We start from the raw sequence: 70545 nt of genomic DNA on the forward strand, positions 1-70545 counted from the left end.
CCATGTAAACAGAAATTAGCTGTTTTGAAATCTATCTTGCAGAACATTGGAAGAACATTGTGCTCATTTCTTTTCCCGACTGCTTGTAATGGTTTCAATGGACGCGGCGCATACAATAAACATAAGGGGAATAAAACATCAACAGTCAGACAGTGCTTACATTGAGGATAAAGCAAAAGATTTTTTCAAGTAAAATGTCCATATTTCATACAAATCCAGTGTCACATTCCTCAGTGTCCCGATTGCTTCATGTTCCTGTGCTACATTGAGACAAAAGACAATCAAATCTTGAGAACAGGCTGAAGATCCAGCGAAATCCAACTCATATGTAATGTGGCTTCCTCAGACGTTAAGTGCAACTTTTTTTTTTAAATTAAACCTGAAGTGCAAGAAGTAATCAGATTCAGAAACTAATCTGTAGCACCATCACTTGCTTTAGACCACACGTGGATACACATGAAATGCACGGTATCCACAGAAAAACTCAAACTACTTGAGTTCCCATCAGGAACACGACCGAACATGGCACGATGTGTTCGAACTGTAATGTCACGTAATCAAGGTAAGATTCATGGAAAATCAAAAGAGAAAAATAAGTTAGAATGTCACAGTGAATAACAGGATTTTTACATTCGCAAATCAAACCGTGGATAAAAAAAATAAATGAATGGTTTAATCCTGAAGAACGTCTTTAAAAGTAATACAGTAACATTTGGATGTGAGGCCGGAGATGTTCAAAGAAATCCAAGAGTCACATCCCTGATTGTCCCCGTCCTCGAACCTTTTACATTTATTATGCATTCGTAACAAAGGAAAACAACTTTCTGCATCCTGGCTCAAACATTCATGTTTGATGGGGATGTGTTTGCGTGACACGGACAAGTCCAACCAGACTTCGGTCACGTTGAGGCCAGAGGCCGCAGGAGCTCCACTTGGGACTCCAAGGTGACCCTCTCCTGGTGAACCACCTGCAGTCCAAAATAACACAAAGATACACAACTTTTGATCAGTGCACTTAGAACAAGACGTGTACTTCCAGCAGCAATAACATTATTTACCATGGTAACAATAGTCCAGAACAAGACAAACCCCCCCTAACATGCCATTTATTGTTCACTACAATCATTAAATATTCAAGTATGTTGGAAAGAAGTATGTTGGCTTTGTGCCATCGTTTGTTTTGTTTGCCGTGGTGACTGTTACTGTCTATAACAAGACCAGTGTCCTAAAGTGGCCCCCAAATGTTCATGACACCCCAACATACCAAACAGCAAACACGATTACAAGGTTGTTCTCTTCTTAGTGAATCCCACATTTTTGGAGTTGTAACCACTTAAAACTAAGCAACGTCTTCTCGGGACCCCTCAAGTCTGTATTTAGGGTCAGTCATAGTGAGGATTTAGCTAGTTGTGAGTCTGTTTTGTCTTATTGTGTTTCTAATTTGTAATTGTCTGATTTGATAGAGTTTATGGGCCTAGGTGGGCGGTGGGGTCTTTAATCTTTTAACCCACAGTATGTAATTTCTGTCATTAAAACTCTCTCAATCAAAACAAAACAAAGTATGGAAGCAGCGTGGGATCATGGGAGTTGTCTTCATTGTTAAGCAGCCACCACTGCCAATGAAAATCTCCGTGACTCAGGCAAGAAATGTTGCCTGAGTCAGAAAATGTCCACAGATGGAAATGTTTTGTATTCTATTTATTCTGCTTTAGTCTGTTTTGCGACTTCCTTCCTCACTGTCTGACTCTCTCCAGCACGTTAGAGTGACCAAATGAAACTGATAGTTACGGATTTATCTGGATTACTTGAGCATTGTTGGAAACGTTTAGGATAAAATAATTACACAACTCAAATATATAACAGAGATGCAGCTGTTTAAAGGCATTTTAATTCAGAGACGTTACTGTTATACCTGTCATTTATACATCTAATGATCTTGTGGCCCCCTTTAACTTACCACTGCAGTACGAAAAAGGTCATAAGGTAAATTTTGACTGCCGTTATTTCAAATGTTACTTGAACTTTAGTGAAAATGTCAAGGAAGAGCTCCCCCTCTCCATCCAGACGCCTGTCCTCCCTCACACACCCTGTTGCAGTTGGACGGCTGACCAGCCCAGGCTCTATTTTGAAGAAGACAGTTGTGAATGCCAATGGCTATCTGGTATTTGAACAAGGCCTCGGTCTATATAAAGACACATATGCCTTTCTCTGCAAAATTCCATAGATGCTTTGAGGAACTGGAGGAATTAGAGCAAACACCCTGAATTACCAAATACTAAACGAGCGAGAATGTAATCATCAAAGTTGAAAACGTAGCTTACAATCAAACTGCAGACTTGAACTCTGAGTGATCTTTTTTTTTTTTTTTTTTCATCCTCAACTCTCTGATGTATTGGAGCTATAAAAGTGCTCCATGTGAGCGTGAAGGTTTCGCTACCGGATCGTTTACGAGGAGAATGACAGGCATGCAGCATGTGTTCCAAACGTGAATACGTGTGCCACAGGCAGATCCCCAAAGCAAACAGCCGAGTCTGCGCCATTAGTTCAGCTCTGACTGATGGGGAGCCGAGCAGACAGCCGAGGCTCGGAGCTTTTCACCAACTTGGACCGGCGGGAGCATTTGTTGTCAAACTCATTTTCAGAATGCTGCAATTAAACTTTTGACACACAATCCAAAAAAAAAAAAAAAAAGAAAGAAAGCGCTAAACAGTGTTGTCATAAGCACTACCACGTACTCATGCTTGTGGTGACACACAGTCCTCATCCTTTAATTGAGCTGCGTGCTTTCCCCAATTCAGTGTCCCACAGGAGGAGGAGGAGGAGGAGGAGGGCAGGGAATGTCAAAAAGTCACTGCGGCCAGCCACTAATGTTGTCCACACCCGCTCACATAGACAAACACGCCCTCCTCCAGCAGGATACTGTACACAGACTGCTACATCTGCAAGTGGTGTTCTCTGAAAGGGAAGATGGACAGACCTTGAGCTGCTGTTGGAGCTCGCTGTTGAGACGTGTCAACACCGCGTTGGTTTCCTTGTTTTTACGGATCGCCATCTGGATCTCCCTCTTCTGTTTGGACAGCAGCCTGAGAGAGAATTTCATCCACATTCATCAGGGTTTTAATTCATTTCCGCCCTTGTTCAGCGCACAACTTAAGGAATTTTACTCATTAAAATAAAATTATTTTAAAATAAATGTGAAGAAATAACAGATTTTACATTATTTCAAAGATGTCAATGTACTTTGCTGCAAAGATATATCTACTCAAGTCAGCATGCTAACCAGTTAGCGTGCCACCAAGTACCCATTTGTATCTCTAGATTCGATAGTTGCTCAGGCCTCTGGTGGTGGGCATTGACTGATAGGACTGCTAGCTGCACGGCCAACTGAGCTAACAAGCTAATAGCAGCTACAGTTAGCAGCAGTTAGCAGGTCCTCTGGTGATATGCTGCCCTTTGTTTTCTTGGAGTATGAATTTGACAGGTGGCCAATTCTTCCATAATGCACCTTTAATGTATTCTTAATTTTCCTATCTTGATTACCTTCAGTGTTGTTTGGGTCTAAACACTGTTTGAAGATTAGAAAAGCTTTCAGATAAAGTGAAAATATGAAAAAAAAAAAACCAAAAAAAACAGTGGACACTGAAGTGATCAGATGAAAGCTCAGTGGTTTTCATCAATCACCCGGCCAAAGCTGGCAGTCACGAGTGTTATTGATGGTCACCACCCTCGGCACCGACAGACAATCTCAATGAGCTGTCTGCTCAGAGTGGAGACAGGAGCACACATGCTGGACTCATTATGGAGGGTTAGGGTGCGTCTTAATGTCTTATTAAATCCCCCCATACTGGATAACTTTCAGCGGTTAATAATCACCTGACAGCGCTTACTTCCAAAAACGTCTTAAACCTGCGCATATTTCATGGAGCACAACACTTGCGTAAGATCTCCCCATAAAGTCGATATGGATAACGGGTCCGTCGGATATTTCCGTGTTGGTGTTGTTCCTAGAACATCATAATTTATGTTGCTCCAGAGAAAAGATGTTGTGGTTGAGTGGGCTGAGCACAGAACGTTCACCCAGGAGATCAGGCTTCATATTCTGATTGGAACACATTATTATACTGTTCGCTTATTTTTACACCAAGTTCATTTATTAGTTTTCAGGCAACAAAAACAATTTGTTATGTTTTGGTAACAACTATAATTTGTTAGTTTTAGGGTAACATGGTTTAGGTTAAGGTACATCCTTTCACACATGTCCCAACTTCAAACTCCAGTGTCTGTTATCTCTGGTCTTTTTCTGTGATATGACGTTACAACATCATGATTGGTCAGCTGCAGTGATGCTCCTATAGCAACACCGTAATGTTTGCAGGACAACACCAGCACAGTGATATCAGATCATGCATGGCTAGAATGTCAGCAAACAGTGGCTTATTCATTTATCAGACAAACACAGCACAATATTTGCATTCATTTGAATCATTTTTCACTCCTCTTAGCTCTGCTTTGCTGTCCACCACCTTCTGAATGTAATATCTGCCTTTTCCCCTGTTTAATGATCAACTATTATCACTACATGCTACATGCTATCTTTCTATCTATCTTAAAAAGATCTGCTGATGTGGCTAAAACTGATGCTGATGTGAGTGGAAAGAGTGAATCAAAAACATTATACTTGCTGGCTGTAAAACCAAAACAAGTGAAAAGAGGCTAAGAAGCTTCAGGGGAACTGCAGAGGTGAGTAATAATTCTTTGTGAGGAGCGACCATCATATATTGCACATTCGATCCCTTCCGATATTACAATATCTATTGCTGCAGGTTTAACATCAGTCACCTCACAAATGTTGTTTTTCTCTCCTGGCCCTCAAATTGTAGCTACTGCTACAAGTTTAAGCTAATCCCAATGCCTAATGCCAAATAAAATCCACATTCAATCAGATGAAGTTGAAAAGTAAATATGCTTAACAGTGTGAAATGTTATTATTGGATAACTGTCAAATTCACAGTCCAAACAAATGTGGGGCAGCATTTTAAAAGAGCAACCATTAACTGCTGCTAGCTATAGCTGCTAGCTGTTAGCTTTTGAGCTCAGGTAAACATTTAGTCGTATTAGCCGACTCTGCCTAGACTTGGAGCTCTGAGCACCACAGCAGTGTTGTTGTTGTCTATTATAGGACTATAACCTGTTGTGGTACAAAGTGGCTAGCTGGTTAGCATGCTAACTGATATAGATGTCTCTGCAACAAGATACACAGACATCTTTAACATGAGGTCAAAGTTATTATCTCCAATTATTCACATTCTGTTGATGATGTTGTTAATTTTTGAATGCTTTAAACAAAATTCACACCTTTAAAATCTCAATTAAAGAAGAATAAGGTTGGACTAACTTCTGAGCAGATTTGGCGGGGGTAGGAAACGGCACGGTGGGCGGAGCTACGGCCTCCAGGTTCTGGCTGTCTGGGTGGTATTTCCTGCGGACCGGCTTCTGTGGCGCCTGACTGTGAGACACTCCAATCACGTCCTGAAGGAAAGTTTAAGTCATAAAAAATAATTAAAAATGTTTCTCCTCGCCTTAAGAGACATAAACACACTCATACAATAAAACCAGCATGGGTCCTGCATTTCTGCGTTGGCAGTGCGAACCTGCTTTGAAGCGTTTGTCAAGTCTTCAGTGCTTCGACCAAATCTGGAGCGCGGACCCTGTTTGTCAGGTTTCACACTGCTCTCCTCCTGCAACAAGGACAAAAGCACGGGGAAAATTAAATCACGGGGACGACTTTGGACACATAAGCTATACAATAACAGATCTCGTCCCACAGACAGCCAGCATAAGAGTACAGATGTCATGATGAGGTTAAACAATGTGAAGGATCTGTTAAAGAGGCAGGATGAAATGTGCCGGCCCTGCCCTGACCGAGGATAAATCAGTACCCTCCCTGCAGGGACCACGATCTAGTGCTCTCCAGGCGCAGCTTCCTGCCTGCTCGGGGGCAGTCATGATGGATTAACTTGCTTTTATTGCATCTTCTTGCAGCATTTCAGCCATTATTCTCTTCTAGGCATAAAGTAGCACCACCTGCTTTCATTCAGCAGAGAGGTTAACAGTGCAAGAGTGTGAAGACAAGTCCGACACCAGAAGGTCAATTCTTCAAGTTTAGCTGTTGTGAAAGTTGAGGGCATTTCTTACGTCTGTACTGTATCTGCGCTACACCGTTTCCCATCTGTTAATGTTGCATTTAGTAAATCTGATCCACTAATTTCTACGGGCTGCCGTCTCCATTGTGGTGGCAGTAAAAAATTCCAGGGCTTTCCTGATCGTTTCAACAGGCTAATGCTACAGCTCTAAATTGTACCCAGGAAACCTAAAAAAAAAAATAAAACCATTTTGCTGAGCAACGCAACTCACATGCGAGCAGACACAAATAAATGACCCAGAGATTCACTGCACCATTTGATGTGAAACACAACCGCAGCATGGAAACATTTAAAAAAAGGTACAGCAGTAGTTGCTGCAGCGGCAATAAACCACAGGAGCTCCATCAGCAGCATGTGTGGGCAGCATCAGCCACAGGTCACGGCTGTTTCACTCCAGCAATGTAAAGAGGGCTGAAGAGTTACGGTCACTGTCACGTCGACCTTTCAGACGACAGGATCTTTACTGCTGGCCTCATTTAAATGATGTAAATAAGATTGTAATCGTAGTTTCTTCTTACAGGCCTTGCTGTGGTTCGTGGCCGGGCAACGTTATATTATGATCCTGATATCAGACTTTATATCATCTTAGATTTTGGATATCGTTATATTGTGATTTGGAACAAGTGTTCATTTTAAAGGAGACCTATGATGCTTTTTTGCTTTATTTCCTTTCCTTTAGTGTTTTATGTATCTTCATGTGCTTGTAAAGATCAGTGTCTGCTGACAGAAGCTCCTCTTTCCCACAGAAAACACTGCTCCTGAAGCGCCTCCTCAGTAGTCCTTTAATTCAGAGACTCTGTGACATCACATTACATCACCATGTCACACACATTAGCATAATGTATGCCTAGCAGCTGCTTTTTGTTGTTGTTAGCTGTGGCTCAGCTTCTGGCTCAGGCGTGTGCGAGCTGACCAATCGGTGCAAACTAGGTATTCGGGGGGCGGGGCTTAAAGAGACAGGAGTGTTTCAGATGGAGGGTGAATACGGTGCTGCATCACTGGACAGTATGAGAAAACTGATGTGTTTTTTGATTATTAAAGCATGTAAACCCGCTCTAGTGGGAACCCAAAATAAAATGATGAACCAGAAAATTAGCAGAATATGTGGAAACAGACAAATCCCTGACTAGATCAACATCTCCAGAAAGATTAAACTGAATAGGACAGTGAGAGCGAGGTTTATAGGGAACCAATCTAAATGCAGATTGTGTCGTTATTCCACAGCTCTCGCGTTGTGCAACCAACATGTACTTCTTATGATACATTAAGACAAAAAAAACACAACTTGTCTTTTGCCAGTTTGGGTGAAGAAAAGTCAAATGAAGTGAAGCAAAGTTAGTTGAACTGAGGTTGAGTGACATGAAGTTCCATCTGACGCTGGTGTAACTTAAGTCCTTTGAGATAATTATCTAAAATAAAGAATAGATAATATTTGCCTGAAGATGTGAGGCTGTTTTACCGTAGCTGCTGACTGAACTGCTCCCGGGGGTTTCTCTGTAAACGCTGGTATCAAATATTCACCCTTAACTTAAGATTGACATGTTTTATGTCAAGGAAGCTATTTTTAACTACGCCTGTAGTTCACTCGCGTCTCTCTGAGGGATTTGTGCCGGTGTGAGTTTCAGTTTCATGTATAAGTGAAAAATAAACACGCAGGGTATCGTCCACCTTTGGGACCGTCCGGCCTTTTTTGGATTTAATTAAGAGTAAGTAAAACATCCTGCAGGAGGACAAAGTAATGGTGATCCTGCACAGGAAACGGTGATGGAGAGGGAGCCAGTGGTGAGAGTCTGCTGGGTCGGACGCGTACAAACCACGAGTGATTAGAGATCGTAGGGAGATCCGAGATAAGAGAGGAAGGATTAAACCAGTCTGTTTGAATAAAACGAGGAGTTGCAGCACCCTTTGACCCCTAGAACTATATCTGATATTTGACAGAGGAGTCAGAGGGGTGGACGCCATGAAGACAGAAACCCTTCAGGCCGTCTCGCAGAAAGGACGGTCATAAAGTACAAAGACCAGGAAGTATCTGCACATTTTGTCAATTATTTCTGTTTGCATACAGATAATTACAGAAATTGAAGGTTTGAAAAAGCACTTTTCACATCACTTTGATATCTTTAATTACATTTAGAAGGATACAAAGAGTATGTTCTCTAGACCCGCTCTGTACGAAGAGCCTCATGAGATAACTTCGGTCGTGGTTTGGCGCCAAATAAATAAACCTGACTCGACTCGATCAGCATTGGAAAAGAGTTTTTTGTCCATCATGGATTAATAGGATCTCTTCTTGCAAAGCGACTGAAAGGCTTACATATATATGTTACAAGCAGAAATGCTCTCCATCTGAATATTTGAGCCAAAATAATGCACCTTTTATTCTCAGGGATCATTCTGACTGACATAGCTTGTTATCAGACGATGGATCAGCTGGTCAAACACCGTGAAGAACGTCTTGAGACAATAATATGATCCTGGGTAGTAGAAACGGTGAGGTAACCACTTAATGCCGGATCAGATTATATAAGATGAACACTTTATCACCAGTTTCCATGTGAGGATGATGGATACGAGACACGTGTAACAGGAGAAGAGCATAAACCAAAATGAAATTATAAAAAGTGTCAGGAAAGACAAATGAAGGACGATGAGAATGAGGTTGAGCCACACGTCACTCCAGCCATAAATAAATCATCTGGATATATATTCACTCACTCTCGGTTTGATGTACGCCGCCGTCATAACCCTTCCGAGTTCATTTGGGTCTTGAAATAGAGGTCCGTATATTTGACAGACGTGACCTCAGTGACACATTTATGTCTCAGATGGAGGACAGAAGAATGAGGGAGTGGAAAAAAACCAAAACGCTGACAGTCTGGGACGGGATTTTGAGTTCTGCTGCTTGTGTTTTTTTCCTCCTTCCCCCATTTTCTCAGAGAGAATTCGTACTGCTGCTCGCTACATTTTGGAAACTCCAACCCGAGACAAATCGAAGCAGAAAATCGGATTTTACGCTCACCTCTTCTCTAAAGCGACTGAAGTCAGCAAAGTTCGGCTGCAGCACTTTAGTCTGGGGAGTTTTCTCCGAGACGTTGATGAAATGAGAAACCTGTGAAGAGAGTCGATCGGCGCTGATCAGTTAAAGCTTTTCTGTCTTCGCTGATTTGTCGTACATTTTGGGCCTCAGAGGAAAAACAAAGATTTTCGTTCACCTGTGAGGCTGTCGGTCTCGGCGGGAGGGCCGGAGGAGGTGGCAGCCATCCACTTCTTACCCCTAAAAATCCAGACAAATAGTTAAATGAGAGAAATGTGACTCCTGTAAGAAGCACAGAAACAAACTGGCCATATTTTCATACTCAGACTTTCTTATCTTTCAAAACACCCACATAACTCCATTTCCCTTTTTTTTTGTCCTCACATGAAAGAAGAAGCGTCGTAAACAAGACGCAACAACTCGGTTGTGAAATTCACCGCAGCTCCGGGCGCTTCGTGCGGATTGGCTGTGTGACTCGTTACCTGGAGCGCCCTGCTGGAAGAGCTTGTTGAGGTCCAGCGAGGAGGCCCTGGAGTGGGTCTTCTGGGGTCGAGGCGGAGGCGTGGGGGGCTCCTCCGCTTTCTTCATCGCGTCTTCGATAGAGGTGCTGGAGTAGGACCTGCAGGGGAGGTCAACCAGGTGGAAAAACAAAAAGGATAATCAGATTAACAGGCGACGTGAGGGTTAACATGCTTGGTATATTAGTGTTTTGTTTTTCACCTGGGTCTAGTTTTGGTCTTCATCTGTGTGTCCAGGTCGTGAGGCGGCTCTGTGAGGAAGGAAATGTTAGAAAAGCATCAGACTTGTTTGAGTTGTTGTAAATGAGAAGCAGCTACTTCCCCGTGCAACCACAATTTGTGACTGCACGTGTGTAAAATGGCTCAATCAGCGCTACGCACCATTTCAGTCTCGATGTGGTCGATTATATCCTGGAACCAAAACATATTCTGACGCACCTCTACACTGCAGCGCGCTTACAGAACACATCAGATTTCAATCTTAGACTGACACTGATGCTAAAAAATCTCAGCTTACCACATGTTTTCACCAAACGTGACGAAAGAGGAAAGACTCCCGACACAGTGAGAGTGCTGTGGGTGCTGTGGGTGCAAAGATTCACTGTCATTTTCCCACGTTTGTAACATTACCTGGCCTTTCAGGAAAAGCACCGAGCTGCAGAGTCTGTTTCTCTTGAGACGTCTTCACCCTCATCACACCTGCGTCTGCAGACACAGCAGCAGGATATCAGATACACGATGACTTGAATGATTCAGCTTGTACAAACTTTAGAAGAAAGACATTTAACAATTTAGCTCATTACTTTAACATTTCTATCACAATACAACACTTCAGTTTAGTAGAAAAGTGCTGCTTTTGTCACATATTCTGATGTGCAGCTTCAAAGGAAATGCTTCCTCCTTGCATCATATTTTAGAATATGATTTATAATTAACTGCTTAAACAAACTGACCTTGTTTCGACGCTTCCTCATTCATATCTTGCTTTGTTGGGGCCAGACTTGGCTGGAGCCTCTCCATAACGCTCCGGTCCTACAACAGAAAAAAGATATAAACAAAACACAGAATCATCTGTTTCATCACACAGCAACACTGCCTGCAAATGCTGGAATAATGTCAAACTTTTGGTGCATTTAAGGAAAGTACAAGCTTATGCTCTCAGCTCAACATGTTGATGGGGGACACAGTCGAAACAGCCGGAGGAGCCTTATGATTAGCTTGTTAGTGCCCCCTACAGGCTCCAGAGGGGAACTCCACACTCACTTTGTTTAACAACTGGTTTAAAAGTATCTGAGGAATGAATTTACCATCTGACCAGGCCGCAGTTCAGCATCCTCGAAGACGATAAGCGGCTCTGCACTCTGCAAACAAAACAATCACATCAAATTGAAGCTTCAGTCACTACAGAATGGCACGTTAATGAGCGTCTCTGATCACAGTTTCATGGCTGTCTCTCTCACCTCAGGTGTGTCCGGTATGTCCTCTTCCTGCTGGATGAACCCGGGTCGCAGGGTCGGAGGAAGGCTCTCTGGGAGAGGGTAGCCGTTCTTGCGCGCCACTATCAAGTGAAAGGCTGTGCAGAACTCAGGGAAGGTGAGAGCGCCGTCTCGGTCCACGTCACTCAACTCCCTGAAAAAGTAATAAAAAAACAAAAACACGGAAAGAATTAGGTCTCAAACTACACATCCAGATTATTACATTCAGGTTATGTGATAGAAGTGATAGAGACTACAGTCTTTATTTTTCCATAAATTGATAGTCATCTGAGAAAAAATAAAAAAAACACACACAAAAAAAGTAAATATTCATTAAAAGCCTGATTCATTGATCTACAGGTGAACACACTCTCTAACTCACTTATAACTTATTTATTATTCAATTAAAAAGTAGAACTGAAAGCAACTGTTGTATTGCCTCAATAGTTTTGTCCATCGCACTTTTCTAGAAACATTAGAGGAAATAAAGAGGAAATTATTCTTAAATTACAGATTTTAAAGCCTCTTAAACATGATACCACATTATCAGATAGCATAGAAACATTGTGAAAAGGTATATAATTATTATAGTGTAATCAACATTAAAGGAATAGTTTAAAGTGTTGGAATAAATACATATTTCATGCTCAGTTAGCTTCGCTTTGCCTGAAGACAAACAGCTAGCTTAGCTCTTCTGTAACAAAACTTAACCCAACATCACCAGCTTGAAGCTCAAAAAGAGTTGCTTTGACACTGTAATTTTGATAAACTCCCTATATATAGCAGATTTATTAACTAGCCAACATTAAAGGGATAGTTCCACATTTGTGTTAGCTAAACCGACCGACAGCAGCTGGTTGGCTGAACACAAAGCCTGGACGCAGAGACAAACAGAGAGCCTGACTCTAAAGCTGAGAGCCTCCAGTGTTGCTTTCACACCTCCGTTTCTGAGACGACGAAACAAAAATATATGGCACATTGATTAACTCACCAACATTCAACAGGATAGTAGAGCCTTGTTAACTAAGCTAGCCACCAGAAGCAGATTAGCTTAGCACATATACTGTAAACACTGGCTGTAGCTTCATTTGTGCAGTATTGATCTCTGCATTTATCTCAAGTGTCAGTTTATTTTGAAGTCATTGTAAGTCACATCTTATCAAATAATTTATATTTTGATACAGACCACACTGTTAAATGTTTTTAATGACACTGTCGTTCACTCAGTCAGCCACCCATTGTTGTAACAGATGATAAAACAGCTCTAAATGTGGCTGTTGTGAAGCCTTTTCTTGTTTCGGGGATGAGAAGACAAAAAAAAAAAAAAAGGCCTGCACCTTTAAAACGAGGCCTCTGTCTGGCTCATGCTGAGGTGCTTGGCTGATAAACACCCAACTGACCCCAGAGCAGCTGAAGGACACAATGAGTCAGCACTTACCAAATGTGGGAGAGCTCTGGTATGGGCAGCTTGGACTTTGTGAAGAAGTTCTTTGCAATGGCTCCTAGAAAAAGAGTCACAAAGTGGTGAGATAGAAATAGTGTGAACTTGTTGTTTTCATGTGCCTGTGCAGCAGGAGGGGGGTTCATACCGAGGATCAGGGCCCCCAGGTCGGGCTGCAGGGTCTTGAACTGATTGGTGTAATACTCCAGCTGTTCCTCTGTGATCCTCCAGGGGTCATCGTCAGAATAGTCAACGACGCCCTGCTGCTCTAGTCTCTCTGATGAGGAAGCCTGGGGAGATAAACAGGGATCATAATACAGACTTTTAAGAACTATTAACATGATCATTAAGATGTAAGCGATCTGTATTTACCCGCGCCATAGCAGGATGCTCCACCGAGGGTTTAGTCCCGTAGTTGCTGGGCGAGGAGTGCTGCTCCAGCTGAACCATCGGGCGCGAGGAATGTTTGCTTTCGTAGGCTGACGGACGGGAGAGAAGAAAGTAAAAACAGAGCCTCAGTGGAGAAGAAACCTGAGACAGACATGTGGCGATTAGACCGTGTTATGTGTGATGTGATCTGACAGAATGAAGACTAACGAGGGTGGGGGGAAAGAAAATCAGAGCTTCCCACTTCGGAAGGACGGAACAGGTGTCAGAGATGCAGTGGAAAAAAACCTCACCGCGCTCATTTCAATACTAATTCATAATGCATGACTAGAGCAACACACGTACTTCTCGCAGTTTGAGTCCACTGCAGTATTTCAGTTACCTACAGAAGCAATCAGCGAGGAAACTACTGTCCCTGTAAAGCCAACGGTTATATTCCTCTGGATCGGTGATGTGATGATTGTTGTTGACTAGAAGTTTGCTTACCGATCTGCGAGTCGGCGCCGTTCCTCTGCTTGCTGTAGGTGTAGCTGCGGTAGGTCAGCGGGGAGCGAGGAGGCGAGCTGCTCGGCGATCGTGGCGGAGACCAGGGTTCCTTCATGGACACAACATTTGTTATCCCACACAAACACACACACGGAACAATACGTTTCCTCTGTGAATACACTGCTAGTTGGTCCTTGAACTTGAACAGCTTTTACACGTTGCTGGAAAGTTGCCCGCTGAACAGGAGAGAGTGGCCGGTTCATCCAGATAATCACTGGAACATTCATTTTTACGAACATCCTGTTCCAGCTCATGTCAGAGCGAGCCGTGTCACACTGAGGTCTGCTGAGGCTGCAGGCAAATCTAACCTCATCGTACGTCGTTGAAATGTTTCTTTCATGACACAGTGCACTTCTTCTCTGTAGTACTGACCTGGTACAGCTCGTTCATTTCATTATTATGGAAGGGTAAATTATACAGACTTCTTAATTCCAACCCAAGGGCTATGTTTCTTTTTATCATTCTTTCGGGAGCACTTCCTTCATTTCATTTTGGTTGCTGGCTGAACTCAAACCAGGGACAAGCTGGATTCATGTTGGGCTCCTTAAAGGTCCAATATTGTAAAAAAAAAAGACTGATTTTTGTGACAAAGCAGGTGTAGGAGATAAACAGATACAATGAAAGTATTAAAAACGCTAGAGGTGCTGCAGCAGTTGACAATAATAGATTTTTTTAACAAACATTTTATGTTAGACACCTAAAATAAAAGTATGAACCTGAACATGAGTACAATATGTGACCTTTAGCCAGCCGGTGATCCAGAACAACTTCCAGAACATCCTTGTTTCTAACTTGCATTATGATGCGCCAACATGTAAAATATCTAATTTCCTGTGCCCTCAGTTTCGTCTAGGTTTGTTTGCTCCGTGTTGTCTTGTAGTGGCGCTCCACATCGCAGCTTTTAATAATCGGCATGGTGTCAGATATGAGTCATAATGACCTTAAAGTGCCCGCGGGAAATATGACCACGGATTGGCCCGTCCTTGATTAAAAGCTCTGCCATCCATTTCCTCAGACGGTTCTCTCTCGTCTCGTCTCCCTTCTGAGTATCTGTCCGACTCAAATTACAATGTTTAACACAGCGCACAGATTTGACTGGTTAAGTGGTGTCATGTAAATGATTATCAATGCAGGCGGATACTCTAGAATGTGATAATGTAATAATTCTCAATAATTTAGAGGGTCATGTTTGGTCATTTTGCATACGGGGGGGCGTCTCCCCTCATCCCCTGTAAAATCTCTTGCTGCCTACGTTGATGATATTTAAAGGATAAGTTCACAGTTTTTCAAGTCTTTCTTAAAGATCCAATATGATAACTTCTGTTATTTCTTCACATTCTGTGGATCATTTTTGTTACTTATCTTATGTGTTCAACTAAAATTCTGACTTATTGCAACTTTAAAACAATAACAAGGTACCCTGTTAGTTACAGGAACACTGTTATCATTCCTCCTGTTCATTCTGACCACTGAAGGTCATTAATGCTGATGAGTTTCCAATACAAGTGACTGTAAAATCAAATCCACAGTCTGTGCTTTGCATGAAAACAAGTTAATCTAAAGCTCATATGAGGCTCTAAGAGGACACTTGATTTGAGATCCTCCAGTGGGTAATGCCAGAGTTCGAGTACATTTTCTGTACATCTTCAATTCTTTTATCGGTTTTGCGTTTCGAGGTGTCTTTCTGCACGAGCGAATGCAGATTTGTGGCCAGTCTGGTGCTTTTAAGGAGGCCTTTCTCTAATCTCTCAGCAACATAACATTTCTGCTCTGCTGAATTCAGCTGACTGGACTGTTTGTGCTCAGTGCTCCACTCTTTGTCGACTCATCAACATCTTAAATGCCTGATTAAGAAAACTCTCTTCTAAATTCAAAATCATGTGTTTCAATCAGACATGTCAGACAGCAACTTGACTTGACAGTGACTCGTGATGTTTTGTGGCTTTGGGAAATGTCTTCCCACGCTTACCTTCTTCTCTGCGCTGGCCTCCAGGTGTCTGAAGGCGCTCCTGTCTGCTGGCGTCCAGGGGACTGACGCAGGCGCAGCTCCACCCTGAGCCCCGTCTACACCTGCAGGGACGGTGGAGTATCGCATCTCTGGTTCATTCTTCAGCCCGGCAAACCTGGGCAGAGGTAGATCTGAAGGGAGACACGAGTTAGTTTTTTCATCTATTTCTTTGCCTTGGGAATAAGTTGTGAACTAAAGTATTTGATGTGTAGAAAGTAGATTTTTATTCTTCCTCTATGATGAAGCCAGAATTAGACAGAGGGAATTAATCAGGATGAGCGTCTTCACACGTCGTATTCTGAGCCACTTCTGAATAAACACGGCGGTGAACACAAAACTCTGAACATACTTCTTCTAATAATCCATCGTGCCACAATGTGCTGTGTAGAAAACAGATTTTCCTCTGCGGTCGGGGGTGTGACTGATCGTGTGCTCTTGTAATAAGGGCAAACCCACTTAGCCCTTTCCACGCGACTCCCCTTTCATCCAGATTAGACCAAATCCTGCCATGTTACGATAATCTCCTGATCCCCTTTTGCTCTCGTAAGACGCCTCCTCCTCTCCGAGCAGCAGACTTACTGGCCGTGACGCTCTCCAGGTGGACGGGCAGGCCAGACTGGGCGGCCGCGAGCAGCTTCAGGGCCACGTAGAACTGAGGCGTACCGAAGTATCCGAGGCGCTTCGCTCCGCACACCTCGGTCACCTGCGAGGAGACGAGTTCAGAATCATTATGTGGACAGATTTAAACATTGCACTGCACTGATCAATCCCATCTCTCGATCATTGTTTTCGCTCTGTTCAGACACCTAATCTTGTCAGGACCAGAGTAATCTTGACCATGTGATCATTTTACACCGCGATCAGGTTAATGTGTGGCTCAAAATGTTGAAGAAACAGTGTGTGAGGGATCAGCAGCACAGTGGGATCTGTTTATCCAGCACTCCTTTGATTAGAGGTACAATGGCTGCTTTGGGGAGGGAGCAAAGGAGATTAGGATTATGTGGACCAATCAAAAATTCTCCAAAATATAACTGAAAGAAATTCTATTTGGGGTAAAAAAAAAAAAAAAAAAAAAGGAGGTTCCTGAAAAGCGAGACTGTTTATAACTGAGTTCATAACTGCGATGACGTGAACACGAGCTCCTCTGTGACTGAAAATAATACAAAGCGAGTCTTCTCTTGGTCATGGAAGTATTAAAACACACACACACTTGTTTCAGACGATGCATGTAAAGAAGATACTACATTTCTATATGTTGCCCCTTATCCACATTAATCATTTATCTGTCATGGTGGAAAGTTTTCTGTTGAGGTTTATCCCCTAAATTTGTATCTATTTTAATTCGAGCACCTCAATAAGACAATCTGACTTTTATCAATGTTTCAAAAAGGCTCCACACACAGAGAACAACACAAACTGTTAAAGGTGCAAAACTGTACATATGATTTCTTGATCGAATTCATGATAAAAAAAAAAAAAAAAAGAGGGCGCAACACATCACCAGAGTAACCGCTAACTGCTGCTTACTCTAGCTGCTGTTAGCTAGTTAGCTTGGTTAGCTGCTAGCCACTCAGCTAGCGGTGTAGACTTTGAGCAACAGAGGACTGCTGATGTTTACGCTGCTAGCACAGGAGCTTAGGACCAAAATGGGACAAGCCTGGCTAGTTAACGTCTATAGATATCTATGCAACACAGCACATCGTTGTCGCAGCTTCAAAACTGTCGCTGATAGTTCATTTTAGAAAGTTTTCCAAATAAAATTCTTGTACATTGTCCCTGTAAATCAATGAACCAATATGGCGTCATTTTGATTTTTCAGGCCACTTCAACAACACGAAGAGGTTTGAGGGACTGTTTTAGTTTCACCATGGAAGGTACAATCGATAGACAAAAGCTCTTCTTGTGGCAACAATGGATTATCTCATCTTATAAACATACCAGATCCAAAAGTCCAGTTTTCCTACAACAAAGGGAACACTGGCTGGTATGTGTTTTTTGAAATATGGCTGACTGCTAATACCCATTGTCTAATGAGGTTGAAGGGCGGGTGGAGCGCATGTGGCTCACATCGCCTTATGAGACCATTATTTCTGCGTGACCTGCATTGTGCTCATTCTACAGCGTTCACAGGCAGATCCAGGGCAAGTGGAGGCCTGCGAGAGGCTGAGCAGTGGTGGAGGTCAGGTCTGCAGTGCTCATGAGTGTGCCTGAGGTCAGCAGAGTAAGATTAATGATGTGATTATTCCAGGCCTTGAGGAACCAGACGGGCAGGTCTGATCTACGGCCCGAAGGGGGAGAAGTTATTTAAGGAGGACGTGCAATTGCCAAAAACATTTCAGCCCAGATAATGTCATCACTGGTATCACTTTCTGGATATCAAATAAATCAAACGTCCTGTTGACAGTGTGGCTGAGAGAGTCCAGTCTGAATATCAGCCTGTTAGATTAATTGATATCCGACACTCAGGAGTGACTGATTTGTCCTTTTTTTCTCTGTAGCAGATTACTAAAACGCTTCTGTTAATAAAGAATCCAAAATTACAAATAAGTGAAGAGCAAACATGTTTCTCCTCTGGGGACCAAGAATGTCTGTGAAAGATTTGTGTAGCAGTTTATTTTATTGTTGTGGAGACATTTCGCCACAAAGCCAACAATGTCAACTTGCTGGTGTCGCTGGATGTAGAGTCAAGGTACCAGCAAAGTCCTAAGGATCCATCCTCTGTGGACCATGCACATCCATCCATCCATCCATTGTCTGTAACCGCTTTATCCCTTTTATGGGGTCGCAGGGGGTTTTGCTGGAGTTAATCCCAGCTGTTTCTGGGGCAGTCGCCAGCTCATCGCAGGGCTCTCAATTTGAGGTTCAGTATCTTGCTCATGGACACTTCGACATGCAGCTCAGTTCAGGAGAACTGGGATTTGAACCAGCAACCTTCCATTGACTAGCTGACCTGCTCTACCCACTCAGCTACAGCCGCCCCGACCGTGCACATATGTAGCCCGTTTCAAAAGCGATCCGTCCAATAGCTGCAGAGATATTTCACCAAAAAAAAGGATTCATCCTCTGGGGACCAAGAACATCTGAACACATTGTCACAGGAAAGCTTCTGATAGTTGCTCAGATAGTTCAGGGCCTACGTTTGTCTCGCCACATGCATGTTGTTGACGTGGATCAATGTGGCACCACCGGTCCCGGATGCTTGAAACAGCAGCGAGCCGAGATCCGGAAAGATTACGCTGAAACCAGGCCACACCTTCACCAGACAGGTTCCGCGGCAATGTCTGTCAACACGAGTCTCTCAACATGTCACTGTAGAGAGAGACCTCACCCGCAACCTGAGAGCTCACTCACATTAATGGATAATCCACGCAAGGTCTTTGTTTTAATCACATGTCGGCTGCTCACACAGGAGGAGGGGGGGGAGAGGATCCAATCAAACTCTCGTGCACTCCAAATGAAAACCCTATTCATTGTGTGCCCATGGTAATTGTTATGGGAGAGATTTGCAGCACTCCAAGTCCACAACATCAGCATAATAATTGATTTCATTGCGGACTAAAATGTGTGGGAAGCTGAGCCTGACAGCTCAGCAGGAAGAGGGCTCGTGCTTTTACTACTTATCTGCTGTCGACACATGCGGGACATAAAGATCCTTCCTCTGTGACTCTGGTCAATGTGGCGAATCGTGACTCGACAAAACACGCCTTCACACACCCCGCCCCCCCTTGTTTTTACAAAAAGCACAGAGCGCATTTACAGTGAAACCACGTCAAATCACAGCACCACCTCTATGTTATCGTGAATCACGGAGGAAATACACCGTTTACGATCCCATGATACCGTTTGACACAATGACCCACTGAGTCCAAGAGTGATCCTGCAGGCATCCTGCAGCAAGGCCGCACACGGCTCACAAGACTGCGTGTCAATCACCCCTGCGTGGCGGTGGCGGCGATCCAGGCCGGACAGGAAGGAAGCGAGAGCTCAATGCCAAACTTCCTGACACCCACGCAGACACACAATAGGGCTGCGATCGCCGGGAGCTGACCACAAGGGACTGTGAGTGGCGTGAATGGAGGCGGCGACCTTCTGGGCTCATCTGAGCTGGAAAAATATGTTTCTGTCCCTGCGGCGGGTCGGCAGAACGACGGGGCTGTGGAGCCGCTTAAACACAGCTCAGCACAACAATGAGTCAAATCTGTGTGTTGGAAATAAACAATATGAATCTATGAAAGGGAACAGAAAGAGTTTGTAGTTAATAGTTTGAATCTTTCATGCTGTATTTTTACACACTCCGCATGATTAAATTTTTAAAGCTTCACTGAGAACAAGAGTGGGTGCAACTTTAAAGGAGCATGCCACAGTTTTTTTGGATTAAATGCCGTGACACAGTTTGAAATGTTTGTTAAAGACGGCACAGCTTCACCTCACAGCAGTGTGTGTGACTGTCGCTCATGGTGGCAAAATACAGAGTAATGATAAATGTTACGAAAGAGTAAAAGTAGCGGAAAAAAAACAAAAACAATCCTAACCCATTAAAGCCAAACAAAGCCCCGGTCGTAACAGACCAGGTGAGGCTGTTTTTTGTTATGTTACTTGAATTCAACAGACCTTTAAAACACACAGTCTCACGTTAATGTTCTCTGTTACGGATCACACAACTCAAGCACGTTTCAACAGTCTGCAGTAAGACCGTATCATAAATATTAACATGTAATCATGTTAAGTGCTACAATGGTTTGCAGAATCATTATCTGTAGAGCTAAATTACTCAATTATTCAGTCAATAGTTGATAAAACATGAATTGCCAGGCTTTTGATAACCGATCAAAGTTTTGCAAAGCTCAGAAAGTTAACCAAAACAATATTAACAAAGTAAGAATACAAACTCAGATATATTGATTTGATATAACTTCGTGTAAATAACCTCTCAAAGGGCAAAAGGTCGAGAAAATCAATAATTGAAGATTTTTGTCTTGGTGCTCCTCAAAACAATCGCTGGCTGTGATGTAATCTGTACGCTGCGCCACATCACGGTGCTTTAAATGGAGGAGATCCTGCACACCTCAGACTGACAGGCAGGCGAGAGTGACACAACATCCACCTTGATACACACCATTAAAGGTGCACTACGTAGTTTTTGAGCAGAAGAGAAAGATGGCTGAACAAACTGAATTAACAACAGCTCCTTGTTTTCATGACTGAAGAAACAAACGGACCTTAAAGTGCGACACAGTTTCATGCTGTTCTACTTTGTTTATGTGTGGCGGACCCTGCCACCTTTCTAGCTTCAAGCTGTGCTCTGTCTGGAGACCTTATTTTCCTCTGAGAACAGCTTCTGTATTCACTTCTGGGAAAGATAAGACATTTCTGAGGTATTAATATTGTAAATATGACCTTTGTGAGCCTCAAAACTACAAACTGCACCTTTAAACATCAAAAACCGGAAAAAAACACAGTCGATACAAATGAACCTGAACTGAGCAGAGGAATGATTCAGCCCGTTAACGTGGAAATCTCTGATAACTGAGAGGCGAACCCTGAACGCCTCACTGTAGAAACCATCCAGCACACAGTCTGCTGGGCTACAGGAGCAGGGAGGAGACACACAGAGCTGATGCAGTGAGTAAAGAGGTCCAAACCCTGCTGTGTGACAGAGCAGGGGGGGGGTAACATCACACACACACACACACACACACACACACACACACACACACCAGCAGGAATACAATGCACATACAGTGATCACATATTGAGGAAGAGCCTGGTGATGATGAGGATGATGGTGTGTGTGTGTGTGTGTGTGTGTGTGTGTGTCCTGCAGCTCTCAGCCCTTCACACTGGGGAACATGTGATGAGCAGGCAGCCAGCAGCAGCCTGCAGGCAGCCCGGCAGCAGGCAGCAGCTGTGCCCGCTGTACTCACCCTGTGCAGGGCTTCAGGAGGCAGCTGAGACGCCTTGAACAGCTCCGCCACTTTGCCGGACGACAGTTTTCCTGAGGTGTCCGCTTGGCACAGGCTGTGCAGACCTGAGTAAAACCTCTGCTCGTGTTCGTTCAGGGGGATGAAACTCCCCGCAGACGCCACACCGGATTCCGGATCCATTCCCGGCGCTGACGCACGGAGGGGGCTCCGCTACCAGCCGACGGATCGATCCATCCCCGCTGCGGACACCGAGCACCGGCTCCTGTTCCCAGTCGGAAGCGGAGGGTTTTTTCTTCTTCTTTTCTGGCAGGCGGAGGGGCGGTGTCACCTCCGACAACAGGGCTCCTTGTGAGGGCTCAGTGATCAGGCTCATCCACTCCTCCTGCCGCTGCTGGAGCTGGTTGTAGCAGCACCGAGCTGCGCCTGCAGGGGGCGCCGGAGCGCAGGAAGGAGAGGCCGGCACTGTGTGAGGGAAGAAGAGCCGCTTTGTCTCCGCAGCCTGAGAGAGAGGAGCATCTGTGGGAAGTCACTGCAGAGATCAGAGCTGCAAACTACACCTGAAAATACACAAACTTGTAAAAGAAAAACAACAAGATTCAGATATTTTCTTTTAGTCAGCAGACCTCTGAACTGTGTTGTGTTTAGCTGAAGGTGGACTGAAATTTTGAATGTTTTTATGTACTTAAAGTTCTTGAACAAAAAGAGAAAATAATAATAAATAAATAAAGGAGCATCTGTTTAAAGTCACAGATTTGAAATCATATATGACTTCCATTGAAAATGGTCAGAAATTGGCAAACACTATTTAGACATTTCAAATGTTCTTCTTTTAGTTGTGTGGATTGTTTGTAAGTATTTGACGTTCTTGGATAAAATAAGAAAATTAAAAATGAAGAAGTATCTGTTTAAAGTCACACCTTAGGAAACATATTTGATTTTTAAATCTAAATAAACAGAAATTGGTAAAACAAACAAACAAACAAAACAAAAACAAAAAACAACAAAGAAAAGAAGAAACAAAAAAATTCCCAATAAGATTCAGATATTTTCTTTTAGTCAGCAGACCTCTGAACTGTGTTGTGTTTTGTCTGTTGATGTTTGGTTTTGCTGAGTGTGGACAGGGATTTTGATGATTAATTTTATAATTATAGTTCTTGAAGAGAAAATAATAAATGAATAGATAAATAAATAAAGGACTTTCTGTTTAAAGTCAAAGATTTTGAAATCAGATTTGATTCTCCCTGAAAATTTAAACCTCAAAACACAGAAAGTGGCAAAAACAATTTAGACAAAATTCATACGTTTCAAATTTCCTCCTTTTAGTTGTATATAAATTTTGACTTTCATTGAACATTTAAATAAAAAAGCAGACCTCTGAACTGTGTTGTGTTTTTGTTTTGTTATTGTGTTTTGTTGTGCTGAGGGAGGACTGAAGGTTTTAGCTTGTGTGGATTGTTTGTATGTATTTGATGTTCTTCAATAAAAAGAGAAAATGAATATAAAAAAATGAGAGTAATGAAAAAATAGATAAATAAAGGAACATCTATATTATAGAATTTTTTAAACTTTCTGATAGTTTTATATGAACTGAAAAACTAAGTATACATCTTGTTTAACCACATGATCTAGATAGATAAAGGGACAAAACTAAAAAATAGAATCAACTTCATCAGACTAAATAATACATTTCTGTGTTTTGGTGGAAGCCCTTAAATCTTTGAATGACCTGGGAAACTCACCTTTGAAGTCTCCGGCTTTACAACTACGAAACATCCCCAAACTTTCCACCAGCATGTAGTCGAGTAGATAATGACTGCAATTTCATTTTTGTGTGATAATGATCCTTTAACCTCGATCTGTGTCTCAGACTATGATGTGTCGGGCCCTCGAATTTGAGAGAATTGAGCCTGGAAAGTCATTGAACAGTCCTTGAATTCAATATTGGCCCCTGAGATCACATCTGTCAGCATCAGATCTTCTGTTCAAGATACATTTACACATATCTGAGTAGGCAACAGAGCATACTTGAGTAACAGAGGTCCCTTCTTCAGTCTGAGCCCTGATTCTCCTCCACTGTGAGGCCTCTGCTGCCACCAGGTGTTCAGTAAAGTACCTGCAGGCTGTGTGACTGCAGCAGGAGACATTTCTGTAAATCAGTGTTTCACAGCGACTGAAAGCAATCAGGAAAAGTTTCTAGTGTAAGATTTACTCGTCTTCTTATTACATGTTATCTCCAAAGTCTTCAGAGAACTTTCTGTGTTTACCTATACCGCTCTTGAAAATGTCTTCACATTGTCCCAGCACGACTCTGTATTATGGAAAAACACTTGTGACATTTTATGGGAGCATAAGATTGTTTATTGTCGGGCCAGGTGCCCAGTTTAATGTGATCCGCCCTGGTGTGGGACTGAAAACACTCTGTTATCACGAGAGAGAGAGAGAGATTTAAAAAGCAAACTTGGCACAGAGACTTTGCCTCAAGTGGCCCCGTGTCAGGATCCAAACAACCACACAGAGGGTTGAACAATTAACCACAGCGCTGGCTGATCGTCAGGGCAGAATGGATGATTAACCTTAAACATCTCTCTCTACTTGGGGGGGGGGGGGGTTTCCATCGTCTCGTCAAGCGTCTGTCATCTTTGTCAGACAGAAGAATGACCTCAGCTTCCTGGATCTGTGGAGTCCAGACGAGGTCGGGCCTGATAACCATGTGTAGGAGACAGAGGACGTAAATAAAGAACAACCAGTGATGAAAATCCAAATCTGGGCCGCTAACTAAAGGAAAATAACGATTCAGTCGGACCTCTGTGAGCACTGAACGTTCTGATTTAACCAAATGTGTGCGCTCACTAAATTATCCCTACGAGGAATGCAGCTGCTGATCTTAATCTCGGCTAATCAGCAGCTACGGTCTGATGATTCACTCCTCTCCTGTCAGTTTGGCTTCGTTCAGTCTGTGAAAAGCCGTTTCAAAGTTTAATAGCTCGACTGGAAATGTATTGCAGATGGCTGCAGTTCAGTTCTTCCCAGTCAAAAGGAACATTTCGTCGGACAGAAGGCTCGTGTGTATTTGGGGGGTTTTAATTTCAGATATCCACAAGAAGATTTTCAATTCCAGATAACCATAACTTTATACTGATTGTATGTAAATCCACTGGGACTGGCAAAAATGTCACCGAAGATGTCCTGAATTGGGTTTCTGCAACAAAAAAAAAAAAGAAATGCAGTTGCAGATATCTACGATTAGAATTATGACTAGAAAGTGAAAACAATGCAGCTGCAGATCTCCACAAATGCATTTGTCGATGAAGGTTCTCAGTCGGCCAGGTGGTGGTAATACTAAGTGTTGTGTTGAAGGCAGGTGACGTTTCAGAAGTGAAGAAGCATCTTGGATGAGAGGTGAAATGTCTAAAGTCCTGTTGGCTACGATACAGCACTTAGTAACACAAATCTATTGTGGATATCTAAAAACTTTCTGTTCACTTGACACAAACCCTCGTCCCTTCACAGCTCAACATATTTTTTTCATGTTAAGTCAACAATTTTTGTACATTAGTCCATTTTTAAAACCAGCATAATTGGTTTTAGTGAAGCTAATCAGAGGAAAAAGGCCATGTGGTTCTGATGGGTCCAGATCGACCCTGTTCCAGATGGATGGGTGCACCAGAGTAAGAAGAGAGGTGGATGAAGTGATGCCCCCATCGTGCCTTGTGCCAACACAACAAGCCTGTGGGGGCGGTGTTATGATCTGGGGTTGATTCAGTTGGTCAGCTCTTGGTTCATGAACGCTGTGTGCCCAAAAACTGAGTTCAACTTTTTTCTTCCCTGTGTAAAGACGTGAATATAAATCAAGTCTGGCTACTAAATGTAAATAGAATCATTAAAACCTTTTAAAGGATTTTCAGATTGTTTAAATGCAGTTTGGACCGGTACAACGTTGTAGATTTCTGTTCATCTAAAGATCATTTGTACTTGTTTAATGTTAAAAGGGCAACACGTAAGAATTGAACTCAAAACAAACAGTGGGCAGCGAATCGCTAGAGTTACCGCTAACTGCTGCTAACTGTAGCTGCCACCTAGTTAGCACAGTTAGCCGTGCAGCTAGTGGTCCGCACTAAGAGGGGAGTGTTGGTGTTCACACTGCTCTCACAGCAGCTTTGGACCAGATCTGGTCTTGGTTAGCTGGTTAGCGTGCTAGCTTCAGTATATGTCCATAGTTATTTGTCTTTTTTTAACTTCAGTTCTTACGCAGTGCACCTTTAATGTGGACATAATAAATCACCATTGTGAACAGTGAGAGCACAGTCTGGACCGGGAGGGGTTCTGTGATGTTTACCTCAAATGTCGTACATGTTGTATCTCCTTGATATTAAGGAGCCGGGCTGTTCTGTTCTGTTCTGTGCAGAGTAAACAGAGGCGGACTGAGATCTGCCTCTCTCACATTAGCGAACCTCTCTGGCTCCCTGGAAGCTTGAACAAACAGTGGGACTTTGACTGTGGCACGCACTTTACTGTTTCCATGCTGAGGGCCACCTGATCTCCAGCGTTTTTTTACCAGAAGAGGCAGGTCTAGGAGTCAGGTGTGTCCTGGTTCAATCATTAATCTCAGGGTGCATCCAGTGATGTTTCTGCTGACTTCCTCAAATCACTGATCACTTCAGGCTCCACTTGGAGTTTTCCATTATTTTGCTTCCTGCTCTCTGTGGAAATGTTGGGAAAGATCTTCGTCCTGCTCTGTTTATCATCTGCTTGGGCAGAAGACCTCTGTTCAAAAGGTAAGAGACCATATGTTGTACCTTAAAGTGTGGCTGAATACTATTTCTACTCAGATACTGTCAGTAAACACGGGCATTAGTTTCCGTGAAGCCTGGTTCCAGCTCTTTGTTGCCTCTCGAGCGGGGAATGCAGCTTCTAATCTGACAAAGTCGGATTAGAAGCATAACTCAAATGTTTGCCTCGTAACAATGACCTCCATTTGACATCGGCAGCCGTTCTAAATAACACGCCAGCCTATATGCGACAATTTCCAACTGTATGGGGGAAATAACTGAAGAAACTTAACATGAAATGCTGTGAAATCCTCAATGTGAATCTGTTTTATCTGTGTAGCTGCTCCTCCAGAGGCCTACTATGTGCGGCTCAGCATCAAAACTGCCCTGGGAGATAAAGCTGTACGTATTCATCCAATAAAAAGTCTTTTCTGTCATGTGATGTTCTGATACTGTAACTTACTATCTGCTGATTGTTCATGTCTGTATCTGAGCTGTAATATCCTCAATGTTGTGCAGAATCAACTCAAAGTGGGTGCGACTGCTTGCCTCGGGTACAAAGTCCATCCGGTGATCAATTAACCTTAAATGACATTTTTTTTCCTGAAAAGTACACATGATCTCTGCTTGCTGTTGCAGTACGTCTGGAATGATAATGAAATGTTCCTTTTCCAAGCAACTCTGGCCTTTGCCATGAGGAGTCAGTTCAGCGGCCAGGAATACAAGTGAGGACCTATAAAAACTACAATATAATCTGTTTTTACCGTAACGAAAGCAGTGACTCATGGTTTTATGAGCCACGTTCGTGACGCTGACTCGTCTTTATCGTCTTGCGGAACTTCACCAGCGTGTCAAACATCGTCGTCTGCGATAAGACGCCCAGAGTGTCGTTCTGGTTCGTGGTGACATCACTGGAGGACCCGTCACGCCTCGTGTCGAGAGGAAGCGTGGAGCAGGCTGTGAGGTAATCCAGCACGCCACACAGTGAGACTGCAGCTCTCCTTAACATCCTCCTCAAGAGGTCAGAGGTCACGTTCTGCTCTGACATATAGAGTCCATGTCATTTCTTTTTCTGGTTTTATGCAATTTTATTTTAGTTTGGTATGAAAGAAATATTTTTTTGTTTGTTTGTTCCACTTTCCTTCAGTGTTTTACGTATTCTTGTGCATCCACAACCTACAGGAGCTCCTCTCTCCCACAGAAAACACAGCTCCTGAAACGCCTCGTCAGTTGTCCCGCCTTTAATTCTGTGACTTTGTGACATCACACAACACCGCCACGTCAAATATTTACATAATTTATTCCAAGTTTGGCCTGTAAGAATTGACTCAGAGCTGCTGCACTGTTGTTTTTAATCGGCAGAGTTGGCTCAGGCGTGTGAGCCGACCAATCAGAGCACGGCAGCTTTGTTTGTTATGTGACACTGAGATCACGGCTAAATGCAGATCAGGTGAAGGTTTTCTTTAGGCCTCCCTGAAGCTGATTAAAAATCTGAAACTTCAAGGTGGACATTTGTATTGAGCCAGTTTAAAGGTTGAGTGTGCAGGATTTACAGGGAACAAAAACAGGAATATTTGTAGCAAAGAGAGCCTGTTTTTTGGAAAGAGGGATATCTGGTTGTCATTGTTGGATGTCACTAATCTCTGCACACCTTTGAATTATTCGAGCACTTATAAAGATTCCCGGTCTCTTACCTTTGACGCTGGGTAAACCTGGGTCATTGAGGAGTCACTGGTTGTGGAGCAAATCTTGAGCATCTGTGGCAAAACCAGACTTGTGACAGACGCATATTAACCTGAAAACAGTCAGCATCCTAAAAATAATCTAAACTTTTTAAACATTTTTCCAACAGAAAGTCCAGGAATCGCATCAACAGCGCCTTTCTGCTGACCGATAACACTCTGGAGTTCATCGGCATCACTCCCACCCTGGCAGCGCCGGTCGCCCCCAACACCCCTCCGTGGCTCATCGTGTTCGGGGTGGTCATGGGCGCCGTGTTCGCTGGCATCCTCGTTCTGCTGGTGTTGCCCTTAATCCAAAAGAAACGGTAAGGGAAGGCGACTGTAGCTGGACGCACATTCATCGCCCCGCGCACGTGATTACTGAGCTGACTCTGTCCCGCCTCTGACTTCCTGTTCTAGCAAAAAGAACCAGCCAATGGACGACGAGGACAGTGACGAAGAGACGCAGGTGAAGACGGTGGAGAACGGACCTGAGAGGAGCGGAGTTTACAACACGTCGTTCTCAGATGATGACAGATTCACACAGATGTAAAACTCTTGTACTCCTCACGTAGTCAATACGGTGGAAAATAACAAATGAAGCATTTCCTCTTTGCCCCCTCAGGGCTTCTGTAGAAGTTAGATGGAAACTTAGAAATTATTAAAAAGGTATGATCACCTGTCACCCGTTACTGGCTGCCTGTTAGAAGACAGCTATTAAATAATGATGTGGTTATTTTCAAATCAGTTTTGAGGTAATCACTGTGGAAAATGAAGTTGTGATTTCAAAGACATTTCAAATATGTAACCTGTTTCTTCATCTGATACAATGAGATGTAACAAGAAAAGAGACAGAGGCTCCAGTCTCAGATCAACTCGGCCAAACACGTTTATGCAGAACCGGGATTTATAGCAAAGAAAATGAAGTCTTGATATCTATAAGCCTTTGATACAGAGCAAACATATCAAGATGTATCGGTGTGTTATTCTGATGGGGAAAGATTTCCAGGCTACAGACGAGTCGCTTACTATATTTAACCTGCATATTTTTCTTTCTTCTTTCTTCCAAACATTTGATTGATTCGGATGTGATCAAATCAAAACAAAAAGCCCGGCGGTGATGTCTGTACTCGTCGCTTGATGTCTGCGACTGTCTCGTTCGCTGCCATCCTCTTTCTTTTTTTTTTTTTTTTCTCCCCAGACTACAGAGAGACAGTGGAAAACCCCGGCAGTCAGTAGTAGCTGCTGTGGCAGTGCCCCAAAAATGAAGCGTTCCAAAATACTTGTTGTTTGTCTTTGCTTAAGCTCATTTAAAGGATGGCTGCACACATTCATACGAGTGGTTATGGCATTGGTAATATGTCACTGGTGATGATGGTGGCTTCATAGCGACGTGTAAAGGGAAGTTTTATATATAATCGTGTATCTAAATGCTCTCATGAGGCTTTATCTGAACTCTGTAAAGTTTCAAGATCAGGTGTGCTCAGTTCATATCTGATGTTTGACTCTACTGCCTCCTGCAGGCCATAATGAGTCGGGGGGGGGGGTTTATCATGCGTCGCTGCACTGGTTCAGGTTCGACGCCCTCTTTATGAATTTCTGCTTGCATAATGTACACACACCTGGAGGACGATGTGTTGTGAACCACCATCTCTGCACATAACGCTATTAAAGTGTTTTTTTCCCAACTGTGACACTGAGTGCTACGGCTGAATAATGGTGTTTTTTTTCCTGCCACCTCGTGTCTTCGTATGGCTCCAGTGGGTTTATGTGTTGGTATATTTTATGTGAACATTTCAAGTGATTCATGAGAATAAACGTTTAGAGGAGAAGAAGTCTGACATTATAATAATAATTACGCAACATTTATTGTGGTCCTGGGAGCCGCTACTGCGATAACAAACTGGTTAACTGCATAAGAGCGAACGAGGGGCTAACGTGGGCGGGAAGGTTGGAACTTTTTCAGTATTTTCAAAATGATACGACACGGTTGAATCTCTCTTTTATTAGGTACTCACAGTGCACAAAGGATTTGAGACGCTGCACTTTAATTTAAAGCAGCTACTGGGATTTTCATTTTTTGTTGATTCTGGCGCCCCCTGTGGACAAACACAGTGTTACTCCCACAGCTTCCTATGATAAAGATCTCCATCTGGCTGCAGTTTGCATTTGTTTTGAAAGGAGTTACAAAAAAAAAATACGCCACTATTGCTGACATTAAAGATTTATAACTCTAATACGAGGATGATGCTTGGTGATGGTTATTTTATGATAATGTTCTTGTTTAGTTCATAGAGAGGCATTAAAATTACATTAAAATGAGACTGTTTCATCACCAGTGAAACCAGTAAAAGAATGTTAATAATGTTTACAGAGAATACAAATGAGTCGATAGGAAACTTGACATTTTTGTTGTCGTAATCACAAAAATTGAGGGAGAACAAGACAGAATGTGACATTGTGTTTACAGAATACTGCAGCGACTATCATTTATTATAACATGTTTAACATTATTTCACAGTAGTGCTGCTTTCTGTAAAGATACAGTAAACGTAGGCGCTAGTTAAAAATATTGTGCTCTACAGAGATGTAATGTTCACTCATCTATTCTGTTGCTTGAAATTGACACTGATTGTTGTCATAAATATTTTATCTTTTAACACTTTTTCGTAGAATAAAATAGAATTGGGTCCGCTCCCTTCACCTGTGATGTTCATACTGTCCCTATGGTCCATATTAAGTCTTAAAATAGATATTTAAGTCCCACATTGTCCCACAGCAGCAAGCCTAGTAAACTTTTTAAAAAAACATACTGACAGACTGTTTGTCTCTGTGAACTAAAGTCTATATCTGCTTGAATCTATTTGCGATATTTAGATTTTTAAGATGAGTTCTGTTGTGCTTTCTGGATCAATATTTACAGCTGCTGTGTTGTTTTATTAGCATTTTACAGCCGAAGCAAAGCTGCAGTTTGCCTGTCGAGCTGCAGGTGGCACCGTCGCACCGTCAGCTGCTGTCCTCCACTTCACAGCACTCCTGCTGGCACTCTTTAAAGTGCGTGAATGGCAATACGCCTTTTAGACTTTTGAATTTCAAACATATTTTAATTTACTGTTATTCTATTTTCGGTCTAACTTTTCTTTTCTTTTCTTTTCTTTTTTTTTGAAGTGGTAATACTCTCACACTTTAACTTGCTTCTATATTTAGTTCATTGTTAAATTAAATCTGTTCCAGATCTCTAGGTGAGGACGTGTCTCGCGTCTCATGTCTTAATCACTTGTACAATGATATTTCTGGATTATGCCGGCTACACGCTGTGCTCTGACAATATGCAGCGTGGTGGTGACTCGTCAGCATTTGGCACTTCATGTAATATCCCACTCCTCTTCCTCTGCATTTCATTCTCTTGCCTGAGGAGTCCCGTCTCTTTTTTTTTACACCTCATTTTTTCTTGTCAGTACGCCAAAGATTTTCTGTCAAATTTAGTTCTGAGGCATCGCAGTCTTATTAGAGCGGCGGCTGATTAACACCTTAATCCCAACTGAAGAGGTGGACAGAAAGTGGGAATAATTGCAGGAAGTCAAACACATTTTTATCATATTATTGAAAATAATGTTGTTAAAACTAATCCTGATACCTTCTGAATAATAAATGAACTTTGAAATAGCGGAAGAAATGAGTCATTGTCGCGCGACAGATTGCCTGAATGACACGTCCTTAAAATACTGATTTCGTCCGCGTCTGCCTCTGTGTTCTGGGCTCGTCAGGAGAACAATGCCTGTGTGTACTGCATCGCGTAATGGCTTTTGCCTAATTTTGTCTCTTTAAAACGTGGGAGATAAATAAGCCTTTGGAGATAATTCTAGACGAGCAGACGCAAACACAATAGTGAATTATAAATAATCTTGTGTGGGTGAAATTACGGGGAGCACTGTATATTGTAAGGCTGCAACAGTTTAATAACTGAACATCAGATGCTTAATTTCCTGTGTGGATTCCATTGAATAGCCTCCATCCACTCCCAAAAGACCGTCCACTCTGGAGCAATAAAGCATGAGTTGATGTTTATCTACGTATGGACATCATTTACTGTACTTTCACAACATCTTTGACAGTGACAATCTAATCATTTCTAACTGTGTGCAAATTGCATAGTGAGCAGGTTTTTTTTTTTCTACTGACTACTCGCTGGAGTTTGACTCTCTCTACAGAGCTACAGAATACAAATACTTAAGACTCGTCGGAGAGGCTCAGTGAGCTCGTGGCAGTGAAGGCCTACATTACTGTACGCTTGTGTGGTCTGAAAAACTCCCCAATTCAAATGCAAATCCCTCATTCAGATTCCGAGTACTTCCAGTGAGCGTGCCCCTATTAAACTATCAATATTAAATATCACAACTCTGGTCAATATTTGATGAGGCCTATTTTCTAACAATGCAGCTTTCAGGGCTCAGAATCAATATTTCAATAAAAGTTAATTTTTCATAACTTTCACTTTGAAAGCCCAAGTGCATTATTAATATGAGATACAAGAGAAGTGTGAAAAGTGACAGATTCCATATGCATCTTATGAACATAGTGGAGGTGAAAACTATACGCTGTGCACTGATTCCACCACAAAATCTCAGCTGTACTGTCACAGCTGCCTGGATTCCTCCTGGCAGGGGGGGAAACAAGGAGATTTCTGTCAGAGGCTGTGTTTTTTTTTCCACCCCTGCTGTGTTTAAAACACATCACTGTCGAGAAAGTCCTCTTCTCTCTAACTGTTCTTTCATCGCAATCTAGAAATCCCATTTCTGCAGTTCTTTTTCTCTGCCCTCTTGTTTACGAGTCTTATCGAGAGTGGCCTCTGCAGTCTCCCCTCCCTCGGTCACTTGTGTCTCTCCTCCTCCTCCTCCTCCTCCTCCTCCTTCCATCTCCTTCTCCCTCTCTCTGATGATCTCCACCAGCCGCTGAAACTTCTGGTTTAGCTCCTCCATCCCTCCCACCACTCGCCCGTCGTCCTTCTCTCCGTCGCTCTCCAGCGAACTCAGTGACTCAGCCCTTGAATCACGGCCCTCGAACTCATAAGTCTGCAGTGAGTCATAGGGCGGCTGAGACAGGTCAAAGGTGACCTGATCCAGACGGATATTCAGGAGGTCTTCCATGCGAAGCGGCTGCGGGTTGGCGGCTTCTGCGCTCGCAGGCTCCGCCCCGCTCAGCCAGCCACTGTTGTTACCAAACAACCCCCCAGGTAAGGACAAAGGCTGTGGGGTCAAATCCTTTCCCTGGAGTCTGCACATGTTCAGTAGCTGCACTCCCGTTGGGTACAACCCGCTGCCGCTAGTCCCGTTCATACACGTCCCTCTGCTGTTCAGCGAGCCCACAATGCTGTACGTGTCTCCCGTCAGGTAAACAGGAGGGTTCACAGAGCTGATCTGTGCGCCGTTCGAATAATTCTGCTCTGAAACGGAGCGAATGGAGGAGTCAGTATCAATGTCGTCTAGTGTGCAGCTGGTGGCTCCAGTGCTGATCTGAGTCTGCGATGACCCCGGTCGCCCTTCCTGCTGGTTTGACGAGGAGCTGGAGTGACTTTGGCATGAAGACTCAGTTGGGTCACAGTTGGTCAGATTAGCAGTGTTGCTGGCTGGTGTCGACTCTGTTTCCGTTGGGTTCATCTGTAAGAGAGACAATGAACAAGGGAGATGTTAGATGATTCAGACACATCAAGAGATAATCGTACGGTAGCAAAGAAAGGCTGTGATGATTTAAATTTTTAATCAACTGAAAAAAGTGCTAATGGTGACATTCAATCACCTCCGAATACTTAATGCTGAAATGTAATGAAGTCACCGTATTCATTTGTATTGAATTATGTGATCCGAATAAGATAATTTTGAAGTTGCAAAGGAAAGGAAATTCAAACATGCTCCTCTTATACTGGTTGGACTCCTTTTCAAACCCTCTGTAGACCAGATGGTCAAGTTTCAATGTTTCATCTTGAAATGTGTTGAATGAATTTCTATTGAATCAGTTTGAACCTTTGGTTAAGATGATCAATACACTTACACCAGATACAGACAAAAAAAAAAGATTAGTAGCCAGTCAATTTTTAACAACCACATCTTTTGACCTGACTTGAATTCTTGAGTTTTAAAAACTGGACACCTCTGTTTGAATCATCTGCTATGCTAAGAAGCTAACATTACCAACACTAGACAGCTACTGTTAGTAATGTTAACTCACATCCACGTTACAAACATAAACTTTGCTAACTCTAGTTAACGTTTGAGCAGTACAGTACGCTGGATGCACAATGCAGAAATCAGCCATTTTTATGCCTTTTTCCTTACGGACTGTAACAACAACCAGACTGTTGATGAACAAAACACAGATACCACATGATACCGACAGCGTTATACTATTAGCCGAAAAACCTTGTTAGAAGCTTTAACTAGTTGTCAGAATTCTTATACAGGTATATAAACAGAGCAATTATTTTGGACGTGACAAATGTTTGAAAATAATTCATTCACAAACGTAATAATGTTTTTAAAACTCTGTAGATGTCTACTTTGAACGTTGAAACCGAATAAAGCTTTTTGAATATTTTACACTTGAACTTTCCATCTAATCTTGTGAATCTGTGAAAAAAAAAAAACGAAATGACAAATAACTCGCTTAAATCATTATCATTAAACATCATTAAATCAAGTTATTGAAATCACGTCACTTGTAATTACTGTTTTTCTTTTTATGTGTTCAATCTTAAAAGCACTGAAGTTTCAGCAATCAAGGCGCCACAGTCTTTGTTTCTCAATGACCTCCTTACTTTGAGTGATGGGATCCTAAAAATAACTGTTATCTTTTGAAGTTTGAACAGCTTTGGTTATTTCACATGACCGGTCATTATATTTGTGTTTATGTCTGAGCTCTTCTCACCGCTTTGATTGCATTAGTCAGGAAGCAGCTCCAGCGACTGTCAATCAAATCTGACCAAACCACACCCACGAGTTTCTGATGAGTCACACTGTTGCATATTTATTCATGACTGCTTTAGGCTATAGAGAAATACTATTATTCACTTGTTTCTACGATTCATATTCCAGTGGCCTTTCTTTGCTTCCATATGACTGCTGCTTGTTTTCATCTGTGCGTGTTATAATCTGACCTTGGCCTGATCCTGATTCGCTTCTTTCTCGGCAGCGTTTGCTTCACTGCCTTCATTTCTCTCCGTGATTTTGCTCTTCGCCAGCATGTGTTCCGCTTCGTAACAGCCAGAACTCATCTCAGGAGAGTGTAGCATGGGCTCAAAGGTGCTCTGGTTCTGGATGACAAGGGAATTGCCGATATGACCTCCGGTGAGCCCATGGGTCAGCTGCGTTAGCTGCAGACCTGCCTCCAGTGGCCCAGCTGGATAATCTCTGAGAACAGGCAGCGTGTGGATGCCATAGCAGAGGCGTCCGTACAGCGGAGCGGATCCCGGTCGCTGCTGAGGGTCCAGGCCGGGGCGCGGGTTACGACTCCAGCTGTACGTCCTGGCCCTTGGCGGATTCGGCTGCGTGTACCATCTGTGCCAAAAGATAAATGTCAGAGACGCACACAGTCGCACACAAACATGCACACGCTCCCATAAGCCACCACCGCAAGGATAAATTGTATTGTTTATTTCGGGGAGCAGCTCACATGTTTCTGTTGTTGTGCATGTGCTGTATTCTGTGCATGCTCTGCAGCGCTGTAATGTCAAAAGCAGCGGTGTCTGCTTCCCCTCCCCCCTCGTCATCATAGGATATGATGTTCTCCCTGACATCATCCTCCTCGAAGGGTGAGTGGGAGTCTCGCTTCTGATGGCGCAATGACAGCGAGAGTGCACACACCACTAAAGGGCAAAGAGGAGACACATGACCATGTACTCTACAGATGTTACAGAGGCGACCTGACACAACTGCTCAGCATCTTTCAAAGAAAGTCACAAACGTTACATTTATAGAGCTTCAGAGACTTCGGAGAACCGATCAAACCTACCCAGCAGAGTGGTGACACACGCCAGCATGGCCAGTAAAGTGACCAGACTGAAAATGAGTGACGTAGAGGCAGATGGCACAGGGAGACAAACCATGTGTCTCTCCCATCTCCTGTCCCTTTGTTTCCCTCTGTCCTCAGTCTGCATGGCCCCTCGCAGACAGGGACAAATGGTCACGGTGACCGTGCCAGTGTTGGTTAGACCGGAGGCTCCGTCGCGCAGCACAACTGGCACATACAGGGTGAGTAAGGATGAGGAGAAGCCAGGGAGGGGCTCCAAGGCTGACTGGAGCACCAGGCTGGCTGTCACACCTGATAACACAGCAAAAAAAAACACACATCAAACACGGTCAGTGCACAACAGAACCGCACCAGTTTTGGCTGGTGCCATGTTTCTGGACTGAACCTGAATAAAAGTGCTAATGGGTTTAACCTCCAGTTTCCCTGACGGAGAGGTTGAGCGCAGAGCTGGACTCTGGAGGGATGCTGAAGTGGACCGGGGTGTCTTGTCCTCCTTGATCCTTGTCGATGGCCCGCAGGACCTGAACTACCTGTAGAACACAGATCAGGATGGCATTATGTTCATATATTTTGACATTTCTCTCATTTTTACCCCTTCAGTCATCCAAACACTGTTATGAATCTGCCATCTGAAAAGCACTCTTTGGTGGAGCTGCTGAATTATTCAACATGGGATGAGGAGTTGCAAGTGGAAAAACAGCTCTGTTTGACTGCAGGAACTGATTTAAAGTTATAATCCTTGTGTTTTAAATTATTAATTATTTATTAACTACCTCTTTGTCAGTGTGAGGGGTAATGTATTATAAAGTAACACATTAGTGTACTCAGATTACTTTTCTGTGAGGAAACTGGTACATTTTGCAATAATCCGTTTGTGTTTTCCTTTTTCTGTTCTTTTGTTGCCTAAAAAAACAAAAACAAGAAAAATTCAATCCAGATCCATTTGCACTGTTTCTGTTTCACTCCTACTTCTTGGCTGGCAGTTTGCAGCCACCTGTGGATGTGTCAGGGGCTGATCACACAGAGTCGTCGCTACAGGTGCGGCTCAGACAACTCAGAAAAGCCTGTTTTGGACAAAACAGCGTGGGGCGCCTGTGGAGCAGGGCTGCATGAATACCTGCCTTCATATATAATTACTTGGAAATGAGAGGCCTCTGCCTTGCACTGAAAAGTTGAACACATTTAAACTTCTAAGAAAGAAGCGAGCATAAGCAGTGCAGGAGAGGAGCACCTGCCAGGTGCATCGTACCGTAGAAAAACAACAGTTTTTCCTGGAGATGCTTTTCTAGCATTTCGTCTCTGTGTTATCGCCCTGAGTGCGACTGTGTTGTGTCAGTTTAACTTTAGCTGGCCAGAGCGGAGTGGACAGGACACTGCTTCTGCATCATGCACTTTTCTATTTTGTAATCTCTGACCTAATTAACTGGTTCATTAGTCGCATGCTGAAATGTGATGTACTGTGGTAACATATGTGTGTTTTCCTTGTTTTCACAGAAGCAGCTGCTCGGCTAAGTTTGCTGTGTGGTCGTTAGCAGCCAAAAGTCTGCACATCTGCTGCTTAAAATAATTCAACCTTCTTCACTGCAGCTGAACTGCAAAACAGAATTAATTAGTTTCATAATTTAACATAAAAGATGATTAAGAAGCTGTCAGTAGAGTCTATATATCTAAAGGGTAAGAACAAATGTAAGGCTCTCCAACACTGCTCTCTGTACAGTAGTTTTAACTGTTGACAATAATTAATTCATTCTTACATGACTTGTTTTAAATTTTACATCCCAGAAACAAAAGTAGAACAGACCTGACCGGGGGCACTGGAGTCACATACAGACGTTGTGTACTGCCTGTCCAACTCCGGTGCATTGTCATTCTGGTCTAGTGTCTCTATGGCAACCACAACCCTTGACACGAGATTTGGATTGTCTGAAAGAAAAGGAAACCGACACTAATGGAGAAAATTACCACTGACAGTCAGTCATTTCTTTACTCCCAGTTTTGTGTTTCCAACTCAAGGCGGTGCTCTCGTTGAGATATGACCGTGGTAAGGTCTGCTGCTCATTGCACCCAGGGGCAGAGGGGCTGACATACCCCTCTGTGTGGAGATGACTGTGATATTATGCCACTGCTCCTCCTCACGGTCCAACTCCATCACCGTGCTGATAAAGCCCGTGTCAGAGGCAATGCGGAACAGCGCCTCGGGGTCTGACTGGGGATCGATGGAGTACCTGTGATACAGAAAGTAACATGTGGAGAGGGACAGTGAAGACAGCCCTGAGTGGGTGACTACATGAGTGAGTGATGGTGTAATAACCACCTGATGTTGGTGCTCTGTCCTGTGTCTGGGTCTATGGCGTGGACCCGGCCAACAGAGCAGACAGGGGGGCAGTTCTCGGACACGTCCAGATGGTACCGAGCCTGTGAGAATTGTGGCGGCTCATCAGCATTGAGGACCATGACCCGGACTGTCGTCTGGTCCTTAAAGGGGCCTTTCCTGATGTAGCGGGTGTCCACGAAAGGGTTGGCGACTTCCACAGAGAACGTGTAAGAATTGCAGGTCTCATAATCCAGCAGCTGTTGGGTGAAGAGCAGAGCTTCAATATATGATTCATATATACTGTATATGTGCTGCATATATCTCCCTGCATGCAGCGCTTCATTATTCATTTTAGAAACCTGTCTCGCTCTTTATACAACTCGTGAACAATATTCCATTCTGAAGTCATTCCTCTTTTAAAATGTGTGTTATTAATCACCAGCCTCTTCTTGCTTCACCCTCCACATCCTCTTAATTTAAGATTTCACTGAGCAATAATTATTTTTGAATGCCCCGTGCTTAAAAGCAAAAAGAAAAGTTCACACCGGCTGCCTTTAACACGACCAAATCACTTCAAACGAGCTACAATTTTTCACACCAGCCGCTTATTAGTTCATTGTTACTCGTTAATTGCTCTTGCGGAGCCTTGGGAGTCTGAACCTGTTGACAACAAAGTGTGTTTGAGCGGCGTAATGAAATGTTACTCAAATTAATTTGCAACACCCGACAAAAGCAAATTCACTTAATCTCTGGAAACATCTCACATTAGATGTTTTTTTTTTTTCCTCATTAGCAGACCACCTACGTGTAGCTTCAGCCTGGGCTATTATGAAAACCTTTAATGAACCACTGCTTGTGACACGTCGTCTCTCACCTTGTTCAGAACAATAACAGCCTCGTGGTTTCTTCCTGTTAGATTGAATATCTCAGCCTCCTCACTGTCCAGGATCGTAAACTCCAGCAGTGCGTTTTCTCCCAGATCGGGATCGGTGGCGGTGAGGCGGCCCACCTCCACACCCGGTGCTGCGAGCTCAGATATAGAGAATGACCACGCACCTGCGGGGAGGAAAAGAATGAATAGTTCTGAGCTCAGTGGGACGGTGACGGAGCTCCATTTAGTGTGATTTTCAGTTTTTTTAGTCACAGTAATCATTCCACCTGTCAATTCTGGCTTTTAAAAAGATCCCTCTTAATGCAAATGCAAATCTAGGAGGTGATGGAATAAATCTGCAGGCGTCATTGTATGTTCAGTATAAAATCAAGTGTTTTCCATATCGATAAATTAGTTTGAATGTACATTATTTTCCTTGTTCCGCTGCAGTGTAAAGACAGATTTCTTTTTACTAAAATAAACTGTGACTTTTGAAGATGCCCACTTAATATAAATAACTCAGACTGCTGAAGCCTCACATTAAATTTGGATAACTTTTAAATGCACGTTTGCACATAATATGGACTGTGGGTTTGGAATTGTGCCAGGAAGTGAGGGAGCGGAGAGAGCGGAGGAACGTTTGCGTGTTTTAAGACCGATAAAAATGTGAAAATATTCTGTCAGTGTCTCTCATTAGTACCTCACCTTACAAACACGCTGTACTTCATCCACACACTGCACATTCTGGACATTTTCTCATTTTTTATGCTGAAATCATTCGTCAAAAAACAGAATATATCCTTTGTAAACCGAATATCTGTGGGGTTTTGAAGCGTTTATCAGACAAAACAAGCTATCTGAAGATATCACTTTGGTCTCTTGGAACTCTGGATGGACTTTACTTACTATGTTACGACCATTTTATCAGCCAAAAAACCGATAATGAAAGTTTTCACAAGTTACAGTCTTAATTCTAACGCTGGTGGCATAGCATTTGGTCCGCCTTATCACTTCTTTGGTCTTAACTAAAATATGGCATGACATTTAATATAAACATTCAGAAGATCTTTCATATAGCACCACCAACAAGCCAAAATGTGTCCAGTGCTTTGGCGCATGACTGCATATTACAAAACTAACATAATTCCCATCAGCCTCGGCTATATTCTGCGTTTAGTACTAATTAGTATATCTTAGCATGCTTACACTCTAAAAAGAGGTGGCGATGATAAATATTCTACCTGCTAAACATAAAATGTTAGATTTGTTGTTTATTATTATTATAGGACACATTTTCACAATAATTAAGTTGTTCAACTGAATAGTCAATTGAAAGAAAACGATTTGATAATGGCTTAAATCTCACATTTCAAGCAAAATGGCAAACATGATGATTTTTTCCCCTCTATTTTACACCATGTCGTACAGTAAATAGAATATCTTTAGTTTTTGAACTGCTGGTGGGATAATTTCAGCAACTGAACGCATTATTTTGGGGCTGGGACATTTTTTAAGACTAAACATTAGTTTGTTTTTGCCCTAGTTTCTTTGTTTGATCTCTAGACAGACAATGTCGCCTGTTTGATGTCTCTAGATTTGCACTTGTTTCTGAAGTTTAATCGTCTGTACTCATCGATTTTATCCTTTCTTTTTTCAGCCATAGTATCAATTCACTTACAATGCTAACAGAGACTGGTAAAAAAAAAAAAAACAGTAAGCTGCTCTACACACTCGGAGCTGAAGAGTGAGTTTACTGCGTTAGCTAAGCCTATCCTGTCCGGTGGACCGACCGCTGCTGGGTAATGTAAAAAGCGTCACCAACTATGCAGCGTTTGTGATTTTCTCCAGGATTGTTGCCAAATGGGTCTCAATAAAACTTTGACTTACCCCCAGATGGGCGTGGTTTTGTAGGACAGGGCAGTGTACGCTTCGGCGAGCTCCATGACAGTCTCAGCTCGTGCCCTGAGAGCACTTTGTTTTTCAATAATTTATGTATTTGACCTCAGATCTTTGTGCATTGAGGTGATAATCTGCCTTGTAAGACTGTTCTGGTGGTTTCTGAGAAGTTCTCTGCCTGAAAACCTTTTGGAAAAGTAGGTCTTTAGGTGATTTAGTATAAAAATGCTCTATTGCTGCAGTCCAGGCTCTTGTCCTGTTGAGCTTTGTTTCATGGAATTTGATCATCATGCACACAACACAACACACTGTGTGAGGCAGGCTGAAGGTTTTTAGGGAGTCCCGTCATCTGTAATACTGTAGTTGCAATGGTTTTAATCAGTAGGTCATGGGCTCAGTCACTCATTCGGCAATAGACAGTGACTTATCAGACATGTATTTCAATAAACATCTTTCAGATTATTACTTAAAGCTTTGCTGAGTTAATCTGTTCTTAAGTCGGTGATCTGTGACGGGGTCCTGTCATTTACTTGGCATCACATGATCACTTGTGATGCTCCAAATTCAGAGAAATGCTTTCGTTTAATCAGAGCAGTGCTACCTCACTGATTATTAATCATTTAAATCCTCCACATTATGAAGATCATTTGAAAAAACACACCGCCCCTTCCCTCGCATTCAAAGAGCATACTAAATGAAGCGTTTGCTTAAACTGTGGCATTATTGTCAAACAGAAAATAATGACCTTGAATAGAGGTGATGGTGGCGGTGGCGGTGGGGAGATATGGTCAGGTATCAGTAAATAAATAACGCACTGCTGGCATTTGGAAATATTAAATTGCTTCTATAAAGCTCTGTATTGCAGCACAATATATCAACGAGAGGAAAGGGGGCTTTAAACATGAAGATGAATGGCAGTAAACAGAGACTGTCAGGGAGAAGAAGTAGAGACGAGGAGGGGGGGAAATGCGAACAGGGGAGAGAGGTAGTATATAGAGAAATGCAGTATATGTCTCAAAGTGTTAGACACATTCTGCAGTGATTTTACTGTCTATTGAAGCAGAAAGCACTGAACTTTAAGATGAAATATTAATAGCATGGAACAGGGAAAAGCTTGGATAAGAAAAAAGCAGACATGATCTTTCACTTTTCGTCAAGGCACAGTCCATTTGAATCTAAGGGACCAAACGGGAGTGAATGTTAATGCCACTCATCCTGGCAAAGGTTATGTTCCTCAGACTGACGTTAACAACAATGATTAGGATGAGTGAGTCAAATAAAAATCTGGAATACCGACTGACAAGCTACTTTACAGCTTATATCTTATCTTTCCCCTGTCAGGACTACTAGGACCCAGAGGAGGCAAAAAAATATCAGACTGCTGTCACAAACGCCGTTACAGGATGTTTAATCATTTTAATCTTTACTTACTCACACATGCATGCACACACACACACACACACACACATACTACTGCTGCTGCAGAGATTGAAAGCAGCCGACAGTAAAGTGGCAATCTGATAACAGCACAGCGCTTACTCCTTCTGAAGTGAGGGGGGTTGTCGTTGACATCAGTCAGACGCACGGTGATGGTAGTAGTGCCTGATAATCCACCCAAATGACCTCCCATGTCTTTGGCCTGGAGGACGACCAGATATTCATCCCGAGTCTCACGGTCCATGTCAGGTACTGCTGTCCGCAGGACGCCTGGTGGAGAGCGGGAGGGGGGAGAGCGTGACACTGAGCAAAAATCATAACTGCAACAGATTTCACAGTGACACAACGTCTCTGGAAATCACCATCAAAGTGAGCCGGATGCATATATTTTGGAATTAGGACTTTGAAAAACATACGACTCCAGGCTGCTTTCCGTCTCTCAGCAGATCGTATGAAATGCGAGTTAAATGTTCTTATCTACATTGGACATATGGTAGCTATAAGATATAACATATCATTTAAAAACCACACCACGGGGGTTTATGTGTAAAGTGTAATCATATGCTGGTGAGGTGTTTTATGGCAAACAGCTGTGAGGGGGATGTATAGCACAGACCTGTTTGAGGGTCCACGGAGAAGTAGTCCTGGCCGTGTGTAATCGCATACACCAGCCGGGCGCTGTTCCCATATGTCGGATCATCAGCATCTCTGGCTGTGACTTGGATTATCGACGTTCCTGTGAAAGACAAGCGTCGTCAAAGGTGATAAGTCAAACGGCTCTTTTGAACGTAAAGCACTTAAAGCTGGTGGCTGGTTCATAAGCTTTAAGTGATACTCCACCCCAATGTCTGCCTATTGAACACCAAGTGCTTACAGCTGTAGGATTAAAAGCATAATGCACTCCTCTGCTGTTTATCTGTATGCGCTGCATCTTTAAAATGTTCATCTTTTTGACAAAATATGACTAAACAGCCTGTTTTCATGGCGAGCAATTGCCCTTGAATCTCTGGAGCTGTGCCAGAAGCAGCGTGTTTAGCCTCATTCTGGCAAAACTATGATTGTTTGCAAGATACCAAGAATGTGTTTGGACAAGAGGGAAAGTCGATTACGCTGCTGCTGATGGCTTAGAGCTGCAGTGATTTTGCCTGATAGCTGACATGGGATTAATCCGGAACTATTTTGATAATAATTACTGGTGTCCGTCACTGTCGAGCAAAGATGTCAAGATATTCTTTATCTTATGGGGATGGGGGGGTGTTGTTCTGTCGTCAACCCCCCCCATCTAAATGCTAACTCCTCCTCAGGTTCTGGGACGTTGTGATGGGCATTTTTCACCAGTTTTCTGAAAATTTTCATTACATTATCTCAGTCTCATGAAATATGTGGCTCCGCATAGAGCAGTGCTGGTATAGCCAGTTTGGTCCAAGAAATTCTGCTGTGAAAACTCATCGTTATTGGAAACTAGTGGAACCTAATTTCAAAAAGACCACAGCTGCATCTAGACCCTTTTCAAGTGGTTTCAGGCGGAGAATCACTTTATAAAAATTCTCTACCTATGTGTGCCATCTCCGGCACCATGGCAACATAGGGTTCATCAGGAAAGATGGGCGGGTTGTCATTGATGTCCTGCACCCTGATGATGAACTCGGAGGAGGGCTCCAGGGCTCGGCCGGTCTGACGGTCTGTAGCTGTTGCGATGAGACGGTACTGGTCCTTCTCCTCCCGGTCTAAAGACTTGGTGACATGTATGTTTCCTGTGTTGCTGTCGATAACAAACACAGAGCCCACTCCCTCTCCCTCCAACAGATACTTAGTGCGGCCGTCTCCTTTGTCCATATCTGTGTGCAGCTGGAAAACAAAAACATGCAGAGTAAATGACTGCAGCGCCTTCAGGCAACATCGAGTTCACACACAGTTTGCAGGTATCGCTCATTAACTCTCATCTATTTGTCTGGCGAGCAGTGCAAACATGTCTATGTGAAATGGGTGATTTATGTTGAGAAGGGATGCGCTCAGTGAATCTGAAATGAATGGCACCAGGTGTGGAAGATACATATGGGACCAGGATGAGTACTGATGCATACAGCTAATTAACTCACTGGACCAAACATGCCACTGGGAGTTTGTTGAGGTTAAAACCACGTCGACGTGGACAGTGGTCCCGCACATGTCCTACATGTATGTTCACAGATGCATTCTGCTAAACCAGGCTGCAAATCTCTCCTGTCTCTTCTATCCATCTGTCCCTTTTCTTCCCCGTCTTGTAAATCCATCTGCCTTAACTCTCTTGTACCTTTTAAACCACCTCTTTCTCCAGTCCTTGTGTGTGTCCCTCTTTTCATCAAGTTACCTCAGTTACACAGAATGCCCATCTGCTCACATTTCTCCAGCCCCTCCACCACCACCTCCGCCACTTCCACCCCCCCCACCCTCTCTGACTGTCTGTTATGCTCTCTGGTGCAGAATACACGTTTGGTATTTAATGGCAGAGTGGATATTAGTGCGAGCTAGGTAGGTAAAAGGCCAAACACACAGAAATAGAAAAGCTAAAGAGATTACTCAGCCTTCATCACTCTGAGCTTTCTGACCAGGAACCTTCACATCTCTCTACCCTTAAGGCGCATCTGCACATGTTCATAATCCATAAGGCTTACTCACAACCTCTGCGGCGGACCTCAGATACTCAAGAGAAATAAAGCCTCAATTTTTATTCGGCTGCAACAATGACGGTTTACAAATTTACAGAAAACGATTTTTGAAGTAATTTTGTCGCAGAGAATTAGAGAAATGTAATTGCCTGCATAATGATACGTGTATAATTAGTCGACTCATTTGTGCGCTTAAGACAGATGTGTGCAGTATCTATATTCCAGCATAACGCATGTTGACGGCATGATCGTGCACACTGCACGGCATGCAGGCAGGGACCAGGAGAAAATATAAGATTAGTGTATATTCCGTGTGTGTGTGTCTTGGAGGATAAAGTTGGGGATTATAGAAACTCATGATAGCATACCCTACAAATTGCTAGATAAGGGACTCAGGGTTTTTTTATTCATCCCTCCACCCACATCCCTCTCCCTCCTTTCTTCCTTAAAGCGTGCTTCGATTTTGAGCCCACACTTCACCACGAGAGACATCTTTGTCAGAGCCTGTTCCTATCTCGCTCCCCTGCTCTTTGCTCTCCCCCTCCGCTCACCCGCTCTGCTCCATCCTCTCTCTTTCTATCCTTCTAGTCCTCTTCTCCTCACTGTCTAATTGCTGGCTCAGTCCCGCTGTGCTTCAGTCAGCATGGAAAAACACTCTCATGGTGGGGAAGAAATTTATCCACCCCGTACAAAACAAAGCTAGAAAAAAAAAAAAAAAGGAAATTGTCTCTTCCAATTGCTTTGTCACTTTCTCTCCTACTCTGTAATCTGAATTTTCCCCTCCTCTCACTCATGTGGCGCATCCACCTCTGGGGTTTATACTGCTTTATTTGGCAGCCAAAATCTCCCTCCTTTGCATGGGTTGGAGCACCTGTGATTCGAACAGCTGATAACTCACCTCGAACCTCGTACCGGCAAAGGGTTTGAAAAGATAATCTCTCTATTTCTGGCAGAGAGACTGGGCTGCCTCTGAGAGGAAAACATGCTTCCAACCCCCTCGCAATGCAGGGTTGCTTTATTACATGAATATCAACATCAACACTATGCTTGCCGCGGAATGAGCAGCCTCGCGTGTCTCCTGATTGCTTTAACACCCCTCCCTGACTGTACCAATAACAACCAGAGAAGAAGATTAAACATTTATGAGGTGTATACTGCACTGGTAAGAATCCAATCTAGACTGTCACTATAAAGTATACTGCTAGCTACAAAGTGGCTGGCAGCATTCCATGTTAGCGTTACAGCTGATATAATCCTACTCTGAGTATACAGTAGCTGCCAGCAGCTGCATTAGTGTGGAGCGCCTGACTGTGAAATGCTACAAGTAAACCCCAGGGATCCCAACGGTTCAGGTGTGCAGTGGATTAAATCATCTCAGACACATTTGGAGTTGCGACACCGACAGCAGTTGAAGGTTGCTGGTGTGGCGACTGTAAAGTCTCGAGAATGTGACACGACAAGTGGGGGGGGACTGCTGCACAAACACTGCAATTACACAGAGTTATATTTGTTCCTCATTAATGATACAACTGGAGAGTCTCCGCAAGCATGCAACTTTGATTTTTAGATGCACCCGTTATCAGGCAAAGGAAATAAATCTATTTGGTCTTCAAGAAATGGATCTGCATGTTCACAGTATCTCTGTTGCGCTTAACATCTCTGTCGTGCTCTCGGGTTGCCCACTCAACTGGACAGAACATGGAGTGAATTTCAGAGGAATACAAAGTCAATAAAACTATGTAAATAATATATTATATTTTAAATAACTGAATTTAACTTGAAAACATTTAAAATTGCTTTTTGAATCTGCCTTATAGACATGGAGACCAAAGGGAAAAAAGGAGAGACTGGAGGAAAATAACAGGAAGTAAAGCTGAGGACTGAAGTCAGTCTGAGGCTGAGCTGTACAGAAACACACAGACAAACATAGCTTTTATCTAGTCTGAGAGATAAAGCTAGCTAAATTTGAGTAGTGCCATGAACAACATATGTCACCAACAGCAACATGGCCGTCACCTTTGGCACAGGACAGTATTACAACAGGTGAACATCCCAACAGGTCTGGCCATATTGCAAAATGAGGAGCTTTGGGAGTTGAACCAGGGGACCAGTTCAACAGAGTTTCAGTATGGGTTTGAGTGTCCTTAATGCAAAAGTTAGGTATAGATTTATGTATTTACTGTACGTTATACTAACAAACTAAGAGTTTCTTGAGTTGAAAAATTATGATTGACAAAAATTGTATGTGTAAATTCACATGTAATTCAAATGAATATGGCCTACTGTATATATCTTTTTCTGAAATACTGTCACATGATGCTCCACTGTTCCAGTGCTTCGCTCCTAGTATAATATTCAGATCGGCTGGAACTGTGCCACATTTTCCCCATAGGGCAGCCTTCATAAAAGAGACATGTGCAACACTCGACAGGACACTATCAACTACATACAAGGTCAACTGTTACTCTTTGTATTATGGATTTTAAATCCATGGAGGTTTTGTTTGCACGCGATCATCCCATTGTAAAGCCTACAGAACAAGTGAGGCCAAACAGCCAGTGAGAGAAACACTTGTGCCAATGTGCAGTGAGCCGCACAATGCGATGCAAACTTAAAATAAATTAAAACTTCTTTGTGTTATGTGCACAGCAAGTTATTTTAATTCAAATGAGTGGGCACCATCATTGAGTCTGGTATCTAGTTTTTATAATACATTTGTGGAATATGCAGGAAATTGAGAGAGGAAATGAGCCTGACCGAGTTATAGGAAGGTTCACCGTGTACCTCTGTGGATCATGGCTCACCAATATGTTCATTTATGAAACATGTAAATAAATGTGTTGTGCAGAAAACATATTAGTTTTCTCAGAATGAAATTACTGTCTACAAAAAATGTTCATGTGCTTGTAAAAAATATGTTCCGATGTTTTCCTCTTAGCACAAATATAACTCCACACAATGAGGTACAGGTTATTCACATGCTGATTGGCTGACAGCAGCTTACCCGGCCAATAAGCACAGGCTCCGGTCCCCTGTACTCCTCGATCACAAAGAACTGATTCCAGAGCCAGCTCCTCCGGCGGCGGGCACGAGGCTCCGTTCCCAGCAGGTACGGCCCAGGCCGGATGTCTTCAGACTCCGTGACCCATTTAGATTGGCCCCACGTCCTCTCAGGCAGAACGTCAGCGACACCTGTCTCCAAATGGAGCTCAGGCTGGAGAGTGTACTCCTCCTCTGAACTCAGCTCTAGACTCTGCTCATTAATTACACCTTCAACCTCTCCATTAGTCAAATTGCTTTTTTTCGCGTGGTTCAGACTGAGTCCAGGGCTATGTTTAGGTATTAAAGGTTTGGCAGTTGATATAGGATAACTAAGTGTGTCTGTTTGCCTCAGTATTTCTTCCTTCAAATCAAGATCATTGGTTTTTCTGTCATTTAGACTTAAAGCCACATTTGGCAGGGTTCTTACATCATCCTTTGCATTCTGAAGCGGGCTCTCCGATTCTTTGAAACTCACAAAAAAGTTTTCGACCGACTCAGGATAAAGTGAAACTTGTCTTTTGGTTGATGTTGCTTGCAAGTCCCGCTCTTCCTCCAAAAGGCCAACAGCCACTGAAATGCCACTTCTTTCCCCTTTACAGAATAAAAGAAATAGAAGCACAACCTGCGCTGCCATCGCTAGGTTATAACTGATCAAAGAATAACTGATGAAAGGTTGATCAGATCCAAGTTTTCATGGTGGTCCATCTTTTGCTGTTGTTCGATGCGTCTCCTTCTGCCTCAAGTTTCTTCTCCAAAGTCTTCATTTTGTCACCCCAAGCAGCACACAATGCTGCACAGGATCACCTGAGAGAAGACAGACTTATTATGAATTCAGTGCCTCAAGACACAGAAGTGAAAAACAAAGATACGTTGACATTTTACTCATTATCTTATGAAGAGGAGATTCGATACGCTGAGTCTTTTTCCACTGTTTGTTGAACAGCTTTGTTTGCTAATCTGAGCTCTCTGCCAGCAGCTGTAAAAATAGCTGTGAGTTTTGTTCAGAAATTATGAACATCACGGTCTGATAAGAAATTACCTAGAATTCCCTCTATACCAGATGTTGTTATTCATATCATCCTCATTGCTTTTGTCATCGCTGTGATGTGTGAATCCCGTTATTGATCACTCAGGCATTCTCAGACAGTTAAGTCTGGTCCTAAAATTTTTCAATTAATTTAGAGCCTGAGGGTCTGGAGATGAGGTGGAGCTCGGGTACTTTACTGTTCCTCGTCACACACAATTGCCTGGACATCAGGTGATTGATGTCACCCCTAAAGATGGTCTCCCCATGCCTCAATGCCCAGTAGTGAAAGAACTCCCCCGTAAGAGATTAATTAGGCTCATAAATAATTCAATCAATGACTTGTCCTCATTTCCCAAAAGTTTAATGATCTTGAGTTTCGTTAGTATTTGAGTCAGATCCTGGCCATTGATCTTTGAAATTTGATGTACTGAAAAGTGTCAGCGGCTTAACAAGACTCAAACTGTGTAATCTCAGTTTCTCCATGCACGTTTCACCTGCATCCATCACTTCACCTGCAATGAGTGTGGATTCCCTGACATCTGTTTTTTCACCTTTATGCGTACATGGAGGCGCATATTATCTCTCACATACAAACAACGAGTCACAGATATACGTGGATGCGCTCGTCTTCGCATATTTTCAAATAAACTTTTAACGAATCTCTTTTGGAGAGATTTAAGCATCAAAATTCTTAAAAATCCTAAGGGGATTTCCGTGCATGACCTGCTATGCCACGCAGATGATTATTATTGTGTGGCTATGACATCAGTGACAATGTGCATCTGTGGCTGACTGGCTAAAGTGAAACGTATGCTTTAATTAATTTAGATGCAAATATGCAGAGTGGGCCTACACTGTAGGAATGCACACAGCCTTTGATGGCACTGAATAATATGAACCATAACATTTTCTGATATATCCAAATTGATATGCTTCAAATGAAAGGAAGGACACATGAAAATGAAACCAATGTTCTTTTACACTCCAGATACTGACCTACTTTCTTAAGAGTAGGCTTTAGAACTGAATTTAAGCATTTGATCACAGTTACAGTAATAGTAATTACCAATCTCTTCACTGCATTACTTCTTAAAAAGAAATTCATCCTTGAGATGTTTTTTTTCGCACTCCAATTACACCAATTCCAGCTCTCTGCGTGTAATGCTTCATGTTCAGCATTTGCATCTGTTTGCCTTCATCTTAAATCTTGCAGAATACAAGAAAGCGGTTCATCCAAAAACACTTTTGTCTTCCTTGCTTGTGTATTAGAAACGTCTGAGCTCTGAGCTTACATTTCTCCCCTACTAGCTTTGCTCCGAAAACCACGTTGCCAGCAGTACATGTCATTCACTGTTGTTTGAAGTCTTTAGAGTGTGTGAGTGCGTATGAGATATGTGTGAAATGTAAGGCAGGGATAGAGGATGAAAGCGTGAGGACGATTTGCTGTTGCCAGCTCAGAATGGAATGATGTGCGGTGACATAGCTCTAAATTGCAAATCGCTGTTTCAGTCTCACTTCATTCTGCATCGAGTCGCTCAGCTGCAACACGGCTACTTCATTTTTATTAAAAATAGCCCGTGCATGTCAGACCTTTTACATAGGGAAAAATGGGAGACGGAGGGCAGGGAGGGGATGGGTTGAGGGGAGGTGGTGGGGCTGCATTGAGAGGAGGGCAGCCTCCTCTTTACAGACATGGACAGATCTCCTCTGGCTTTCTCTCCTGCCATTCGTCTTAATGCTTATAGACCCCTCATCCATTCTCTCCTGCGACTAGAAATCTCTTAAGTCTCTCCAAATCAGACTGGCCGGGAGAGTCCAACTGTACTCAGCACATCAGTCACCTAACTGTAGCCAAGGTTTGACACCCAGACAGCTTAACCTTAAGTGATTCAAGAGCGTAAAAAGCCCTGATGCTAAGCAAGTATTTGGCCATGTCATGACAAAATGCCTCTGTGGGAACAAGGTGCTCGGTCTCTATCTATTTATGTATGAGATGATAATGCCCTCTTAGACACCACATTATGTTGTAAACACAGAGACGTTACATTTCTCAAGAGCACATGATTGCACATGACACACACACACACACACACACACACACACTTACATCTGGACTGCTTGTTAGCCTCTCCAGTGGAGATACACTAAACAGCCCGGAGCGTGACCTTGCCTTGTTGGAGGAAGCAGGAAAAATGACCCAGTTGATGCATGTTAATGTGATTTACACACTTGGGCTAACTATTATAATGAATACAGCGACCCAAAAAATTAAAAAAAAAAACATGGCTGTCGGCTACTAACCGACGTCCAGCGAGCCAGCCCCCCTCCCCGCACGCGGCAGGTGAGGAAGGCGCGCAAAAGCGAGCGCTCGCGCACACTTGCACCAACGGCACCGATGTCCAAAAAGAATGCGGAGCACCGGCCCCACCATCTGTCAGAGAACCGGTGCCTCAGCTTCGGTCATGTTTCCAAGCCGTCCCTCTGGGTAACGTCTTCCCCGTGGCGTCAAGACAGGCGAAATGTTTTTTTTTTCCTTCTCTTTTGCTTCCAACTGACGGTTAAAAAAAAAAAAAAACAGTTGGAAAAAAAAAAAACCGCCGCGCCGCGTGCACAAACTGAACGGTTAAAGTAAGCTAGGTAGCCGGGCGAGTGGAAACTTGTCATGTCCGTGTGTGAGGGACGGTTAAGAGGCTTGACTTAAATGAACTAGTGAGTCGTGAAGATTAGATTTAAAAAAAAAAAAAAAAAGTGCTTTGGTAGAGTAGAATGAAGCTTACCGTGCGTTCGCTGCTCCGCTCCGCTCCGCTCCGCTCCGCTCCGCCGGTTCCGTGGTGTAACGGAGCTGAAATGATCCAACGTGGGAAAGGATGCCGAGGTTCATCTGAGCTCAACATGAGGTCTGTCCACTTAGCCCAGTCTCTCTCTCTCCGCTCTCTCTCTCTCTCTCCTCTCTCCCCTCCCTCCCTCTCTGTCTCCCTCCTCCACCTCCCCTCTCTCCATTAGTTTGTAGACGGGGGTCACCCTAAAAGCTTACTATTTTTAAGGATGCATCACACACACACAGACTCACTGTACATCCACATTGATTATTGATGATAATCACCGTTTTCATTAATCAGAATCACAGCTCTGGCTTCTCATCGTCACATTTGTCACCATAGTTCATGTCCCACAACACACAGGAGTCGTTTATGTCCCTTTCAATATTTTCTAGTTAAAGGCTGTATCATTCCCTGGAAGCAGTGTCTTATAATCTGCTTAAACATAGCCAGTCTGCATAATCATCCTCAATGTGTTTTCCCCAGTTATTCCACTCAGATTGAAGCCGGACCAGAAAATTGCTGCATTAGGAGATGAAATTTCGCCATTAGTGTTCTCCAGCTATAAAAACATGTCTACAATGTATGACTATAATTACCCCCCCTTCCTCCCCTTCCCACCCACTTTGATAGGATATTTTCTCCAGCGAGTTGAATCGTGATGGGCTTTTCTGGGAAATTGATGATCAGTTTAATATACAGGACGTAGATGCAGCGCAGTCTCTCATTAAGTCCTGAGTTTAAGCTGATTTTAATGAGTAATTTCGATTCTTTGTCTCGGGAAATAAACACGGCTTCAAAAAGTATATATTTTTGGACCCTACTAATCCGCATTTCAAGGATGAATGCTCAAAACAGCATTGTTTCATAGTTTGTTAATAGTTGTATAGTCTTTTGGATGCCAAACATCTAATTATAAGCCAGTGGTGGACTCAGGGTGTTGGAGAGGCTGGGGTGAGAAAAATAAAAACGGCTGTAGGTGGTGGGGCCCCACAATGCAGAGAGGTACTGGATGGACACCCTGCATGGCACTTGTTTTTATTGTGTTTTATCTACCAAAGGGGCATCCAAGATGGCACTTTATCATGTTTTCCCCACTGGAAGGGCACCCTAGTGGCCATAGAAGCATCCAAGAGGGGCACTTTACCACGTTTTGTCTACCAAAGGGGCATCCAAGATGGCACTTTACCATGTTTTCCCCACTGCAAGGGCACCCTAGTGGCCATAGAAGCATCCAAGAGGGGCACTTTACCACGTTTTGTCTACCAAAGGGGCATCCAAGATGGCACTTTATCATGTTTTCCCCAATGGAAGGCCACCCTGGTGGGGATAGAAGCATCCAAGAGGGGCACTTTACAATGTTTTAGCTACAATTAGGGCATCTAAGAAGGGTCTTTGTCTTGTTTATTTACCCAGGGTTCTCCCCAGACGGTGGAACAACGGCGCTGCGCCGCTATACTGCTAGCTCAGCGCCACTATACTCATTTTCAGTGTTAGCTGCTTTATAGCGTGTGAGGGTGTCTGTCCGTCCCCCGGATGATGGTGCGCCACTACGCTAAAAATTTCTGGGGAGAACCCTGTTACCATAGGGTCATCCAAGACGGCACTTTATCATGTTTTCTCCATTGGAAGGGCACCCTAGGGAGCCTAGAAGTATCAATGAGGGGCACTTTCACTGTGCATTTTTGAACATGGGGGCACCAGTGTATTTAGCTCAATTTTGCTGTTGGGGAAGCGGGGTACACCATTGACATCATCCTAAACATATTACTGTAAAGTGGCTCTGTGGAACATTCTGGCAGACAGTCATTAGTTTATGGTGGCAGACTTCTTTTCTAAACTAACATTAACTACTCTTGCTCTTTGTTAGCGATGCAGAGCGAGGCCTTTATACGAGGCACTCAAATAGGTCCATAAAGATACATACTTTAGACTGTTGCAGAAAATCCAACCCAAGTCCTTCACAAACAGATCCACAGTCCAGCAGCAGTCCAACACCTTAAATAAACTGTCCACAGGCTTGTATAGACACACTAGAGAGGTGGGTAAGGTCTAATTTTTTACTTCATGTTACAGTCTGCTCACAAATGGCCAAAAAAAAAAAATAAAATGATATAACATGTAGATTGCAACAAAATGTTGCATTGAGAACCTTTATGTAATGGGATATTTTTCCATTTTGACTGTATCTCTTGGAGTAGAAGGTGTTCTCAACGAAATGTTTTGGATATTTTTAATTTGAAATTTTTTTTTTTTTGATGAAAACAGTACTTTCAGCACAGCTGCAGACTCACTTTGAACATCTCAATGCTGTAAAAGCTAAAGTGATCGTTCATCGAGCATACAGAGTACAGTCCTGCTTTGTACATTGCTTCTTCTTGATCAGTGTTGATATCTGCCTCTTCGCAGAAAAACAAGAGAGCCTTGGTGGTGAGACAAATGTTCGCTGATATGACTAGAAAGCAAAACCCTAAGGTCGCTCCTCAGATCCCTTGTATCCAACTGGGTGGGTTACAGTATGGAGGTTTATTAATCAAAACTACTGCGCAACAATAAAAACAAAGCCAAGCTGTAATCAGTGTGCTCGTTAGGATGTGAGAACACACACAGAAAAATTTACAAGTGCAAAACATCTTTAGAGTTCTGACCGTGAGAGGAGGCTGTCAGACAATCTTTGGCACATTTCTGGCTGTGGGGGGTCATGTGTTTTCAAAGTTCTTTTAGATGGATTAAATAAAAAAACAGATGTTCTGATGTAACTTAGAAAGCAGGGTCGCTGACATTTCATTTCTTGGTCAAATCCAGTGGAGTTCACTCATCCCTCAGCTGGGGTTTGCATGCAAGGAATAGTAACTGTCAAAACTGAACAAAAAGATTTGAAAAGGGCAAGCAAAGGCAACCCTAACGCCCACTGAGTAACAGCTTCTCTCACAGGCTCCAAACTTTGATAACAATCTCGATTCTGTCCTCGCTCACTCTCAGAACTGCACTTACAAGACTGTCCCTGCAAGCTTTCGAATCCGGACACACCAAATTGGTTTCCTCTAATTTTTTTTAGTTTTCCCACCCTCTCAATAATTCTGTCATTAATGAATTTCCGAAGATGGGAATTATGGATGAGGCTGGGGAAGAAGGGAGGCTTTCCCCTCTAAGTGTCGCGGCTACAGTCAGTCATAGAGTTGTACGATTGTGGGTTCAAGAAGAAGCTCAGCTCTCTGATGAAGCATTGGGGATGTGAGGAACATCATCATGCAAATCTCTTGTAATTTATTCATAAAGTGGATAACACATAGATATTCAGGCGGCTACACAAATGCACACATTAGCCTTAAAAAACTGTCACTTGAAAAAAAATAAGCTCATCATATCTGCATGTAAAATCACATCCTGAAGCGCCACTCCAGCATTTTGACATGTTGTAACACAGTCCATATGCTATAAAGTTTCCTCACATATGGTGAATTGTCTCACCCTTGAAAACTTTTGCCACAATACTTCGGCTGCCGTAACTGAAGTTTGAAAATGCAGTGAGGAGGAGGCATGAACGGCTCTATACCTTTTTGCCTAAAAGATCCTTTGTAGCCATTGTCACTTCAATAATTACCAGTATGCTTAATTTACTACCAGACTGCTCAAACAGAATGAACAGGCAAGTTCAGCAAAATTTCATTCATTCATTAATTTATTGAAGTGTCAAAGAAACGTCAGACGAATTCCCACAGCAGACACAAATCAGTTTTCAACTCCTGTTTATTACTATGGCTGAATTAGTTTCCTTTTACTGAGCAATACATTATGACCTTCAGAACAGGCATTTAGAGTTTTGGTTTGTTTGACATTCTCCTTTTTTTCTGCTCCTCTCTGTTTATGTGATTCAAATACATGCAGGGCTAGCTTGTAATTAACTCCCATTCTTGAAATGATTCATAATGTCTTAACATCTTAATCAAAATGCCAGGCAGTACTGTGCCATTATAATACATTTTTATCATCAGCGCAAACAGAACATCAGCTGTTTATTAGAGGGAACGATATGCATGCCCAAGTCATTTGAGAAATAGCCTGGAGGATACAACTGCCTGTCCTGTTAATTAATTTAGTATCTGCTGCAAAGATTGCCATCACATCTATCCAAAATACTCCCCGATGTTTGCTTTTCTTTTCTCATGCCGTTCTTGTTTGTTTCATGTTTTTACTCAGGCAGTCCTGCCCTGTCTCTTCCTTCTCTCTTCTCTTTCCTTTTCTCTATAATATTCCTCTTTCAAATCCTCCCTGCTCCTGCGAGTCCAACCTTTAGAAGAGATGTGATAGATGTCTACACAGTTTCCTGAGTATGCATCCCTGTGTGTGGCTCTGTACACAGCCTCTCTGGCTATTGATGTGGCCTCGTCCAAAGTCAGTCCCCACTGAACCCCTTGGTCCAAGATTGAGTATGCATACGGCGATCCTGAGCCTACAGAGAAGAGCTTCCCCTGCAGGCGAGTACCATCACTGCACACATAGCACAGACTAGGTCCAGAGAAACTCAATGTCTTTCTGGTGAAGCTCTGTTGACTACCAATTGTTGAAGATGGGCTCTTTGCCAGGCATTTATTTTCGAGAGTGGCATCCACAGAAGTTCCAAGATCAGTCATTTGACTCTTTGCTGTTTCTCTATGGCCACCAAGATCAATCTCTTCAACTCCATCTGCCTCTCCTCCATCCCACCCACACAACGTGGCAGCCACACATAGCTCAGTCCCCTTAAAAGGGTGAAGCATGTGTGAAAGTAATTTGGCAGCTCCACATGTGGACAACCGTCGTCCGTGACGGAGCTGGTAGAGTCGCAGCTCTCGAGCCAGGATCCTTTTCCAAAGGGCACAGTCAGCTGAAGTACCCGAAGTGGTCCCCACCAGGTGACTGTGAATGGGCAGGATCTTCTGGGAAGCTGGGCAGGCCACAAGCCCAGAACAACTGGACCGAGTGTCCGCTGCAGCCAACACGCCTCCCTGAAAAATGAAAGCCAAGGTGGTGGTGCCATGAGACATGGGAAAAGGCAGAGGGACAGACTGAGAGGATGCCAGAGGAAGATTTGTGGGCAAGGCAAGGGATGATAAGATGGGGTCTTGAGATGAGATGTTGCTGGAGCTCTGGACGGTGCTGATTTGCCCAAACTGTATTGGACTTTCACCCAGGTACTCTGCAACTGGTATATAAAAATTAAACAGACTTGTACTATTTCTAAAGGGCAAACCACTCACATTGCTGCGACCAGTCTTTTTTCCAAAAGGCAGTGAAGGGCATTCAGTGGTTATGCTTTCCAGAAAGTAGTCCTGGGTATTGCACAGGTCCTGTAGAGCCATTGAATATGATGAGCTGTTTTCTCAGCAGGTCCACTGGTTGTCTGAGAAAGTGATGCTATCTAGATTTTCTAGATCGTGTGTTTAAGGATTATGACACACCTTTATATAGACAACAAGACTCTACGTCTTACCTAAAAACATCTGATCAGCAGCAGTTACCGATGCCTCTTCCCTTGACTGTGAAGCATGAACAGCCAGTAGCCCATGGGTAATTAGTTTTGGCTGTGATATCAGTTTGTTTTTCAGATCAGATTTCTTCAGAGTCTTGTGTGGGCGAAAGCCACCGAGGACACCGGGTGATGGCAAGGCCTTGGCTCGAGCACATTAAATTTAGTTACAGTGGACTCTGAGCTTTGATGCATTACTCCCATGGAAGGTTCCCTAATAGAATAAGAAATAAAAATGACTCAAACAATATTTTTTTGTACACATCAGAGTCATTGTAGCCCAGCCCTTAGGTAACAGTTTAAAGGCCACTCATGCAAATTGCTTAACTTGCTACACCAGAATATCAGGAAATTCTGCATCACACAGGGTGTATACTCACAGCTGCCATTATGAAGTACGCTTCAAGGAGTCAACATTACTTTACACATTTGTAGGAATTCAAGGATTATATGTTTACATTTTAATTCATCCTGGGCCAAAAACCTCAAAATGATTGTGTTGCAAGCCGTTTTTGGATACGTCTTCACTGCTGCTATTATAATGGTAAGAAACTACTACACTGCTGTGATTACTGCATTATCGTATTTGACTGTTATACTGGCTGAAGCATGGTCTTTGAGTTTTAATAATCTGTTCATTCTTTAATTCAATATTTTCACGATTACAATTTATTCATTAAGGTCATTCCACGTGAGGAACCTCCAGATAATAACCACCTGAATCTGACATTTCCCCTCAACTTTACAGAACTTTCTACTGAGTTAAAGTGCGCTGTATTAGTTGCAAATTGTAATCTGGACACATTACACAAACGCAATCCATAAAACATGCTGGATTCTGTGTAGAACATTACATTGATAGAAATATTTTAGCTAACATAAAATATATAGGTGGTTGTTTTAGAGTGTCAGAGTGCAAGCAAGTGAGCAAGCTGAAAGAAACATACCTGGTACCTATTACTGATATATGTCTGTTCAAGAGTAGATGCCATAGAAAAGCTAAGTAAAGTTGCTGTGTGCTTTAACTTCAGCCTTACTACTGTTAAAGTCCTTTCTCCTGTAAGCCCGAAACATACCGTTGTGAAAATCCTTATGAAAATCTCACATTTGTGTTGCTTGCTGAAGTTTGTTTTTAAATGTGGAACGGGCGCATTGTTACCTCTTGTGACCGTTTAGGGCAAAATCACCCACTAAAACTCTCTAAGCTTTAGGGGGCCGTGATTACGCGCACCACAATGAGATGAAGAAGATGGCATATTAAAAAATGATTATTCTATGGCATCTCTCCAATAAGGCTAGGTGATGATATGTTAATGTTGTGTTTTCTACTGGCTAAACAAATCATGCACATTTAGGCAAATGAATATCCTCTTGTAAATGTTACCCCTGGCAACATATTCAAGTTTCCTGCCTAATTTGTTTGAGTGCAAACGACTGCATGCTCTCTTTACTTTCACTCAATTTTATTTACACATTTTTCACCTCACCCAGGGACACTGTGTGTTACAAGCCATTTCACCATCCCCATCCGAGGCTGGTGAGAGCCTGCCTGGCAATTTCATAGGGTTTGACTCAGCCCCTGACAAAGTGGTAGATGGCTCACTGGTCCGTGTGCGGTATCGCTGCTCTAGGCCATGTCAGCTCGCAGTGGAGGCGGTGGTGTCTACATTAAAGAAGACAGATTTTGTGGTCTTCAGGAGGAAATGGATTGGCAACACAACAGGAGTTTACAGGATCCACCAGGTGCTGCTCAGGTGGCCTCCGTCCATTTTGTATCAACACGACTTTCTTAACAGGCGCATTTTGGATGCCCAGAATGTGACAGTTCGTGCTTGGTTAGACCATCTTAATAATGGCAGTGAACCGGGGACTTACCATGCCTCCATGTTGAGGATTTATAAAGTGCTGCAGATAAAACCACTCTCTGAGCGTCCAACTAAACCTCCTGCTGAGTGTCCTTCATGGTCCGCTCAACTGATGTGGCAGCTGACCAGCAACAGAATTAATCATTGTCCACATGAGTCAGGTCAGACCCTTAAACACATTTATTCACACTGTCCATGTTTTGAACTTTATTGACAAAACTTTTGGTGGTTTGTGTGTCTAATCTTTTGCTGTTTTCCTCGTACACAGACAGAATCGATATGCTAAAGTTCCCACTTGCAAGTACTGGTGAGCACTTTGGAATTGTCCGCAGGTTCCAGCCTTTTATCGACAGAACCCTGGAGAGAGCCCGTCTTCATGCTGTGACAAAGCCCAGGTTGGACATAAACTTCACTCACTGACTTCTCATTAAGTTCATTTTAGCTGAAGCTCATTCTGTGTGAAGTTCAACGACACAGCGTGAAAAATATCTCCAGCAGGGACTCCAAATGTTGTATCGAATACATAAGAATAGCAGTGTTTTCAGATGTTACATTCTATAAAGTTGTATAATAAAAACAAATAATCCCAACAAACCACAACATATTGCCTCAAATGAAGCGATATAACACTAGTGGCTTGTGTTGATATCAGCAGATTAACAGGCCACAGGTCAGTGATTGTTTCCCTTTCAGTGCTGGCAGCGGTTACAACACACTCCACTTTTAGTTTTACTTCACTGTCATTACAAATGGCTTTAGAAGCTTCACGAAGCCTCTTCACCCGAGCATGTATAAGCTTTTCATTTACGGTCAGTGACAGACAGCAAGGTCAGTCATTTTTAGCAGATTGCGCTGCATTTTAAAGTCAGCCACACGCTTCAGTGGCCGAGGAAATGATTTGTCAAATCATGTTTCGTGGCTTGGTTTTCAGCGTCACCTTATCTGTGTGGATCTACCTACTGAAATGGTGTCACCAGGAGAACTGTGGGATCATCCATCATATCAACAGGAACAATTCATACGACTCCATTCTGATGCAGCTAACAGACACAGGTGGGTCACAGCAGCTTGTGGGTACACCTGATACCAGTTTAGGGGATTTGATTGGGGTATCATGCGATGATTGTGAGTGATGATGTGTGTTCATGAGACTGTGGAGCAGACTGTGTTATGTATTAATAAAGAGCGTTGGATCTCTTGTGGTGAAATATATGAGTGTCATATCTCCTGTGTAGGGGACATCATAATTCAGGCACGTGTGAAGACAGGAGAAGATGAAGCTTTCCAAGCAACTGTCGTCTTGCCCCTGCGGAAATGGATTAGATTAGATTGTTACATACAGGACTCAAAGGTAAAACACCACAGTGTGTGCCACTGGGAGGTGGGGTGAGGAATTGAAATTAATACACAGCTTGGGGCAACATCTTATAGTCCTCCTTCTCTTCTGAGTTTCCTTTGGTGCCCTTGCTTTGCAGTGTTTGATTTCCTTTTGGAACAGCTGTAAGATCCAGAAAGATGGTTCTTTTCCAGCTGGGAAACTCCAGGCGATTGCAGTGTACTGCAATTTGGAGTCGTTCACAGCTGAGTGGGTTTTTTTTCTATGTCGTGATCTCATGCATCATTATGTGTGACTTTCAGGTGCTGCTGGATACAACGTGGGATGATGAAACCAGCAGATATGTATATGAGTATGCTTAATTTCAGTTTTTCTCTTTTAAACGTGTGTAAAAAGAAAAACACTGTTGCCATTACAAAACACCTGTCAGTCCAGTTACTGCCAAAAAGTAGGTATAACTGATACATGCACATGAGAGGTGGTTTGAGTTGTATTGAATATTTTATAGATTTCACGACAGTATCCATTATGATGATGCTGATGGATACTTTGAGATTGGAGGAAGCAGGTACATACCAGGCATCCATGGGTATTTTGGGCCAGTCAGATACTATCGTTTAGGGACTGAAAAGGTAAAGTAATTTCAACTCATATGCTTAATTTCATTGTGTTGCACGTTTTCCTACTGTGCACTGAAATACGATGTTATCTATTTTGCAGGTAAAAAACCCTCAGACAACATTACATGAACTGGATAAGACTCATCAGGAGTGTCATGAAATGAAAGCATTTGCAAGAGCATTCCTCAAGCAAGTAACTGAGAGTCACCCCCCCTCCACGATCAAAGGTGAAATATTATTCTGACAAGTCCTTTAAAGCAGCACAACTGTTCTACTGGGATCCACCTTAGAGCCATGCTATGCAGGATTTTTCGGCTGCTGTTTGTAAACATACCATTCAGTGTTGGCCCCACCTCCCTGGCTGAACTGTTGAGACAGAAAGAAAGAGCAGCAGTGGCAGAGCCAGCCAGAGAGGGTGCGGCATTGGCAAGAACAAAGCAGTGAATCAGAGAAGTAAGGCGTGATTTTCTGATTGTCTCTCAGCCGCTCACACCGAAGCATTCAGCCCTGTGTGTGCATGTGTAGCTCCGTCCCTGGTCAAACAAGAACACAGACCTGCAGCTCCTGAGACGGAGACACTGATGTAAATTGGTTGCTATGTTTCTATAGAGTCTAGAGAGACACACTTTGCCCAGAGGCTGACACCTAGAAATGTACCAAACACAACAAAATACTAAGAGATAAGATATAGATACAGACACTGCCACACACTATTAGTGGGTCATAAGTGATGATTCAGAGGGATGTCTTTACCATGTCTATACCAAGCCACCAGGAAGAACACAAAGCTTTGCAGCCAACGTTTGCAGCAGCCAAACTGTGTAATCAGATTAGATTAATTGTCATGTGATGCACTGGGGCCCAACAATACTTTTTCACATAAACTCATATTGTTAAAAAAGCAGCTGTGAAATGGTAAATAAATGTTTTAAGCACCACACCTCATGCAATTACTTGTTTCACTAAAAATTATTTAAGCCATTTGGTCCAATAACATTTGGAAAGTTGCACAATTAAATCTTTTTATTCCCCTTCAAGCCTGATTGATGGAAGTCCATAGTGTGCACACAGTGCAGAATCTTGGTACATTTATACTGGACTTTATACTGAGCATTTTTGGTTTCATGCGCCACTGAGCAGCTTTCATAGAATGAATGAGTTCCGCCTCCGAAGCTGTATCCAGATTTTAATTGTTAAAAATCCATGGACCTTATCCATGGTCTCTTATACAGGATGTCAGCACAAAAAATGAATGCCTATTAAGCATGGGAAGATTACTTTTGACAGGTTCTGTTTTATTTCAGGTGTCTGTACCCCTTATTTCATAAGACTGTGTGGTCAGATTGGAGAGAAAATCAGCACACAAACATGGACCTGGGAAAAGCAACTTAAATACAGCACACTTTTTCATTTCCTGCAAAAACATGAAGAGGAAATCAAAACAGGTGTCAAAGATTGTTGAACTGTTTGACTACATATGTACAAATAATATTTACGTTGCTTCATTATTTACAGTTTCTGACATTTTTTTGTATCATGTTCTGTAGGATCTTTAGGCCTGAAGGACCTCAGGAGTGGTGCTTTGTTTGAGCAGGCAGTTAGTACAATGTTCGCCGTGAAACAGGCAGAAAGTAATATCACATCTGAGTCAACAGCTCTGCTACAAGTATCCTCCTGCTTTGGAAACCACAAAGCATCTCTCTTGTTGGCCACTATCCACCTCTCTGGCCTTGGACACACAGTGGATAAACAACAGGTAGAGTCAGTGCATTCCTTGTCACTCAGTTTTTGCTTTATATCATGTAACACAACCTGTGTAATAATGACAGATGGTACTGACTCCAACTGTGTTTCAGGGTCATGTCTATAGCTTGATTGGTGCAGCGGGTGATAATCGTTTCGCCCTGATGCATGCAGGCTACAAGCACTCACAAGGGATTGATGGGTTTCCAAAAGACTTGGACATGGCTTACAGCTACTATTCCAACGCTGCGGCACAGACTAGCATGGATAGCTTAAGGATACATGAAGATAATGTAAGTTTAAAAAACTAAAATCACTTGAAAAATGTTATTAATTTTAGGAATGGCAATATTGGTGTCTCAACCAGTCACTTTTAGTGCAGACTGAAATGACTTGACAGCAAGAAGATGGCCGCGGGGAAATTCTAATAACTTTGGCGAACCGCTGACTTTTTTTGTTTTGTTTCATCCTTATCATGCACCTGGCCAAGAATGAGTCTGGCACGGAAAACAACAAATTGTAGTTTTTATTTTGTATGGAATTATAAACGAGATGTTGGTTCAGGCAGACTTTGTTAATTGCTAGTGACAAAAACTGGCTTTTTGCCAGACAGTTGCTAGAAAGGTTTCATTCTTTAATTCTCAACGACAAAGTGAGTTTCCATGATTGTCAAACTATTACTTTTTAAAAAGTTCAGAAAATGAAGACCATAAGTAAACCATAACAATTGATGCATAATAACATGATGAAATCACTGTATATAAGCCATCCTCACATATAAATATACAAATGCACAATATGTACAGTAAAACAGATATAAGAAAAATTAGTAAACCCAAAAGTAATTTAAACCCAGACATCCACACACAGAGATTCATACACAGCAAATGACAGCAGTGATACAAAAGAGTCTGTTGGCAAAACATGATTAATAGTTTGTTTGTTGGTCCAACCATAGAGAAAAGGTGGGTCTTAAATCTTAATTTAAAAATGTGAATGAGTTAGCTGTCACGATGAATAGATGAAGAGCATTCTAAAGGTAAGAAGCACACAATGCCCAAATTCGACTTCAGACTGATTTCCTGTTTATTCTTTGAACATTTAAATAAGCTGTATCAAATGAATAGAGGTTCAAGAACACAACAGTGAGACTGTACTGTCCGTTCTAGTCTGAATAAGCAGCCAGTGCAGCGACAAAACAATTGTGAGGAAGTGTATTAGAGGAAAGTCTGGCCACAGTGCTGCATTTTTACCATCTTGGACACTTTCTGAGTAGATGACAGCACAGTAATCCATCTGGATCCAATCTTAATTAAAGGCCCTGAAAACCTATTTCCTCAGTCAGCTTATTATTATAAGCGATAGGGTCCTACATGACTACAGAAATTTTCTGTAAATTGACCAAGTCCAAGGGAATTTATTTATTCATATTTTCAGAAATGACTCCATGCAAATGTTCAAGTTTAGTTTTGGTGAACTAAACATGAAACACAAATTAGTGATGCCAGAGTCCAACATAAAGGACTTTACTGAAGCTTATTAGCGGTGTTGCATCATTACCTTTTAACTTCTCAGTCAGATTCAGAAATGTTCCACAAAGAAACAACAGTTTGCATGGCTGCAATTGGGAATGCTTAAAACAGACCCTGGAACTGGAAAAAAATATCTTGTGGATTTTAACATGCCACTGTGATGTGGGCGCTGCTCATAGTGGCAGTGAAAGTGTTACTATCAGTATTATTACTAGTCTAAAATATTAGATTATCATTTTTTATAGAGAGCCATAATCACGCACCTTCTGGAGGATCTCATGGGACCTTATCTTTGAAAGAATTTGTACATTAGATGAACACATTTTTGATCATGTTTGAATTGTACCATGAATTATATATATGATGTTTGTGAAAAAAGATAATTTTTCAAATCAATAAAGTTGCTGTTTATTAAGATACCCTCTATATTTTTGTTTAACCACTCAGTGAGCTGCAGACGTCACCAGCACCACCATGGCCGCTCCCTCGGCACAGAAAAATATTTTAAAAAGCTGAAAATCACAATTAACGTTGTGTTATGGAGAGTTTGTATATCTTTTGTATTGTTATAAGCCGAACTGCGACTTTCACAAAAAAAATTTCCTTTTAAATTCACAAACATTAGATATGTGTTTCATGGCACAATTCAAATGGTATCCAAAAAATGATTGTCCTTCTCCATCCACCACCATACATATTTTTTCTAAAATAAGGTCCCATGAGGGAAACTTGAAGGGGCAGGACATCGGCTTTATACAGTAGAAGTATTAAGAGTTAATCATAATAATGTTTCTTTAATTTGTCTTTCTTAAAGCAATACCAACCTGAAGACATCTATCTAAGCAATCCAGAGGATTTGAATAGCGTCATACATAACGCAAGTGACATCATCCAGTACCTGAAATACACCGCAGAGCAAGGAGACATAAAGTCTCAGGTACAGTTGAGTTAAATCCTACTAATATTCCTCCATTATGATCAATAGATGTATTCAATGCTCAGAGCAGGCCAACTAAAACTCTCTCATCTTTAGAAAACTCTGGGAACAATGCTTTACTGGGGACAGCGGGGACTTGTGAAAGACACAGTGAGCGCGGTGAAGTGGCTTGAAAGGAGCGCTCTGCAGATGAAAGATCCCTCAGCGATGTACGACTACTCCATCCTATTGATGAAGGTCCTGTGAGACTCTATACGCTCAACCTATTTTATGATCAGATTGAACGCTGGATATGTTGTGTGTGCGTGTGTGTCTGTGTTTTGACAGTTATCGATTCACTGATTGATGTTGATTCCTGCAGGGCCACGGAGTGAAAAGAAACTACACTCGAGGTTTTCGTCTGCTGAAGAGAGCTGCAGCAATGGTCTGTATAGTAATGAGCCTGTGTGTTTACAGTATGTGCCCTCACTATACCAGTGTGCATTTCTTGCTTTAGGGCTCAATTAACGCCTTGAATGGTTTGGGATGGTACCACGGGATTAAACTGAACGACCATGAAAATGCAGTGAAATATTTTCAACAAGCCGCGCTGAACGGGAGTTACGATAGCATGTTTAACCTGGGACTTTATCATCTCAGTGGGCAAATCCCTGGCAGCCCTCGGAGGAATCAGGTTCGAGTCCCACACGTTGTCAACATTTAGTTTTCTCACTGGTCTGGCAAGATCGATGAGCTGAGATATTTTCTGTTTGATCCACAGACGGCTGCATTCCAGCAGTTTCTTAATGCATCCCAGTTTGGTCATATAGCTGCATCAGTGGAAGCAGCTTGGTACCTTTCAACAGGAAGCCTGGAAGGGGTGTCTCAGGATGTGGAAAGGGCTGTGATGTAAGAGGCTTTCATTAGCTTGGTGAAGAAAGCTTTGTTATGGGCTGTTGCACTGTAGCCTGCAGCCCAGTGGCATCTAATTTCAATGACAGTGGCTAATTCAAGGTCAGAACCTAGTATTTGCATATCTAAAAATAAGAGTCCCTGTCACTGCATTATTGTCTGGCACACAGAGATTCTGCTTACCATTTGTTCCTCTGGTATCTTATGAATTTAAAGAAGCTCCTGCTGCAGCCAAAGAAGCTTTTTTTTTTTTTTAGAATGACCTCAACAAATCAGCAACTATTTTTAGATCATGTTAAAATATTTTCCGTTTATGTGGAGAAAATTATCTTCCATAATTCATCACCCATTCTTTACTGTCTGTGCAGAATGCTAAAAAAGGTCTGCGAACGGAACGGACACCTTGGATTTATGATCAGAGAGGCGCTCCAGGCCTACCTCCAGGGCTCTTGGTGGGGACATTAATTTCAATTACTTTTCAATTGTCCTCATTTAATCATTTTCTCTGCTCTTTACTATTTGTCTCTGCTTCTTCACATTTGTTTCATTGTGTTGCAAACAGGCAGGAGGCATTTGTGAAGTATGTTTTGGCAGCTGAAAGCGGTCTGGGTTTTGCCCAGAGCAACGTTGCACACCTGTGTGAGGTAAATGATGTTGTGTATCTAGTTTTAACCCTTTCAACAAAACAATAACCATTGTTTTAATCGGATTTTCAGCACCAGTCTAAAATCAATGTCTTATAATTGGAGTTCTGATGAACAAACTGCACGTAATTCCAGTCACACACTCAAATAAGAAAACCAAGCCGGAGGGGAATTGTAAGCAGGTGATAACATAACCATCATCAGTCCTCTGCTCTTCCTCACCCTTCATTCTGTCTCCTAAATGAAGGAATTGAATCTCAGTCATGATTGTCAGTGGAGATATCATAACTACTCTATATTAAACTACGATCCCCATCCGTCCGGTGAGTTCCTCTCATTTCATTTTGCTTTAACCTCTCCCTCTCCCTGTCAATCTGGTCGATAAACAGAAGTATTTATCTTCTTTTATAGCTCTGCTGAAAATGGGAGACTACTACTACCTTTCCTCCAGCACCAGAGAAGACTCATTATCCTTGGTCGGTCGGGCCATATCGATGTATGGCAGAGCAGCTGTAGCAGGCAGCCCTCAGGTGACAGATTTACTTGGGCTGTAATCTCATCATCCTATGATAAACTTAATTAAACCTCCACGGCTCAGGCCCACTGCAATAAAAACAACAAACAGCATTATACAGTGATATTATATGGAGACTTTTCTCAGTGAATAACCCATCAGCCCCTGTTTTGATTTTTTTTTTTCACACGGACTCACAGGGAATGTACAACTTGGTCGTTTTGGCACAACAAGGGCACATTCTTCCATTGAGCATCTACAACTCATTTAATGTGTCACATCATGAAGAGCAGGACGTTGTGGTGGAGAAGATCTTAAAAAGGTACTTTTTAAAATCCATGAAATGCTGTGACATGATATATGACTATGAATATTATTTGGAGCTGTTGATAGGACTTTATAGTAATGGTACTTGCAAAATAATGTTTGTTTGTTTTTTTTTTAGCTTCTTTGCCAAAACTTAGAAGAGAAGTTTTGTTTCACATATCTCTGTGATAATATGAAGGCACTACCAACAGCCTGTTAGCTTATCTTAGCAAAAAGACTAGGAAGAGGTGGAAACAGGTTTCAAGTTTTGTAGCAATCTGTAGACCATGATACCGTTACACCAAAATGTTCTGATATGCTTTTTTCCAAATGAGAAAATCTCATACCTTTGCAACCTCATTTTGGACAGTCAGACCAGCTGGTTCCCCATGTTTCCTGTCCTTGTGTTTACATAAGCTAAGATAGCGGCCTGCTTCATATAACAATCCTCTCTTCTAACCCTCGGCAAGAAAGGGAATTCCAAAGTCAGTGAACTAACACCAGCTGTTTTTGTTGCCACAAACATCTACAATATGTTCAACCTTTATCATCGCAATGATGGCCTCTACCGTTATTTAAGTAGGAGTATATATACATATATAAAAGTATACGCTATTACTGTATAACACAGTTGTTTTATCATATCCTTAGATGTCTGGAGACTGAGGATGACGGAGCAGTGACGCCTTGCTCTTTAGTTCTTCTCGGAGTTCAGATGGGAAAAGCCTTGAGGAGAATGACTCAGAACGGTGCACAGCTCCTCTTGGTAGGCATTAGGCAATACTACTGTATGTAGTCTGAAAACATTCCAACACGCAAGCTGCACTCTTCCATTTTATTATCCCCCTCTGATTGTTTGATCTACCAGCCCTTTAATAATTGAAATATGTGAAAATGATAATTGGATTTTGATCATCAATAAGACATTAAAGGCATTATGGGCTGCTATTTTAAAAGAAATTGTGATGATTAATTCAAACCATTCTTCTTAATTCTCTGTAGGCATATGCATCCCTTCTCTCTGTCACTGTCATTACTGTCATTATGGCTTTGCAGAGCTGTCTCGGTGAGTAATTGTGCTCTTTTCAGCTGCAGCTACTTGCATGTTTCTGCCACAAGATGGTGCAATTTCCCCACATATTAGTTCTCTGACATACACCTCTTGCCCTGACTTGCACATTAAATGATAATCCATGTAATCATGCTTGTTTGCCATGACAAGTTTGCTCTTTTCATCCTCTTCACCTGCAAATTAACACAGAACAAAGGCCTCCCCGTCAGCGTGCGGTTGCACTGAGGGCAGGGGCATCATCTGTCAGCCAGGATGTCAACTTGAATAGAGAGCAAGATGGCATCATGGGAGAGACCTACAGAGCAGCGGGGAATCAATGGCTTACCATCCTGAATGGCAAGCAGTGGCTCCGGCAGATGGGAGATTTTGCTGTGACCCTGTCGGGCGTGTGCCTGTGTGCTTTCTGGACCACACTCCTCTATCATCTCTTATGACAGAGAATACCCAGCACAGTGATCCAATAGCCACAGCAAAAGCCCCAGACACTACACATTGTAAGAGCATACATTTAGCGGATGAGTTGGAGCTATTCATGTGACACAGTTGTGTTTCGGAGGCACGTGAGTCATTTTTTTCTAGTGAAGTGCTGATGAGTATGTGAGTGTTCTGCGTTATCAGAGAGGTGATAATGTTTCCTTAGCAACCATTATTCAATAGTTTTGTTTGTGGGAGATTAAAAAAAAGTATCATACGGTTCATTTAATTAATGCTGAGTCCAAGCCATAGTTTATATTGTCCCGGGGATGTGGTGCCAAGTGAGGGGAGTGAAGCTTCTTTTGTGCAACATGTAAGTCCAGTAAAACATATTTCAACAATGAGTGTTTTCGTGATAATTCAGTTATAGTTTTTTTGAAAAAAATCAGGTAAAACAGATAAGGACATTCTCTGATAGCTGCCCTTTAAAAGCCATAAAGCCTCAGTGATTGATATATTGGAAGATGTCACACTAGAAGCTAATAGCTTAACTATTAAGACTTGTTCCATGCCCTATCAGCGGCATGTCGATCATAAGTGTCACACAGTAGACTGGACATGCAACAGCAGCATACAAGGGGCTCTTAAATATTTCGTCCAAGGCCAGAGCAATGTAAGCTCACAAATTATTGACTCAGTCTCTGGTCAGGCAGGCGCTCCCGGTCGATACATCAGATAAGACCATATCAGCTTCAGCCATCGCTTGCTGGTGACGACAACAAGAAAAGTTTGGCTAGAAGGGATAAGTTACTATAGAAATAGACAACTCCTCAAACACATGTTTAGAGTCTTTGCCGGGCTGTTAGTTCAAAAATATTGCTTCTTGTGTTGCTTTTGTCACTGTGTTCAAGATAACATAATGGGCAATAAATTTGAGGGATTTTGTTTCTATGGCCACCAACAAATATGAGGAATAGGTGGTGTCACTCAGTTCTTAACAGTTATTTACAGCTCAGGGTGACTTGTAATGATGTGCAGTTTATAGCAGTGAGTGTTGTTG

At 42.6% G+C, this 70545-nt stretch overlaps 4 protein-coding genes across 4 annotated transcripts in view; 2 read left to right on the forward strand and 2 right to left on the reverse strand.

Moving 5' to 3' along the window:
- Window positions 1-758: 758 nt before the first annotated feature.
- Window positions 759-22939, reverse strand: reps2 (RALBP1 associated Eps domain containing 2). Its single transcript, XM_037115822.1, has 19 exons — window positions 21537-22939; window positions 16192-16315; window positions 15574-15743; window positions 13545-13653; window positions 13044-13150; window positions 12820-12961; window positions 12669-12732; window positions 11216-11384; window positions 11063-11116; window positions 10709-10787; window positions 10386-10460; window positions 9958-10006; window positions 9720-9856; window positions 9416-9477; window positions 9223-9312; window positions 5652-5738; window positions 5396-5529; window positions 2978-3083; window positions 759-968 (listed from the first exon to the last, which is right to left on the reverse strand). The coding sequence occupies exons 1-19, from the start codon at window positions 21714-21716 to the stop codon at window positions 900-902; spliced, it is 2007 nt and encodes a 668-aa protein (XP_036971717.1). The 5' UTR covers window positions 21717-22939; the 3' UTR covers window positions 759-899.
- A 3219-nt stretch (window positions 22940-26158) lies between these two features.
- On the forward strand, window positions 26159-29726 carry cltrn (collectrin, amino acid transport regulator). The gene is made up of 6 exons (XM_037113896.1): window positions 26159-26311; window positions 26646-26707; window positions 26945-27030; window positions 27153-27269; window positions 28158-28352; window positions 28447-29726. Exons 1-6 carry the CDS (start codon window positions 26245-26247, stop codon window positions 28577-28579), a joined length of 660 nt encoding a protein of 219 aa, XP_036969791.1. The 5' UTR covers window positions 26159-26244; the 3' UTR covers window positions 28580-29726.
- A 2236-nt stretch (window positions 29727-31962) lies between these two features.
- LOC119028209 (cadherin-24) lies at window positions 31963-51728 on the reverse strand. The gene is made up of 15 exons (XM_037113894.1): window positions 51585-51728; window positions 51391-51453; window positions 48219-49060; window positions 44120-44414; window positions 43183-43302; window positions 42669-42836; window positions 39237-39418; window positions 38363-38619; window positions 38137-38273; window positions 37850-37971; window positions 36461-36578; window positions 36031-36339; window positions 35692-35884; window positions 35177-35576; window positions 31963-33683 (listed from the first exon to the last, which is right to left on the reverse strand). Exons 3-15 carry the CDS (start codon window positions 48888-48890, stop codon window positions 32808-32810), a joined length of 3849 nt encoding a protein of 1282 aa, XP_036969789.1. The 5' UTR covers window positions 48891-49060; window positions 51391-51453; window positions 51585-51728; the 3' UTR covers window positions 31963-32807.
- Window positions 51729-57455: 5727 nt separating this feature from the next.
- LOC119028210 (protein sel-1 homolog 3) overlaps window positions 57456-70545 on the forward strand; it is a 13948-nt gene continuing 858 nt past the window's right edge. Inside the window, exons 1-24 of the mRNA XM_037113895.1 lie at window positions 57456-58155; window positions 59103-59637; window positions 59745-59871; window positions 60408-60529; window positions 60712-60827; window positions 61115-61164; window positions 61321-61444; window positions 61533-61659; window positions 62737-62877; window positions 62980-63188; window positions 63289-63468; window positions 65522-65644; window positions 65741-65881; window positions 66006-66068; window positions 66141-66317; window positions 66405-66532; window positions 66904-66987; window positions 67098-67179; window positions 67427-67502; window positions 67591-67709; window positions 67894-68015; window positions 68651-68765; window positions 69002-69065; window positions 69261-70545. The exon at window positions 69261-70545 is cut by the window's right edge and continues 858 nt beyond it. Of these exons, the coding sequence (XP_036969790.1) occupies window positions 58102-58155; window positions 59103-59637; window positions 59745-59871; window positions 60408-60529; window positions 60712-60827; window positions 61115-61164; window positions 61321-61444; window positions 61533-61659; window positions 62737-62877; window positions 62980-63188; window positions 63289-63468; window positions 65522-65644; window positions 65741-65881; window positions 66006-66068; window positions 66141-66317; window positions 66405-66532; window positions 66904-66987; window positions 67098-67179; window positions 67427-67502; window positions 67591-67709; window positions 67894-68015; window positions 68651-68765; window positions 69002-69065; window positions 69261-69505 (3324 nt within the window). The 5' untranslated portion in view covers window positions 57456-58101 and the 3' untranslated portion in view covers window positions 69506-70545. The remainder of the gene's footprint in view (window positions 58156-59102; window positions 59638-59744; window positions 59872-60407; window positions 60530-60711; window positions 60828-61114; window positions 61165-61320; window positions 61445-61532; window positions 61660-62736; window positions 62878-62979; window positions 63189-63288; window positions 63469-65521; window positions 65645-65740; window positions 65882-66005; window positions 66069-66140; window positions 66318-66404; window positions 66533-66903; window positions 66988-67097; window positions 67180-67426; window positions 67503-67590; window positions 67710-67893; window positions 68016-68650; window positions 68766-69001; window positions 69066-69260) is intronic.

Source organism: Acanthopagrus latus, chromosome 11 (assembly GCF_904848185.1).
Source record: "Acanthopagrus latus isolate v.2019 chromosome 11, fAcaLat1.1, whole genome shotgun sequence".
NCBI classification, from domain to species: Eukaryota; Metazoa; Chordata; class Actinopteri; order Spariformes; family Sparidae; genus Acanthopagrus; species Acanthopagrus latus.

What these genes read in the sequence shown, in the direction of transcription:
- cltrn (XM_037113896.1), top strand. Translation starts at nt 26,245, where the DNA reads ATGTTGGGAAAGATCTTCGTCCTGCTCTGTTTATCATCTGCTTGGGCA. An exon ending in AGAAGACCTCTGTTCAAAAG is followed by an intron (nt 26,312 to 26,645) that starts GTAAGAGACCAT and finishes TTATCTGTGTAG; the next exon opens with CTGCTCCTCCAGAGGCCTAC. An exon ending in CTGCCCTGGGAGATAAAGCT is followed by an intron (nt 26,708 to 26,944) that starts GTACGTATTCAT and finishes TTGCTGTTGCAG; the next exon opens with TACGTCTGGAATGATAATGA.
- reps2 (XM_037115822.1), bottom strand. Translation starts at nt 21,716, where the DNA reads ATGGATCCGGAATCCGGTGTGGCGTCTGCGGGGAGTTTCATCCCCCTG. An exon ending in CCTGGAGAGCGTCACGGCCA is followed by an intron (nt 15,744 to 16,191) that starts GTAAGTCTGCTG and finishes GTCTCCCTTCAG; the next exon opens with ATCTACCTCTGCCCAGGTTT. An exon ending in ACATACCGGACACACCTGAG is followed by an intron (nt 11,117 to 11,215) that starts GTGAGAGAGACA and finishes TTTTGTTTGCAG; the next exon opens with AGTGCAGAGCCGCTTATCGT.
- LOC119028209 (XM_037113894.1), bottom strand. Translation starts at nt 48,890, where the DNA reads ATGGCAGCGCAGGTTGTGCTTCTATTTCTTTTATTCTGTAAAGGGGAA. An exon ending in GGACAGAGCACCAACATCAG is followed by an intron (nt 38,274 to 38,362) that starts GTGGTTATTACA and finishes TCTGTATCACAG; the next exon opens with GTACTCCATCGATCCCCAGT. An exon ending in CGAATCAGGATCAGGCCAAG is followed by an intron (nt 33,684 to 35,176) that starts GTCAGATTATAA and finishes TCTCTCTTACAG; the next exon opens with ATGAACCCAACGGAAACAGA.